Raw genomic sequence first — 72,089 nt, forward strand, 5'->3', positions numbered from 1 at the left:
TATAAACCTATGAACCTATGAACCTATGAACCTATTTGCATATAAATGTCCTGGAGCTGAGAGCGGTGTTCCTGGCATTGCAACACTTTCATGACTGTCTTCCTCCAGGGACAATTGCTATTCAGACAGACAACTTGTCGGTAGTCTGGTACATCAACAAGCAAGGGGGAACTAGATCGTATCCCTTATGCCGAGAGGCCCTAAGGATTTGGCAATGGGCTGTGTCCACCAGACACTTTCTAATAGCAACGCACATCCCGGGGTCATCCAACGTGATAGCGGACAAGCTGACCAGGGCCATACTGTTGCCTCACTAGTGGTCCCTCAAACAACAGGTGGCGGACAAGATTTTCCACAGATGGGGCCAGCCTTGCTGCGATCTATTTGCATCTCCGATGAATGCAAAATGCAGCAGCTACTTTGCTCTTTATCCCCCACCGGGGAGCAACCCGAGGGACGCGCTCATACACGATTGGCCCCCGGGCCTCCTATATGCCTTCCCGCCAATTCCCCTAATTCCCAAATTTATACAGAAAGCCAAAGGTCTGGGAAGGACTGTGATTTTGATAGCCCCATCTTGACCTCGTCAGATTTGTTTCCCCTTTCTGCAGAAGTATCGAGTGGAAGAAAAATGGATCCTGGACCCAGTGCCAGATCTTCTGACTTGTTCATCGGGAGTTCTTCATCCCTCCCTCATCTCCCTAAAACTGACAGCTTGGCTGCTCCAATTCCCATATTAGCCAGGTCTCAAGATTTGTCTCCCATGGTTCAACATATTATAGTTTCCTCACATAAACTGTCTACCAGGAAGCTATATAATAGCAAATGGAAACAATTTGTTCACTGGGCTTCACATCATGACATTGACCCTTATGTGGTGCCTATTCATACCATCTTAGAGTTCTTGTCTTCCTTGTTCCATGATGGCGCTGCTGCTGCCACCATTAGAGTTCAATTGGCTGCTATTTCCAATTTTCATGTAGGGTTTAACGGGTCTAACATCATGTCCTATACACTATGTAAGGCCTTTTTGAAAGGGACTCACCATCTCAGACCACCTATCAGACACCCTATCTCTCCCTGGAATTTGAATCTTGTTTTATCCCAATTGATGCTCACCCCCTTTGAACCCGCCTCATCCTGTCACTTAAAGTTTCTGTCTTAGAAAACTATGGGCCAGATTCAGGAAGCCTCCGTGTAAGAGTTATAACTCTTACACGGAGGCTGCAGTTAAACGGTGTGATGTCAGCATGTCATGCATATGCATGAGGTGCATGAGGCATGCTGAATCACACTGTAACTCTTACACGGTCCGTGTAAGACAGAAGGGGCGTGTCCGTTGGCTAAGCCCTGCAAGCGGACACGCCCCCGGAAGTCTATAATGGCTGAAAGTAAACAGCCACGAGTAAGGCCATGTAAATGTGATTAAACACACTACACAACACATGACCCCACAGACCAGCAATGTAAAGAGCGAACAGATGTTATAAAATGAAAATAAAAACTGTTTTATATTTTTTAAACCCCGTAAATGTTTGCTACTGTGTGCGCTCGTGTGCGCGGGTGTGCTACTAGCGCAACTGCAGTTAGCAATCAGTGAAAAGGATATAAGAACTAAATATGCAAAGTAAGCCAAGAAGTAATAGCATAGCGGTAGAGTTGTCGGCTTAAGAGCAGGCAGGCAAGGTTCGAGCCCACACAACAACCTTTTTTTTTGTAAATAAGCACTAAAAAGGCCCCTGACAGTATTGTACAACTGTAAAAGTATTTCCTTTTGTAAAATGGAATGAAATGGAGCATATGTTTTCAAGTAATACAATAATAAAAATATGTAGAAATGTACTGATAGCTAAACTGCAGTGAGACAGAGTGCCTGTAGCTAAGTAGTGTTTCACAAACTGCAAACTGCTTGCCCGTAGCTAAGGACTGGTTTAACAGGCTGAAACTGTGTGCAACTAGCTGTGCTTAGTTTAACATGTGTGTTACTAGCCAATGAAGGTGTAACCCAGTGCACACCGTTTGCGCCACGCGCCCACAAGCTAACCGGCGGTGCGCATGCGTGAGCTCTGCGCAAACGAGCGCAGACCAGGTTTTAAAGTGCTTAAAAGTGCTTTTGGCATGTTTGATTGACAGGTCCTGAAGTCAATTCTAGACAGTCATAAAATTTAAAATTCAGTGGTCAGATTTGAACCCAGGATACCATGCACTAGAGTCAAGGTACTAAACCACTAAGCCATGACAGCAGTACTTAGAAATGCAGAAATATCATATATATAGGATGTAAGCCAAAATGGAGCATGATAAAGCAGTTTCTGTGAAGTAGATACAATTCTAAACCGGCCAATCATAGAAATGTGTGGGAAAACCGGCATATATAAGCCCCATAGGCGGGAATACACAGCATAAACGATTGTAGAATAGACCTGCAGGCAGAATGAGTGGAGTAGGGGAGGGACGTTGCTTTTGAGCACAGCGGTGGGGCGTTGAGGAGTCCAGATACATGGTCTGGCTCCTAGTTCACCATCATGAGGCCCAACTCATGCAGGGCCAGGTCTCATGGGGAGCATACAGGGCGGAGGCATGGGACCAGTTGGCTCATGATCTGACCAGTGCTACTGGCATTCCACACACTGGTGAGCAGGTCCGTCACCACCATGTGGACCTGAAGCGACGTAAGCAAGACCAGTTGACCCAATGGATCCAGGAGGCCTGGGATATGCCCAACGCCCCACTACTGAGTAAGTTACATTTTACTTATGTATGTAAGGAATTCAACTAGCTGATACCAAGGAGATGTGTATTCCAATATTACTTGTTTTGTATTACAGCTGCAGGTGTCCGCTCTGCGAATCGAATGGCACATGACCGCAGGCTGGTGCGGCTGCGCCACCATGCAGGTTAGTAACCCCACCTAGTACTTGTAAATAAATATTATAGTGTAGCACGTAGCAGAACACTGCAGTGTATTGATTAAAAGTAATAGAATGTGCAAGCAGCAAGTAAAAGTCTGCAGGTATGGCTGCAACAAGTTCATCAGTATGCAAGTGAAACTGGAAATATAAGTGATAGAAATAAATAGTGCTGTAATACAGATGTCCCACCATTAATTAAATGTAGTATAACCTGCAGTAGTCTCAAGAGTACAGCTTCAGAATCTGAGGTAATCACATGTGAGATATATCCTTGTTGAAATGCTGAATCATGACAGAAGTGAGGCTGCTGGAAAGTGTTGGAATCCCCACAGGTCTAATATGTGAACAAAGCCTAGAAGTACCAACCTGAACTGTGAAATTGCAGGATGTGTGAGAGTGACAGAAAGGGTCATGTATCAATGAATAACGTAGTAATAACACCTGAATATATAAGCTTCAGTGTGGTTCTACAGAACTAAATGCATGTGGGAATTAAAACTTAACATCCCAAACTGATTTCAGTGTGTCTGACTCTGGAATGTTCAAGCCAAAATCTGTATATGGTGATCACAGTCAGCAATTTGCAGATAGAATGAATGATTGTCTGACATACTAAACATCCATAGTTGTCCCCTGCCCTGTCATCAAAGTGTAGCAGGATGATGTATCTGATCAAATTCAAAATAACTAGGATAGTGATGTATCTGTAACAGGTCTAGCATGACAGTCAAGTAAGAATCATTTGGAAAGTATCACCCACAAGTTAATTGTGTTTCTATTACAAATGTATATCAATGTATAATTTATGAATGTGTCATCATTTTCTTTCTCCACCCCACCCTATAATTACAAATTAAAAAAAAACACTAAATATTGGTATGTGAACATTTCATTAACCATGGACATTTGTCCTGTTTCAAAAATATATGCATGTCTGTTGTTGCATGTGCCCTGGTCATACCTGCAAACCTGCAAACCTGATGGCCTGTTGCCATTAATCAACCCTGCATGTTGTTCGATTGTGTAATTCTGTTCAAATAATGCATGTGATATTGATATGCCCGTTGTTCAATGGTGTTAATATCTGGGTGTTTATTTAATGGGAATACCAATGCATGCTGTTACAACTAATTTGAATGGAATAATATGCCACTAACCCAAACTAACATAACATACATACAAACCTAGAACGCTTGGGAAGGCAGGTCCCAGCGGACCCACCTCTCCCACCTCAGCTGGCGAGTGCACCTGGCACTAGTGCCCAGGCCGGACCCACCTCTGGTGGCCCTGTGCCACCTTCGGGTGGAAGCGCTGCAGGGGATGGGGCCTGTCCCCCTCTGCAAGCGTGGCCAGAGGAGCACGTCCACTCACCCTCCAAGGTGTCCTGTCTGTGGTGCGAAGGGAGATCCAAGACTCTGTTCTTGGGCCCCTACGCCAGCTTGAGGCCTGGGTGGCACAGCTTACGGGCTTGCCCGTTGTCCCGCCTGCACAGCCCCCAGCACAGGCCCATCCTGGGCTGTGAAGGAACAGTGGCAACTGCCTATGGGTGGGGATATCAGTTCCACTGTTGCCATCTGTGGGCTCATGTGCCTTGGATATCCCAACCTCCGTCCCATCAATTGTGTAACCCCCCCCACATGTGTCATACACCGCCGCTGTATGCGTCTTGTCTGTCTTGTCTGTTAACCTACCCAACCTACCTCCCCAGCTATACCGACTACCTCACCTGACATACCACTCTCACCTGATAAAAAAACAAAAAAAAGGGCACTCTCTACCCACAAAAAAATTACGCCCCATACATAGCTGTCCATGTTGCACACATGTCCGCTGGACATCGAAACTGTTAATTACAATTGGCTGTACAACAGGTATTAATGTTGTCCAGACACCTCTCTCAGGGGTGGAAGGTTCCAAATGTCACACCAAATTGCATACAAATGCACAGCTGTTGCTGAGAAAGACATGGGCAGCTATGGGCCTCACCTACATCCTTCCTGCAAATACCAAGCTTGTTTCCCTACTGTCTTACCCTCTTTGTGACCCCTTTTTCACCACTTTCCTGTCACCCCTTTTTCTTTTCTTTCAAAGAAAATAGCGCGGGTGTGCGCTTGTGTCTTGGAGCTCACCGCCAGTGCATCGTGAGCTCAGCAAACAAGCGCAGACCTGGTTTTAAATGCTTAAAAGTGCCTTTGGCACTTTTGATTGACAGGTCCTGTACTCATTTCGAAAGAAAAAAAAGTCCTACTGTCAGCCTCAAACTCAGGACCTTGGTAACATTAGTCTCTATGACCTACCACTAAGCCATGACTCTCATACAAGAACATAGTGCTAAAATAAATATAACATGTAATAGTAGGAATCAATATAAAGGCAATATAGGATGTGTACTACCCAAAGCATGTCAGGTAGATTTTAATGCCTGAATTACTGGATTCCCATACTAGTTTAGTGTTCACGGAAACAGCCCTGCTAATTGTTAGCTTGTACATAATAATGTAAGGTAATGTTCATATATGAAAGTATTATATGTACACACACACACACATATATATATATATATATATATATATATATATATATATATATATATATATATATATATATATATTAATACATGTGAAATATAGTGGCAGGTGTCAGTATCCATACACACTCACTACAGGAAACAGTGAAGATAAATGCAGCAACCAGAATCTGCAACACAGCCTGACTCCTGTGAGACCTAATAACCCCTTTAACTGCTTAAAGGTGCCTCCAGCACTTTGATTGATAGGCCCTATACTCAATTTGAAAGCAAAATATAAGCATACTAGTAGGCCCTACCACAAGACCATTGTAACACTAGTCTGTATGACCTACCAGTAAGCCATGACTCTCATACAGGTATATAGTGCTAAATAAGTGGAACATGTAATAGTAGGAATGAAGATAAAGGCAATATAGTATGTGTACTACCCAAAGCATGTCAGGCAGACTTTTACTGTCCCAATTACTGGATTCCCATACTAGTGTAGTGTTAACAGAAACAGCCCTGCTAATTGTTAGCTTGTACCCAATAATGTCAGGTAATGTACATATATGAAAGTATGTATATGTACACACACACACACATATATATATATATATATATATATATATATATATATATATATATAGCAATACATATGAAATATAGTCATAGGTGTCAGTATGCATACACACTCACTACAGGGAACAGGTGAGAGAAATGCAGCAACCTGAATTTACAACACAGCATGAAGCATGAGAGACGTACTAGCCTTCACACTCACAGAACACTGTCAACAGCATACCAGCATGGTCCACGCCCTTACATTCTGAAAGGGCAATGCCTATCTCACATACCCTTTTATAGCACTGTCCTGAAATCACAGTGAGACATGCAATCAGTACACAACTGGCTGCATGCAATTAGCAAATGCTGCCTTACAATTGGTGCAGAGGCCATCACATGGACCTATGCAGATACCTACAAAAGCAGCCAGTACCCACACTCCACACATGCAATAAATTCATTGCACAAAACCTACAGAGAAAGAGAGAGAGAGACAGAGAGAGAAATAAAAGAAATATAAAGACAGCCAGCAGCAAAACCAGCAGCAGCAGCAGCAAACAGCAAGCAGCAAGCAGCACCACTGACACAGCAACAGCTGCCACAAACACTGGTAATGCAAAGTAGCAGGTTAATACTGTGTGTACTGTGACACCTCCAAATGTATCATAGTTCACTATCTATAGGTATGTCCATGAGATAGGTTGTGTGTACATAGTCCTGAAATATATACATATGTAATAATGCTGTACATGTTGCCCATACTTAAAACTTCCATAGCTTAGAACACAAGGCCAGTTGTGCATATGATGCAGTAGTTCCCAGGGTCAGTAGAGGTTCCTCCTCAGTGGTGTGGGACCACTGTGTATGTATGGCACTGTTCAGGTACATATCCTGTAGTATGGCCAGGGATTAATATCAGTCTGTAATGTGGTGCTATGTCCTCCAGGGGTGAACGCAGCACACATCCAGGGATACCATTTTGTAACAGTGATGCTATGTGTTCTGCAATGTTGAGGGTGGCCCTCACCTGGACATGTGAGAGGATAGGGAGGTTACAGTCATCTGTGATAACTAATTCCACTTGTGTAGGAGAATGGGGGGGGGTACCTGCACCTAAACCGTCTGCAACAATGTTGCCAATATCTGTGCATTTGGTGAATGTGAAGCATCTTAACACTGCTGACCACAGATGCCTTGCCTTCATGTGAATCTGCCCTGTGCTGCAGTAGCCTCCTGCTATTGTTATACAATGTGCCTGTATCTGTAGTCCACTGGACAGGATAAATAAGTGGTGTGCATACGGTCTGGGTTAGATATGTGTGTGCACAGTACATGCACTATGTGGGATGTCTGTGGTAAGCTTTTGCAAAGGGGCCAGCAGTGTGTGTTGTGGCTTCCACTGGCCCAGTGGGCTGCATGGATAGCATCACAGTCCTAACTAGTGAATAACTGTGTAATTACATGCATACATAGCAAGGTAGTGTACTGTGCTTGTGGTGTTGTTGGGATATGTATATCCAGGCTGAGTAATGTGTGTCCACATCACAGGGTTGGATGGCAACACACATACAGTATGTAGGGATGAACACCCAGAGTGTTTCAGATGTGTTGCCTGTGCAGAAATATCTGGCCATTACCTGTGCATCCCCCACAACACACACACATGCAACATATGGCAGAAGTACTATAGCAGTACACATAGGTTCATAGGTTCATACTAGGCTATTTGCCCTAGGGCATTGATAAGCCTAGTAGAATGTGTTTGTCTTTCGACACCCAATTAAAATTTATGCTGCTATGCCCTTTTCGGAGGTTAGTATACTGTGCCTCTGTCTAATAGTGACATAGAAGTGATACCCGGGGTACAATTATGATCTCCATCCACTCATCCAGATTCCTATGAAAGAGAGTCAATGAGGGACTCTGCCTAACCTGTAGTGTGAGTTTATTACAGAGTGAAGTGAGCCTCTGGGTTAGGAATATGCCCCTCCAGCATGTCCTATCTATGTCAGTGCTGAGGTTCAGGTCTCCTGAGCGTGTGGCTGTATGGGACTTTGATTTCCTGAGGTGCAGCATGTTCATTACTTCTGGGTTGGACATGGCTGTATATGTCAGGCACAGATTGCCTCTGAACAGGCAGTATGCCACTGAGTCCAGCTGGATTTCCTTTAACTGGGCAGCATATGGCATCTGTTTGAGCCCTTTGATCCTCTTGATGAGTTACTGTTGGGCTTTACCAGTTGCTGTAGGTGTCTGGTTAGGTACATCCCAAAAGGTGCATTGTACTCAATTATAGGCCTGATGATGGATGAGTAAAGAGGCACAATGATGAGTAAAGAGGCACAATGATGAAATGTCTATAATGGTGCAGGAAGGTGTGTCTGGGTCCGCCATTGGTCAGCCAATTGACAGTACACAGCTGTCAACCCCTTCAATGCACAGTCATCCTGCCGTTACATCCTTTGTCACCATTGTCCCTAGGTGATGGACAGTATGCAGTGGGCATAGATCAGGGTAATGTGGTACCTGTGGTACATGCATCCCCACAAAGCAGCCATGAGCAGGGTCCTCCAATGGTACCACGCAGACAGTCGCCCATGGGTTTTCGTGGGGGCATCCATGGCCGTACTGCCTCTGGCCGACGTGCCCAAGGAGGTATGTCAACCTCCACCATGTTTCAGACTGTTATGCAGGCACAGGCACGTATGGAAAGGTACACCAGACAGGGTCTGAGGGAGCTGAGAGCATGTCGCACAGCCATGACAGACGGCATGCGTGACATTGTGAATGCTATACGTAGCTTCACAGATGTCGTTGACAGACGTTGTGGGGACATACAACAGCCGCTCCACAACCAGATGTCCATGGGCCAGGGCGATGGTGTGCATTTGCGATGTCGACGTGGCCATATGGCAGCAACAGCACCAGCTGGCAGTGGCCGCAGACGACAACAGGCCCACTCACGCACCTCAAGTGCCAGCACCAGCCCCAGAAATGCTGGGTCTGTGCTGTCATCAGGATGCCCCAGGAGACTACGAGCACGTGGCTCTGGACAGTCCCAACAGGGAACTGACACTAGAGGCAGACACATTAGCAGAGTGTGCTATTTGCATTAGTGGGAGAAATCCTTTCTAATGCTGTACTTAGAGGGTGCTGACATCATCTGTGTTTAGGAAGAGGGATGTGCACCCTGTAGTGTGTTCTCCCAGTTGGCAAAAGGCACTTTTCCCTCACAGCATTATGCACACACACAAACCCCACTCATACTAACACACATACATTCTCTTTGCAGGATTCAAACCCCTACCTAACTATGTTATGACACCGGAGAAAGACACATTAGCAGAGCGCGCTATACGAATTACGAGAGAACTTTAATTCAGGTAATATAGTTATAGAGTGCTGACATCATCAGTGTTTCAAAAGGGGAATCTGCATCCTGTAGTGTACTGTCACAGTTGCTAATAGGGGCATTTCCCACACACACATCGATGTGTTTGAGGTTTGCATATGTGGGGATCCAGTACTCCAGTGTGATTAGTATATGGTTTGATTGCAACAATGAGGGATATACTTCAAGTGGTTTGCATTTTGTACTGATGTTTGTTATGATCAGGTCTAGTATATCTGCCCCTCTTGTGGGAAAGTTGATTACCTGTTCCATAGCTAAAGAGTGTCTGAACTATGGGAACCCTAGAGCTTGGGTATTGTGGCTTGAGTAATGTTCACAGTCTATGTTTGGGTAGCTGACGTCACCCAGTATGATGGTGTTTGCAGAGAAATCTATACTCTCCTGTGTGAGCATGAAGGCTGTGTGGGAGTCCTGAGTTTGAGAGGGTGCTGTAAGAGCTCCTCTGTGTCTCTTTCCATGTGGTCCAGGGAGGTACATCTCAGGTTGTTCACACCAGCATGGACAATGACTGCCTCATACTTGTACTTGCTGTGGAGGGACCTGTGTGCCTGTGTTATGTGGCACATTCTATCACCCGACAGGTAGGTAAATGTGACCCTCCCCTTGCTCAGTCTGGAGGGCGGGACGTCAGTCAACAGCTCATGTCAAGCATGTTCACACCCCTCATAAATGATGTGGAAACCTTCAAAGCCCCCAGGCCTGTTGAAAATATGGACCAGACTGCAGATACCTGTATAAAGGCATTCTATGGACACATTCAGGAATGCATGGATCATGCAATCACATATGAAAGCAAGACCCACTCCTCCAAAGGCAGACGTCCTGTGTGCTGGACACCAGCCATAAACAAACTATACAATAGAAGGATGAAGCCACTACATGATACAACAAACCCCCAAAATGTGAAGGCATCACTGATGAGTATTAGAAGACAACTACAGGTACTCATAAGATTGTCTAAGGCCATCTTTGAGAGAAGATTCCATAAGACACTGAGGATAATCACAAGACTTTCTGTAGTTATGTTAGGAACCTGGGTGGTAATACCCAGATATGCTCAGAGGTAATCCAAGATGTCACACGAAATACAAAACACACAGACATTGCCATCATCCTAGTGGACAGGTTCACTGCTACCTTCTCCCCCCACCACACCAAAAGGGCAAATATGTCTCCCAGAAGAGTGCTGCACCCCCTGACATCACAGATACTCAGGTAAGAGCTGCCCTCTCCAAAGCAATAAACACTGCATCAATTGGACCAGACAGTGTCCCAGGCTGTGTCCTACATGAACCACAAGAAGAGCTACACACAGACATAACACTACTGTTCAATCCCAGCCTTACTACACGATATGTGGCCAAAGAGTGGCGTACAGCAACAGTGGTCCCTCTACATTCAGGTGGTGCCTTAACGGATCCTGGACACTATTCACCCCATATGTCTGAATAGCTTGGTCTGCAAAGCTATGGCAAGGATCATCATGAACCTCACATATATAGATATTGGGGACCTACAGACATGTCACCATACACAGTTTGGCTTTGTTAATGGCAGATCCTGCCTCTCAAACCTGTTTCATTTCTTTGAAACAGTCACCAAGGCCACTGTCAAGGGGAAGGTGGTCTACACAGCCTACCTGGACCTTGCATAAGCCTTTGATACAATACCCCACATGTGCATTCTAAGGAAGCTCACCAGTGTACATATTAACCCCTATGTCACTACGGATATTGCACAGTGGCTCAAGGGCAGAACACACATGGTTAGAATTGCTGGAGCCATGTCAGCCTCAAACCAGTTACAAGTGGTGTCCCACAAGGCTCAGCCCTGGGAGCTGTCATGTTCATTATATATTTATCAGAGGTACAGTCCAACATGGAAGTACTGTGGCTGAGCAAGTCACAGATGACTGCAAACCGGACGCCATAATCAACTCTACAGCTAACACACGCATCCTCCAAAAGGGCCCCTTGCAAACACACGACTTGTACCACAGCCATGGCCTCAAGGTGAATGCCAAAAAGCGTATAGTCATCCCCTTTGTCAAACACAAAGTGACCACAAAGTATCACATATGTGTTAATCCATTAAGTGCAGACAAAGGAATTATGGACCTTGGGGTACATAGGTTGATAGCATTCTACCATTTGACAACAACATGGACAAAGTGGTTAGGAAAACATTTTATATGGGCCACATCATCATGATGGGATTCACATGTAGATCAGGGGAGGACATTGTGCCTCTTTACTCATCCCTCATCATGCCCATAAATGACTACAATGACCCTGTCGGCATGCACCTTACCAGACACCTGCAGCAACTGGAAAGACCACATACGTACCTCGACAAGAGGATCAAAGGGCTCAAACAGATGCCACATACTGACTGGTTAAAGAAACAGCAGCTCTACTCAGTGGCATACTGCCTCTTCATAGACAATCTGTGCCTGACATATAAAGCCATGTCAAACCCTGACTTAATGGCCATGCTGCACCTCAGAATATCCAGATACCATCAGGATACACGCTGGAAAGACTTGAATCTCAGGAGTGATATACATAGGACATGCTGGAGGGGCACATTCATAACTCAGAGGCTCCCTTCATTCTGGAATATTATCCCAATAGAGGTTAGGCAGAGTCACTCAGTGACTATCTTCAAGAGTGATATTAATGACTGGATGTGACATTGTAGGTTTACCCTGGGTATCACTTATGTGTCACTGTTAGACAGAGGAACAGTATACTAACCTTGGAAAAGGGCATAGCAAGATAGATTTACAATGCATGGTGAAAGCCACACACATTCTGGCTAGGTGTATAAATGCCCTGGGCAGATATCCTTGTATGAACCTATGGACCTATGTATCTTGTTCACCATTGGCCCTATGTGCTGTTAATCACCAATGCAATCTCAATACTATGGTAGCATGTGCAAAGGTCAGTTATCAGTCACCTCTATGGTACAGTTGTGGAATATGTGAGTCATGTAGTAATGTCACAGCTGCCACATGTACACAGTCAACCCTATCCCCTACCCATGGATGTACAACACATGTATGAGATGGAAACACATGGCCAAACTGTGGACTAAGCACTCTGAACCCAGTACTGGCATAACCTGTCAGGTGGCATGAAATACTACAGTGACTGCGATACCAGTCTGATGTGGACCTACACTGACAGCAATACAAGCATGGAAACACACCGGGCCATTTGTGGAGCCTAAGGATAGCATCCTGCATGACTGGCAGACACCTCTGCAGCTGGCACACAGGCATACGTTAGGCCTGCACACAGCACGCATAACACATAACACACAAATCCTGTGTGCCAAACAAGCACAGTCTGTACAGCTATACAACACTACTGCTGCAGTTGTGTTAGGTACTTTTATTGTCCAGTACAGTGAGGACATCCTCACCAGACTGGACAAGGTGGAGGTCACAGTGATATGCTCATGGGGTTATGTTATGTTATGTCCAGTACAGTGAGGACATCCTCACCAGACTGGACAAGGTGGAGGTCACAGTGATATGCTCATGGGGCACTATGGTCCACCACATAACACAAGCATACAGGTCAGTCAGATGCATGGACACATATGACTCAGTCATTGTCCATGCCACCACAGCTGATGTGTGATGTCCCTCACTGGGATACATGATAGGGAACATGGAAGGGATCACTGAGCAAGTGACACAGGCTGGTAGAACCCTGACCTTGGTTGGCATCAGACCCTCACCAGGGATGCTGACATATTACTGAATGCTAATGAATTACTGTAGCTACAACACCCTAGCTGAACGGTTCTTAACATGCGGTCACTGCATTGCTATGGAACAACGTCTTACCACTCCCACAACAGGTGAAAACATGCAGCACCTGTTCATCAACAACATGTAGACTATATGCCCCAGACCAGGTGTGTATCCCTCACTACTAGGCTGATAGCATCTACATCTCACACTGTATATACACATCCCACATGCAGCACCTGCACAGAAGACCACAGTCATAATGTTACCCTGTATTCACGTGGCAGGCATCACACATGGTAACTATTGAAGGTCACAGGGACATATGTGTATTTGGCACACACATACATCATGTGTGCATTGCCATAACTGGTTTAATCAATGTCATGCATTATTGTGAGAGACAACCCGCACACATGGGCATTCTGTGTGGGCAAAACACACGTGACATGTCTGTAATCTAAAGCCATAAATAATTGTGATATCGTTTAGAAAGGGGTATGTGCATCCTGTAGTGTGTTTTCCCATTTGCCAAAAGGGATATTTCTTTCATATACACTTACCCCCCTTCACACACACTTGCTGGATTTAAACCCCTACCTAACTATGTTATGACACTACAGACAGACACATTAGCAGAGCGTGCTATTCGCATTCCTGGGAGATTTCTTTTCCCCTGATATACTTATAGGGTGCTGACATCATCAGTGTTTAGAAAGGGGAATGAGCATCCTGTGGTGTGTTTTCACATTTGCCAAAAGGGATGTTTCTTTCATACACACTTACCCCCCCTTCACACACACTCGCCGGATTCAAACCCCTACCTAATTAAGTTATGACACTAGAGACAAACACATTAGCGGAGTGCGCTATTCATATTTCTGGGGGATTTCTTTTCCCCTGACATACTTATAGGGTGCTGACATCATTGGTGTTTAGAAAGGGGAATGGGCATCCTGTGGTGTGTTTCACAGTTGCCAAAAAGGATGTTCCTTTCATACACACTTACCCACCTTCATACATGCTTGCCACTTGCTGGATTCAAATCCCTACCTAAATATGTTATGACACTAGAGACGGACGCATTAGCAGAGCGCACTATTCGGATTACTGGGAGATTTCTTTTCTCCTGATATACTTATAGGGTGCTGACATCATTGGTGTTTAGAAAGGGGAATGAGCATCCTGTGGTGTGTTTCACAGTTGCCAAAAGTGATGTTCCTTTCATACACGCTTATCTCCTTTCACACACACTTGCTACTTGCTGGATTCAAATCCCTACCTAACTATGTTATGACACTAGAGACAGACACATTAACAGAGTGCGCTATTCGGATTACTGGGAGATTTCTTTTCTCCTGATATACTCATAGGGTGCTGACATCATCAGAGTTTAGAAAGGGGAATGAGCATCCTGTGGTGTGTTTTCACAGTTGCCAAAAGGGATGTTCCTTTCATACACACTTACCCCCTTTCACACACACTTGTCACTTGCTGGATTCAAACCCCTACCTAACTATGTTACGACACTAGAGACGGACACATTAGCAGAGCGCACTATTTGGATTACTGAGAGATTTCTTTTCTCCTGATATACTTATAGGGTGCTGACATCATTGGTGTTTAGAAAGGGGAATGGGCATCCTGTGGTGTGTTCCACAGTTGCCAAAATGGATGTTGCTTTCATACACACTTATCCCCCTTCATACACACTTGCCACTTACTGGATTTAAACTCCTACCTAACTAGGTTATGACACTAGAGACAGACGCATTAGCACAGTGCGCTATTCGGATTACTGGGAGATTTCTTTTCTCCTGATATACTTATAGGGTGCTGACATCATCAGAGTTTAGAAAGGGGAATGAGCATCCTGTGGTGTGTTTTCACACTTGCCAAAAGGGATGTTCCTTTCATACACACTTGCCACTTGCTGGATTCAAACCCCTATCTAGCTATGTTATGACACTAGAGATGGACACATTAGCAGAGCACGCTATTCAGATTACTGGGAGATTCTTTTTCTCCTGATATACTTATAGGGTGCTGACATGATCAGTGTCTAGAAAGGGGATTGAGCATCCTCTGGTGTGTTTTCACAGTTGCTAAGAGGAACATTTGGACTAAGTGTGTGAGCATGCCCAGTTCAGCCTTCCCATGGCATGTTGTGTGAAAGATGTCTCATTTATCTAAGTGTGTGAGCATGCCCAGTGTGAGCTTTCCATATGTTGAACTCTGCAGCCCATCACATTTGTGGATGAGTGTGACCTTCAACAAATATCTCCAGTTTATGGTTGTGTGTTCTGTGCCATGTTGTGTAGTTACTGTCCAAATGCTTTTTGTGTGAACACAACAGGGATTATACTGTGCCTGCAGGTTTTGCATGGGATACTTTGCACACGATTGTCAACATCCACTCATACTGACCTAACACTGTAGTACTGTATAGTGTAGTGGTTCAGTACTTTCACTGTGGTGGTCAGTATCCTGGGCTTTAGTCCTATCACTGCTTTACATTTCCATAGTGTGCACAACAGCCTGGTTAGGGTCCAGTTGTGCACATCTGCACAAAGGCGGTGCCTCTACGGACCCTGGTAATTACCACCCCATAAGCTTAACAAGTCTAGTCTGCAAAGCTATGGAGAGGATCATAATGGAGCTCATAAACAAAGATATAGGGGACATGCAGACATTGGACCCGTCCCAGTTTGGCTTGGTCAAGGGCAGATCATGCCTTTTGAACTTGGTCGACTTCTTCAAAACAGTCACTAAGGCCATTGCTGAGGGAAGGGCAGTCCATACAGCCTACCTTGACCTTGCAAAGGCTTTCGACACAATACCCCACTCGGGTATTGTAGAAGGACTTACCAACCTAAATGTAAACCCATATGTCACAAGATGGGTTGCAAACTGGCTTAAGGACAGGACCCACAGGGTTAGAGTTGCTGGCGCTATGTCAGACTCCAAGCTGGTCACACGTGGTGGCCCACAGGGCTCAGTCCTTGGCCCCCTATTGTTCGTCATCTACTTCTCAGAGGTACAGGCCAACATGGGAGGACTTTGGCTGACAAGGTTTGCAGATGACTGCAAACTGGGCGCCATAGTGGACAGTGCATCAGACACGGATATCCTTCAGAAGGGACTCACGGACACTGATAGCTGGTGCCAGAGCCATGGCCTGACGTTAAATGCCAAAACATGTATAGTCATACCCTGCGGGAAAAGCAAGGTAACCCCAAGCTACCATATAGGTGGCAATCCTGTAAGGACAGAGGAGGTTATCATGGACCTGGGGACCCAGGTTGACAGTGGCCTTTCTCCTGACACTCATGTTGCTAACGTGGCTAGAAAGACCTTCTACATTGCCCACCTGATCAGGAAGGGATTCACATCCAGATCTAGTGGGGTCATTGTTCCCCTGTACTCTTCACTTATCAGACCAATGATCGAGTACAATGCCCCATTCTGGATGTATCTCACCTGACATCTGCAGCAATTGTAGACACCCCAAAAGTCCCCCACCAAAAGGATAAAGGGTCTCCAACATCTGTCATATGCTGCCAGATTGAAGACACTCCAGCTCTATTCAGTCACATACCGTCTGCTCAGAGGTGACATGTGCCTGACATGCAAGGCCATGTCCAACCAGGAAGTAATGGACATGCTCCACCTCAAAATCGCCAAATCCACCAGAACCACTAGGGCAAGTGACTTAAACCTTAGCAGGGATATAAGTAGGACATATTGGAGGGATAGATTTATCACTCAGAGACTCCCTATGCTGTGGAATACAATCCCGGTCCATGTGAGGCAGAGCACCTCACTGGCTCTGTTCAAGGGAATCTTTACCTGTGGATGGGAGATCATAGGTGTACCCGGGACTCTCTGTGCCACTGCTGGACAGAGGCATGACAAACTAATGGGCACAGTATTGTTTCCATATAAGGGGTGGCGTACGCCACACAACTCTGGGCTGGGCTTATAACTGCCTTAGGGCAGATAGCCTAGTATAAACCTATGAACCTATCTGACCATGTTGCATTATGTTCAGATATGAACTACTTACAACAGCCTCATCCAACATCAGTAGTGTATTCCACAACATAGGTGTACATTGGCAAACACTATCGATGTGCCCTAGGCCATTTCTAATGCTAGTCAGAGAGTGTTTGTCCTTCGACACATTGTAAGTGTAGTTTGCCATGACATATGTCTTGTGTAGTATACTGTGCCTCTGTCTACCTGTGACATAACATTGATACCCAGGGTAAACCTACCGTCTCCCATCCACTCATTAAGATTCCCGTTGAGGAGAATCAATGAGTGACTCTATGGATAACCTGTACTGGTAGTTTACTCATGCGTGGGGGTGGCTTCTGTGTTATGGATAATGCAGTACAGCTTGTCCTATGTATGTCAGTGCTGGGGTTCAGGTCCCTCATGTGTATAGCTCACTGCCATTCAGATTGTACAAGGTGCAGCATGTTCATTGATTCCAGCTTGGACATGGCTTTCTACATCAGGCACAGCTTGCGTCTGGGTGGCCAGCATGGCAGTGTGTGGAGTTGCACTCTGTTTAATCAGGCAACACATTACATGTGTTCAAGCTCTTTAATACTCCTGGTGAGGTACTGTTGTGGACTTTACAGTTGATGGAGGTGTCTGCTGAGGTACACCCACAGGGGCTGTTGTGGTCATTTGTAACGCTGATGAAGGATAATTGCAGAACCACAATGACCTCCCTTATCTAGATGTCATAACCTTCATGATTAGGTTGGTATATGGATTGTTTCTGTTAACACTACAGCCACATGTTTGTCCTATGCAGGATATCTATCCCCTTGTGTACCCAGGTCCATCATTACATGTGATGTATGTAATGGGTTAACACCTATGTGGTAATTGGTGGTCACTTACTGTATATCCACAGAGGTTGACTATACAGTTGTCTCCATTTCACATGCTGACATGGCTATGGCACCGGTTGTCTGTTTCTATGTGGCCCTTTTGTGGGATGCTTGTGTCAGCTGGAGTGTCAGATATGTTAGGCGGTTTGTAGTCCTCTGCAAACATGTTCAGCCACAGTCCTTACATGTTGGCCTGTACCTATGGGGCATATATACCAGACGGGAAAGGTCCCAGGACCAAGCTTTGTGGGATACCTGTTATATGTGGTTTGTAGTCTGACATGGCTACAGCATGTCTGGCCATGTCAGTTCTGTCGTTGGTCTGGTTTGCAACCCCTCTAGTGACATTGGGGTGTATATTTAAGCTGGTGAGCATATCTATATTGCACACGTAGGGTATTGTATGGAAGGCTTTGCAAGGTCCAGCTACACTGTGTGGACCACATTGCCCTCATCAGTGACCTCAATCACTGTTTCAACTGAGTCACACATGTTTAGGGGCGGGGTCTGCACTTCATACACCCACACTGGCTAGGGTCGGGTGTCAATAGATCCCCAATATCGTTATGTCTGCGGTACATGCTGATCCTTACCATAGTTGTGCAGTCCAAGCTTCTCAGGAATCTGTGGTGGTTGTTTTTAGTATCCATTCAGGCGACACCTTTCTTGAGAACACCCACTGTTGCTGTACACTGCTCTTTGGGTACATATCCTGTGGTAAGGCTGACATAATGTCAGGGAGGCAGCGATCTGCTGGGAAAGATATTTGGCATTATGGGGGGGGGGGGTTGCACTGCACCTGTCAGGATGTATGTTGGCAATACGTGTGTGTGTTTGGTATGTTGTTTGTAATATTTGTGTGATCCAGAGCACATCCAGGAATTCACAACACGCGTACTACCATCAGTTGCAGCAGCCTTTGAGTTTTCCTTAGTGTTCCGTACAATTTGTATCATAGTAGGTTCATGGGTTCATACTAGGCTATCCACCCTAGGGCATTTGTAAGCATAGCCACAGTGCATGTGGCTTTTGCCACCCCTTGCTATGTGAATATTATGGCCACTTATGATTTACTTAGCTGTGCCTCTGTCTGGACATGACACAGTAAAGACCCCCAGTGTACATCTACAATTATCCATCCATTTTGCTAACTTCTTGTTGAAGAGTGTCGGTGAGGGGCTCTGCCTAACATGAAGTGGTATTCTGTTCCAGGGTGTGGAGAGACTCAGGGTTAGGTATCTGTCCCTCCACCACATCCTATTTGATTATGTGTTAAGGTTGACATCTCTGACTCACACAGCTCCGATGGCTATGAGTTTTCTGGGGTGGAGCATGTCCATTACTTCTGTGTTGGACATGGACTTGTACAACAGACATACAATGCCTCTGTGTTGGCAGTATGTGACTGCATTCGGCTGTGGTGTCTACAGCCAGGCGGCATATGAGATATAGTTGAGACCCTTTCTGACTCTTGCTGAGGTACCTTTGAGGTCTTTCAAACTGCTGCAGGTGCCAGGTAATGTACATCCCAAATGAGGCATTGTATTACAATATGGTCTGATAGGGGAACAGTATAGGGGCACAATGACCTTTGTTGACGTAGATGTGAATCCTTGCATGATACAGTGTCCAATATAGACAGTCTTCCTAGACAAATTGGCGATGTGGCTGTCACATGACAGGTGACTGTCCACTTGTGTCACTAGGTCCCTGATTACTCCTTCCACACATAATGGTTTACCACCTATGTGGTAATTTGTGAGTACCTTGTTTTGTATTTGGTGGTACATTCATCCTGTCCACTGTCTTCAGGACAGTGGGGTGGGGTTCCTGTGTGTGAGAGTGTGGTCTGTAGCATGCTACAGACTGTACAGCAGTCTTGCATACAGGTAGTTGCACATGGGTGGACTGCAATGACATAGGCATTGTCAGTTAACTGGATGTATGTCTGTCTGTGCTGAATATGGATACTCACCCTCCTTTTATGTTTTGTTACAGGTTTTGTGGCCATATGTGGTATTACCTGGTAGTGCTGGTGTGCTGTCATGAGGCTTGCAGCAGGTGTGTATCACTGGACAGACATCAATGTTCTCCATACTGGGGAGGGCCTCAGGAGCATGCATATTGAGGTTTACACATCTGGCATTGATCAGCATTACCCTTCTGTTTCTTTCCAGTTTTGTTTTCAATGATGGTGGGTTGCTCTTTTCGGCCTTGCCTACAGGAGGATCTCTGTAGTTTGCAAAAGCCTTAGGCAATATCCAGATGCTCGTGGGTAACAGGTGCAAGCCATCCCTGGGACAGCAGCATGTCTCACTATGGAGTCACCTATTACAACTGTATCAGGCATGTTGTTTCTCCTTCTGTCCTGTGACTGTTTGGCACACCAGCTTTGTGTACTATGTGTTACATGTGCTATGTCTGGAGTTTGTTTTATTGGGTGTCTTCTTTGGAGGCTTGTGTTGGTGTTGTGTGTTTGTAATTAGGGCCTCTGGGAATGTTTTTGTGTTTATGTGTTTGGTTTACAGTTGTTGTAGGTCTATGTGGGACTGGGTTTGTGGTGTATGTGGTTACCTTGTCCTCCTGACTAGTTTTGACAGTGCTGATTTGGGGGTGCTCAGGCCCCGGTTTGGCTACCTGGTTGCGTCTATCACATACATTTGTATTTATTGGGGTGAGTTGTTGCTGTTTGTGTACTTGGGACAGGTGTCACATTGCCACTGGATTCACAGATTCTACTTGTTTTGCCTGGCCTTAGTGGATTGTATGTGTGGACACATTTTATTGCCATACTAGTGATCACTGATTACTTCAATTTTCATGTTAGATCTATCATGTGGTAGCTTCCTCATTCTCTTCAATGGTTTAGTAATTTATGGTGTCCAGCATGCCAGATGCCTGGGTGTATGGCATTGTGTCTTGTTGTTTGTGATTGCAGACTCCAAGCACTCTTGGCTGTGTTCCTGGTATGCCTGTATAACATGTTCTGCAGTGTGTCCCATATTCTGGACCTGCACAGGGCTTTTCATGGATTCCACATTGGTTTGTAGGGGTGCAAGCTATGCTTTATACATGTGTTTCACTGTGGTAGTCTGGCCAGGGACTGGGGTCGTGATGTGTAACTACAGTGTGATTACTCTATGGTCTGGTCTTACCAGTGAGGGATACACTTCTCATCTTGACATCCAGTACACATATTTCTGATTATCACATCCAGTATGCTTACCCTCTTGTGGAAGTGTTACATTTTGCATGTCCGTTTTGTTTGATGGATTCTGGGAAATTGTCTACACTTGTGTCAGTGCTAGTATAATACAAAGAGTATAGTGACAAACACCTCAAAAGCTGACTTCACACTTCTTTGGACTGAGATGGTATCCGTTAAGCCCACTGGGCCAGTGGAAACCACAACACACAATGGTGACTCCTTCACAGACACTTTCTACGGACATCTCTGAGATAGCATGGACCATGCAATCACTAATAGAAACATGACCCTCTCCACCAAGGGAATGTGGCCTGTCTGGTGGACCCCAGCCATAAACAAACTGTATAACAGATGAAGGATACTAATGCAAGACAGAGCTACATCTCCTAAAGGGAAGGCGGCTGTGAGCAGCACTAGTAAAAAGCTACATTCTCTCATAAAGACATCCAAGGTCAACTTTGAGACATAAACACCAAAGACGATAGAGATAACCACACTGTCTTCTTCAGTTATGTCAGACACCTGGGTGGGAACCCTCAGATATGCTCTGAGTTGGTACACAACAACATATATTTCAGTGACCTGACAGATATTGGCAACATTCTGGCAGACAGGTTCAGTGCAATTTTCCCCCTCCCTCACCCCCAACAGAAGATAGTTATCACAGATGAATGTAACCTCACTGTCATCTCAAATGTCCATGTGAGAGCCGCACTCAGCAAAGACAAGAACACAGCATCAATGGGACCTGATGGTATCCCCAGTTGCATGCTATGTGAACTCCAGAAGGAGCTAAACCTGTATATACAAATGCTATTTAACCTTAGCCTTGCTACAGGATGTGTACCTGAACACTGGCGTACAGCAACAGTGGTCCCACTCCACAAAGGAGATGCCTCCACAGACCCTGGGGACTACCACCACACAAGCTTAACCAGCCTTGTCTGCAAAGCTATGGAGTCATTATGAAGCTCTTAAACAGAGACATTGGTGACCTACAGACCCTTGATCCCACCCAGTTCAGCTTTGTACAGGGCAGATCCTGCATTTTGCACATTGTTGACTATTTTGATACTGTCAGTAGGGCCATTGATGAGGGCTACGCGGTCCACACAGCCTACCTGCACCTGGCTAGGGCCTTTGACACAATACCCCACTCAGGCATCATAGACAAGCTCAACAGCTGAAATATCAAATCATATGTCACAGGATAGTTTGCAAAATGGCTAGGACACAGAACCCATGAAGTCGACATTGCAGGTGCCTTGTCAGATTCAAAGCCAGTCACACGTGGTGTCCCACAAAGATCTGTCCTGGGACCCGTCTTATTTGGCATTTACTTTTCAGATGTGAAAGCAAACATAGGAGGGTTGTGGCTGACAAAGTTTGCAGATGACTGCAACCTAGGCACCATACGTGAATACATCAGCCAGCACACACATCCTACAGAATGCCGTCACAAAGAAAGATAGCTGGTGCCGGAATCATGGCCTGAAACTGACTGCAACTGATGTGTGGTCATCCCCTTTGGGAGGAACAAAGTACACACAAATCAATACATAGACAGCAACCCACTGAGCACAGAATACAAATCAGACACCTGCGGACACATGTAGATAGTGACATCTCATGTGACACCCATGTTACCAAAGTGGTTTGAAAGACTTTCTATCTTGCCCACCTTATCATGAAGGGTTTTCCATCCAGATCACAGGAGGTCATTGTACCACTATACTTCTCCCTTATCAGGCCCATGATTGAATACAAAGCCCCATTTGGTATGTACCTCACCCAGCACTTGCAACAGCTGGAGAGACCCCAGAGGTACTATCTCAAGGATATCAGGGGTCTACAACACATGTCATATGCTTCCAGACTAAAGGAAATCCAGCTTTATTCAGTGGCATACCGCATACTTACAGGTGACCTATGCCTGACATACAAGACCATGTCCAATCAGGATGTGGTGGACATGCTCCACTGCAAGCAATCCAAATCCACCAGAACCATGGGAGCTGATGGTTTGAACCTCAGCACATACATGTATAGGACATGCTGGGGGACACAGTCATAACTCACAGGCATCTCACACTCTAGCAGAGTATCCCAGTTCATGTTAGACAGAGCCCCTCACTGACTCTCTTCAAGAGAAGTCTGGACAACTGGATGTGGGATTGTATTTTTACCCCAGGGGTCCTCCCTGTGTCACTACTAGACAGAGGCACAGTCAAGGTATTCAATTATGTACGGGGGTCATAATGTGTCACTACTAAGTGAGAGGCACACTATTCAGAATCTATTCTGTACACGTATTACCACTATAAGGGGTGGCAATAGCCACATCACTATGGCTAGGCTTATAAATGCACCAGGGCAGATAGCCTAGTAGTAGACTATGAAACTATGACACTATGGTGTATGTGTAGGTATTGTCAGTCAAGCGATATAATGTGGTTTGGGGGGCTCGATATCTTCCTGTCTTCCAACAGTTTGTTGTCTATTCCTTCTAGCATGTCAAGGGATCAGTTGCTAGTGTCCTCTCCTGCTCAGCTGGTGAACCTGGGAATATTGAGGCAATGTTACAATTGATGCATGTACACAGACAACCCTCTCCTTCTCCCACAAAACACAAATGCATGCAAGAGATGCAACTATATAGCCAACCTGGGGGCTGAGCTCTCTCAACATAGGACTGGCAGGACCAGAGAGGAGGAGAAGGTGACCACACACACACACACCACAAACCCAGTCTCACATAGCACTATCACAACTTCAAATCATACACATAAACACACAAAGACATACTCGGAGGCTCTGTTCACAGATCTACCATACCAGCAGAGGCCACCACAGCAGACACCCAAACAACTGCCTCCACAGGGCACAGCACATGCAACACATAGACCACAGAGTCAGTGTGCCAAACATTCACAGCCCTTAAGGCCAAACACAATGCCAGACACACTCGTCATAGGTGACTCCATAGTCAGACACACTGACGTCCCGCTCACCAGATTGAGTAAGGAGAAGGTCAGAGTAAGCTGCCTATCGGGCGCTGGAATCCACCACATGATGCAAGCACTCAGGTCACTCAACTGCAAGTACAAGTATGACTCAGTCATTGCCCATGCTGGTGTGAACGACCTGAGATGTACCTCCCTGGACTACATGAAAAGAGACATAGAGGAGCTCTCTGCTTATGTAGCCCAAGCAGGTATGACCCTGACCTTGAGCATTATCCTACCTTCACCAAGAATGATGCCACAATACAGAGACAAGATGATCAGCTGTAATAATTGGCTTAATCTATGGTGTCATTCAAAGGGGATCCAATGTCCGTCTGCCTGGGATGACATGCTGGACATGCCACGCTGATTCGCAGGTGATGGCTTGCACCTGTCACCCCTGGGCTTCCGGAATTTGGCTAAGGCTCTTGCAACCCCCATTGTGCCTTTTTTAGGCAAGGCTCAGATTCTGAACCTACCACCCTAGAACACAAAAAAGGAAATAAACTAAGGGTAATGCTGCTCAATGCCAGACGTCTCAACCTCAAGATGCACGCACTCGAAGCCCTTCTCAGTATGGGGAACATCGATGTCTGTGCTGTGACTGTAACCTGGTTCAAGGCTCCTGACAGCACCCCAGCAGTATCAGGTGTTACCTCATATCATGCGTTCCGGACCCAAAATCCGGACGATACCAAGAAAGGAGGGTGGGTGTCAATATTCATCAAGGACACCCTCACCTCAAGGTTGGTGGCAACACACGATGCATCGGAGACCATCCAGGTGCAATTAACCATAGGCAAGACTGCTCGGCAGTTTGTAGCAGGTTACAGGCCACCCTCTCAAACTCAGGAACCTCACACAGCTTTCCTGAAAACACTGGAGGGGATAAGTGTATCTCCAAACACCATCATACTGGGTGATTTCAACTATCCAAATATAGACTGGGATCACTAATCAAGCCCCAACACTCTAGGCCAAAGGTTCCTAGAGTTCATAACCTCAAATGCCATGGAACAACTAGTCACCATCCCCACAAGAGGAGACAACATACTAGATCACATCATCACGAACATGGGGTCACAATGATCAACACCAGAAGTATACCCATCATTGGTGAGATCAAATCATAAACTAATCTCACTGGAAGTCCACATCCCGCCCCCACCCCAGATAAAGAAGACCACAGTGAAGAACTTCTCAGAAGCCGACTTCACACTTCTAAAGACTGGTGTGGTCTCTTTCAAGGCCCCCAAGCCAGCGGAAACCATTACCCAAGCCGCTGAATCACTTACAAATGCCTTCTACCAGCACCTCCAGGACTGCATGGATCAGGCAATCCCACACAAAACAAAGACTCTTTGTACCAAAGGCATGCGTGCAGTCTGGTGGACCCCAGCCATAAACATGCTCTACATCAGAAGGAAGGAGCTACTACAAGATAGAGCAAATTCCGCAGAAGGGAAGACACCCCTGCTCATTATGAGTAAAGAACTGAGATCGCCCATAAAATCATCCAGGGAACATTTTGAGAGAAAACTCGCTAAGGACTCAGAAGACAATCATGAGGCCTTTTTTAGCTATGTTGGAAACCTGGGAGGTGACTCCCAGATATGCTCAGGATTAGTTCATAATGATGTAAAGATCACTGAACCTACAGACATTGGCAACATACTGGCTGACAGGTTCAGTGCATATTTCCCCCCCCCCCCAAAGGGAGGGATATCTATACCAGGGGATTGTAGCCCCCCAAACATCTCAAATGCTCAGGTGAGAACTGCTCTATCCAAGGCGTGAAACACAGCATCCATGGGACCGGATGGTGTCCCCGGTTGTGGGCTCCACGAACTCAATGAGGAATTGAACCCGCAGTTAGGGCAGCTGTTTAATCTTGGCCTCACCTCAGGATACGTACCCAAGGAGTGGCGTACGGCAACGGTGGTCCCACTTCACAAAGGTGGTGCCTCCACCGACCCCGGACACTACCGTCCCATCAGCTTGACAAGCCTAGTCTGCAAAGCTATGGAGAGGATCATAATGGAACTCATAAATGAAGACATAGGGGACTTGCAGACTTTGGATCCAACCCAGTTTGGCTTTGTCAAGGGCGATCATGCCTTTTAAACTTGGTTGACTTTTTCAGAACGGTCACCAAGGCCACTGACGAGGGCAAAGCAGTCCACACAGCCTACCTTGACCTGGCAAAGGCTTTCGATACAATACCCCACTCGGGTATCATTGACAAACTTACCATCTTAAATGTAGACCCATACGTCACAAGATGGGTTACAAACTGGTAAGTGACAGCACCCACAGGGTCAAGGTTGCTGGCGCCATGTCACACTCCAAGCCTGTCACAAGTGGTGTCCCACAGGGCTCAGTCCTGGGCCCACTTTTGTTCGGCATCTACTTTTCAGAAGTACAAGCAAACACAGGGGGATTATGGCTGACAAAGTTTGCAGATGACTGCTAACTGGGAACCATAGTTGACAACCCATCTGACACAGACATCCTTCAGACGGGTCTCATAGAAATGGATAACTGGTGCCAGAGCCATGGCCTAAAGTTAAACGCTAAACAATGCATAGTCATACCCTTTGGGAAGAACAAGGTTACCCCTAGTTCCCATATAGGTGTTACTCCTCTAAGCACAGGAGAGGTTATCAGGGATCTGGCCACCCAGGTTGACAGTAACCTTTCATTTGACACTCACGTTGCCAAAGTAGTTAGGAAGACCTTCTACATTGCCCACCTCATCATGCAGGGATTCACATCTAGATCAAGGGAGGTCATTGTTCCCCTGTACTCATCACTCATCAGACCAATGATTGAGTACAATGCCCCATTCGGAATGTTTCTGACCCGACACCTGCAGCAATTGGACAGGCCCCAAACATTGCTCACCAGAAGGATAAAAGGTCTCAAATGTATGTCTTATGCTGCCTGACTGTGGGAACCCCAGCTCTATTCAGTCGCCTACCATCTGCTCAGAGGTGGCCTGTGCCTGACATACTAGGCCATGTCCAACCTGGAATTAATAAACATGCTTCACCTCAAAACCTCTTACTCCATCAGATCTACAAGGGCAGGAGACTTAAACCTCAACACGGCTATTAATAGGGCATGCTGGAGGGACAGATTCATCACCGAGAGACTCCCTATGCTGTGGAACATCATCCTGGTACATGTGAGGCTGGGCACCTCACTGGCTTTGTTCGAGAGAAATCATGACCAATGGATGGGAGATTGCAGGTATACCCCAGGGATAACCTCAATGTCACTGCTTGACAGAGGCACAGCACAATAATGGGCATATTATCCTTAGAACTGAAGGGGTGGCTGAAGCCACAAAACTCTGGGCTAGGCTTATATATGCCCTAGGGCAGATAGCCTAGTATGAACCTATGAACCTATGAACATAGGCCTGGTGCAGTTCCTGCTATTAGGACAGTGGTCTGCAGCAAGCTATTTAGTAGTAGGCAGTTTTAGCAATTGGTATTTGACCATGGCTAATCCATGTTGCTTCTTGTTGTGGTACCAACATGGGGGTGTGGTTATCCATGACATTTATTGCTAGTCACCCTCGTTTTGTAGCTTGTTCCATGTTTTGCACATGTACATCCCTGTATGAGGTGTGACCTGGTAGTGTTAGGGTGCTGGTGTGGGCTTTGACCCAGTTGTCTATTACAGCACTGATATCTACATCCTCTATACTGTGTGCGGTTACACTGCACACATCTTGCTGTTTATACTTCTGGCATTGGGTAGCATTACATCTAGGTTCCTATCCCTTGTGGTACCTATGAATGTGTGTTTGTGTTTTTGTGGTTTGTGATGGGTGAGGGTGGATGTTAGTCAGGGTCCTCAGGTGTGCATATGGTACATGGTGTTACATTACTTGACACATGGAATTCATGCCTCGGGTGGTGCTGCAGGGCTGCCTCTGTCGGATGCACATACTACACTCCCTGTACATGTTTGGAAGCAGGTTGTGTCATGTTAGGCATTCCTGTTACTATATGAGTGAGTCAGAGCGGGTATCAGTCCCAGTGTTCCTACTGACCAAGTGTATGTGCTATGCGTTGCCTCTTTGCCAAGGCCAGGGCATACTGGGCACGCCTCCTTCTGCCTACTGGGGCAAGGTCAGGTTGTTCCTTCTCCGAGTCACCCTCTGCCTGTGGTGGCCTTGGCAATGGTGGGAGTATGTTTGGCCCAGCCCTATGCTGGTCCTGCTTCAGCTCTTTCCACAGGATTATATTATGTAGCATAGCACATATCATGATCATTTGGGTACATGTAGTTGGTGTGTACTGCAAGGCTCCTCCAGATGTGTCCAGACACTGGAACCGTGACTTGAGCAGCCCAAACACACGCTCTATGACATTACGTGTTTGTGCGTGTGCCTCATTATGGCATTCCTGTTCAGGTGTGTGTGCATTTCTGATGGGTGTCATCAGCCACGGCTCAAGTGTGTAACCTGCATCCCCCACTAGGTGTCCGTGTGGGAAGTCCCCACTGGCAAATGATTGGTATAGCTGCGTCAGATGCCAGATGTGGGAATCTTGGTAGCTCCCAGGGCAGCCAGCACACACATTCATTATTATGCCCTGGGCATCACACATGACCTGGCAGTTGATGGAGGGGAAGCCCTTGCGGTTCATGTAGGCTCTACCCTGCTCACCAGCTGGTGCTTTGATGCGTATGTGCGTGCAGTCTATTGCACCCAATACCTCAGGGTATCCCGCTATTTGCTGGAAGAGACGCATATTGCTGGCCACAACCTCACGGGCATTGGGGAAATATACATGATCACCAACATGTGCTGGCATGGCATCCAGGAACTGGTGCAGTACCCTGGAGGCTGATGCCTGTGATATCCCCATCATATCACCAGTTGGTCTCTGGAAGGTACCTGTTGCTAGTATTCTTAGGCCAACACATACCTTGGTTTTCACTGGGATGGGTTCCCCTCTGTTGGTTCTGTGTGTGAGGCGTGGCCTGCACAGCTCAACAATTTGCTGCAGAAGGTCTCTGTCCACTCTGTAGTGCTCTACTATCTCCAGCTCATGTAACCCATGGTAGGTGACCCTGGGCCTGTATACTCTTCTCCTTCTCCTCACTCTGGGTTGTCTGTCAGCATCTGCATTGTCACCACACTCAGCAATTCGCCTATGCCTGATTATAACTGCTATGGCAGCCCCTAGCATTTCTGCTCTGAGTTCAGCTTTTTTCAGTTTTCAATTCTGATAGCTTACTTTCTTGCAGTATCTCTTGTGAGAAACACCCTGCACTGCTCTTTGCAGTGTTTTAAGTGCTGGGTTGGACTTCTAGTCTGCCTGTGTAATTGCCTGCTTCCAATTGTTTCCACCAGTTAACTCCAGCAGTATCCTCTGGCAGTTTCCCTGTATTTTGGTTGTTTCCTGTTTCCTCTCTGTTTCCTCAGGAGGAGCAATGTGCACACCAGCTTAAGCACGCTCACAGTTGCTTAAACATGCGCACACATCCTTACACGGTGTTACACGTGTGCACACATCCTTACACGGTGTGAACTTGGCTGATTCACGTTAAAACGCATGCACACTGCCTTACACACGTGCACGCCCACGCAAACCATTGTAAACGGTTTGCAACACGCTCCCACATGTTGAACCTGCCTTACACGCGCGCATGCACGTATATCAAGAAAGTTTGAGTGTAGGGATAGTGTGCACCCTCTGTTTCTTTACTTTTCTAGTGTTCTGTTGGGACACACCTCTCTCCCTGATGTCTGTCTGTCATCTGTCACCTTACATTGCCCTCCAATCTGATACATTTATTTCTATCCTTCCCCCCCCGTGATGTCACCTACCTCTTACTCTGTTCCTCCCCCTTCTATAACTCTTACACTACTCAGACAGTGCTCATTACCTATGTGGCAGTGTGATTCAGTATTGTAACCCTCATTTACATAGGATTGCCTAGTAATGCTTAGTTACATGTCTTACACAGAGCTTCCCCCCTTGACAACCACTAAACGGAGGCCATATTGTTTTTGGTCTGCAAGTCCCTCCATTGACATTCCATGTAATACATAAATTCAACAATTGTGGGCTTATAAGCTTCGGTTTTCAGTTTTAGGTAGCGCACCCCGTTTGCGCGGGTGTGCGCTGCAGTTACACATCATAATCCCACGGAAAAAAAAAAAAAGTTGTTTAAAATATTTTTGCAACACTTTTTCATGCCAATGGCCACATATTTGGCTATTGGCATGCTTAATGAAACATATGCACCCTTTATTTGGAGCTGACATAGCTCCGTTTTCATTTTTGCAGAAATGTACTCAGTTGTCAGCTGAGTACATTTCAGCAGCTAACACGTCCGTTACACAGACTGGTTTGGGCTTCTTGGATCACTCAAATACCTCATTTGCATATCTTTCAGCTGCAAATGAGGTATTGAGCATTTCCATGCCCAGTCCGTGTAAGAGACGTGTTAGCTGTCTCTTACACGGAGGTTTGGGCTGTTCCTGAATCGGGAGGCTTACACGGAGGCTTACACTACTCTTAAACTCCGTGTAAGCCTTCCTGAATCCTGCCCTATATTTCTGGTATTACATCTGCACGTAGGGTCTCCGAACTTCAAGCCTTATCCTCCAAGCCCCCATATTTGATTTTTCACTCTGATAGGGTGTCTCTCAGGACAAACCCTACCTTTCTCCCCAAGGTCTGTTCAGAAACTAACTTAAATCAGTCCATTGAGCTTCCAACCTTCTTTAGACACCATACCAACAGACTGGAAAATATGTTACACAAGCTTGATATACACAGACAATTGAGATTCTACCTGGATAGAACGAAAGACTTCAGACAATCGGATCAACTCTTTGTCTCTTACGCAGATAATAAGAAAGGTTCTGCAGTATCAAAAATCACATTATCCAAGTGGCTTTCTGACTGCATTAAATTAATTTATTCCTCCACTAACCAGCCATTACCGACTAATGTCAAAGCCCATTCTACCCGGGCTGTTTCTACATCATTAGCTCATGCAGCTCGTTTGCCCTTGGATGCCATCTGGGCAGCTACCACGTGGTCAAAACCTCACACGTTTATCACTCATTACAAAGTGGACAGGACCTCCAGGGACAGGGCTTCCTTTAATTCCACTGTGCTCAGGAATGTTCTCCCATGAGCCACCCAGGATTAGGGTGCTTGGGTCGCTACCCACATGTAAGAGTAAAACGGCAAGATAGAACAACTTCACATAAAGAAGTAACGTCCTTACCATAACGTTCCATGTGAGTTGTTCATCTCGCCTTTTTGTTCTTACATTTCCTCCCACCTTCCCCCTCCTGTTGAGAAAGATGGTTGCCTTGGTGGATTGGTCGAGTTTTGTCAGCCTGTCTTCTTGGACAGACTGTTTCTTCCTTCTACAAACCTATAGCTACCTAGATAGGTAGGCACTGTAGTTCTCTTTCTTCCTGTAGGCTGTCTTTGGTTGCAGCATACTAGATCTGGGGATTTAGAGTACAGCATCATGGGATATACACTAGGTCTCGAGCTTCTCTGAGAGTCTGAGCTTGAAAAGCGGCCAACTCGGAGCCAAGGGATCAGCTCTGAAACCACGTGTAAGAACAAAAAGGTGAGATGAACAACTCACATGGAACGTTATGGTAAGGACCTAACTTCTTTTTTCATATGCTTAAATATCAGCAATATCTTATGTCACTACTTAAACAGCAAATGTTGACAAATTCTGAATGTGCAGAAAACAAAGAAATGCAGAACTTATTGCATGCAGCTGAACAAGTGGGAAAGCATACTTTGCAATGTGGTTATGATTCTCTGGAGGCCTCCTGCAGGGCCACTGTTACGGGTTCTGTCATTAGGAGGCATGCTTGATTAAAAGAACAGAATCTGCCTGATCCTGTTAAAGCAAAATTATTAGATGCTCCATTACAGCATGATACCTTGTTTGGTGTTAAATCAGAAGAGGTGTTGAAGAAAATGGAGGACAAAGCTAAATCTATGCAAACAGTCAAGGATTTCTTACAGGTACAGCCTCCCAGAATTAGCAGGAACTGGCCTACAAAGAATTGGTCCTTTCCCGTGTCCGACAGGCCACAAAGAGGCAGATACAGATGCCCCAGAGGCAGATCCCAGCCCCAAGGCTCATACAGGTATAAACAATGGGGTGTTTCTACCTCCAAAAGCGGAGAAGATAAATCACAGCCATACAGGAAACAGTCTCAATGACTTTCCCCTGCCAGCATCAAGCACTTATCTTCTGGCAGCTCCTTTAGGGGGAAAACTAGCACTTTTTTCACAAAATTGGCACATGATCACCCAGGACAAATCGGTCTTGAATATAGTGTCGCAAGGCTACAGGTTCCATTTTCACACCCTGCCAAGGGCAAACGGTATGCCAGACCTGCCACACAATCAATGGGCAGAGGCACAAAAACAAGTTTCATCCCTCATGGACATGAGGGCCATTCAGCGAGTACCACAGCAAGAGAAGGGACTAGGATATTACTCAAGACTGTTCTTGGTGGCCAGAAAGGACAAAGCCTGGAGACCAACACTGGACCTGTCTATTCTAAACACATTTCTGGATATTCCAAAATTCAAAATGTTGACTCTGCAGCAGCTTCTGCCCATGCTAGGCAAGAAGGCTTGGCTTGTGACTTTAGACCTAAAAGAGGCATACCTGCATGTCCCAATCAGACAATCATGCAGAAGATACTTCAGATTTATAGCTGGCTCAATGCAGTACCAATTCTCTGCACTGCCCTTTGGCTTATCTACTGCGCCCAGGGTCTTCATAAAATGCCTGGCACCAGTAATTGCATTTTGCAGACAAAGAGCAATACAAATATATCCTTACTTGGACGACTGCCTTATTCAAGCAGAGAACAAGGGCATTCTTCTACAGCATCTGGCATTTGTAAAAAGATTACTAACATGCCTAGGGTACACAGTAAATGAAAATAAGTCAAAACTGGTACCCTCTAAAGAGATAATATTCCTGGGTGCAAGCTTAAATACAACTGCCCAGATGGCTTATCTCACGCCAGACAAACAAAGACAACTGACTACTTATTTCAAAATGTTGGCAACAAAGACCCAGTTATCTGCAAGAAAAATTCTGCAGGCACTGGGCTTCATGGCATCCTGTATTCTGCTAATTCCATATGCAAAACTGCATATGAGGAAACTACAATGGTATCTAAAAAGTGTTTGGACTCAACATTGCCACAGTCTGGAAACAAAAATTACCCTCTTTCCCTGCCTGCAACAGGAGTTTCGATGATAGGCAAAGGCCTGTCACCACAACACGGGACAGCCTTTCACTTTACCCACAGCCAGGCAGACATTAACAACAGATGTATCAGATTATGCCTGGGGGGCCCATATGGCAGGAAGATTTTTTCAGGGCACATGGTCCACAAGCCAAATGCATCTACATATCAATCAAAAAGAGATGCTAGCTGTTCAGAATGCCCTGACAGCCTTCAAGGATCTACTTCATCCAGGACAACTACTGATAAAGACGGACAATACTACAGTCATGTGGTACATAAACAAGCAGGGAGGCACACATTCCTACCCCCTCTGCAGACCAGCCATGACTTTGTGGGACACAGCATTGACTTACCAAATTCATCTGCAAGCACAGTTCCTGCCAGGAAAGATAAATACTCTGGCAGACGAACTAAGCACAAACCTAATGGATCTCCACGAGTGAAAATTGGATCCACAAGTCTTCAGCATGATAACAAGGAACTGGGGATGTCCAGACATAGACCTATTTGCCTCCCTTCACAACTGCCAACTACAGAGATTCTGCACAAGGACTTATCACAAGCAAGCATGGAAAGTGGATGCTCTATCTTTCAGCTGGAAAAACTTAACAGTATATGCCTTTCCTCCACTGCCTCTCCTCCCCAAGGTACTCCTAAAGGTCAGACAAGAGAAGCCAAAAATGATACTGGTTGCCCCAGACTGGCCCCGCCAGCACTGGTACCCAATCCTAAAGAACTTGTCTCAATGCCCAGCCTGGACATTACCTCAAATTCCTCACTTATTGACCCAACAAAACAGTCAGATCCTGCACAGCCAACTCAGGACCTTAAATCTGGCAGCATGGCGGATAATGTAACCATTCAAAATGCACCTCTCTCTAAAGTGGTGGTGGATGTTATTTTGGAGGCCAGGAGGCCTAGCACAAGAAAATCTTATGCAGAAAAATGGAAGAGATTCTGTGCTTGGAACCAGGCACAAGGAATTGACACGATTGTACCAAATATTCCTCAGATTTTGCAATATTTAACTGAGATGCTGGACAAAGGCCTATCCTTTTCATCAATTAAGATTCATGCCTCTACCATTTCAGCTCATTACAATACAGAACCACCTATTTTTTCTCATCCATTACTAAGGCAGTACCTCAGAGGGGCCAAAAACATAAGACCTCCAAGGAGAGCACCAATACCTGCATGGGACCTCAATTATGTCTTGGAAAAACTCACACTGCCTCCTTTTGAGCCAGCCTCTACAACTGATATAAAATTCTTATCCTGGAAAACAGCTCTGCTCCTAGCAATAACCTCTGCAAGATGAGTCTCAGAGTTACAGGCACTCATGGCTGTGGAGCCTTTTATCATTTTCCATCCTGACAGGGTTTCTCTGAGGACAAACCCGACATTTATGCCTAAGGTAGTGTCCAGTGTGGCCCTTAACTAAACAATTCATTTGCCTACCTTTTATCCAAACCCACAGAATAAGGGTGAGAGACTCCTGCATTCTTTGGACATTCACAGGCAGCCACGCTTCTACTTGGACAGAACCAAAGCTTTCAGAAAGACTGAACAACTTCTAGTGGCATTTGCTGCAGGATCACAAGGAAAGGCTATCTCAAAGCAGACTATTTCAAAGTGGATAGACCACTGCATTCGTTTCTGCTATTCACAGCATGGCAAATCAGTGCCTAAGGGAATTAGGCCACATTCAACCAGAGCAGCAGCCACTTCAGCAGCCTTCCTCAGAGGAGTACCAACCAAAGACATCTTAGAGGCTGAAACTTGGAGCTCAGTGCACACTTTTACAAAGCACTATAACTTACCTCTCTACTCTAAATCCAGGGCAGGCTTTGCCACTGCAGTGCTGCAGGGCCTCACAGCCTCGCCTAATCCTATTTAGCTCCAGCCGGCCAACCTTAGCTTTGGGATTCAACCCAATTGTAATGACTGCAACAGTGAAACACGATGAACATAGTACAGTTGTGTACCTACCATAAATATAGATGTTCGAGTGTATTCACTGTTGCAGTCCAGGTTACCCACCCACCATCCCTCTTTCTTTTGTTGGGACTTATCTGTACTTCTCTATTCTATACAACCTATGTGGTGTATTTGCTTGTAGATGAAGGAAGAGTTTACTTTACTGCATGCATGCTTATTGGCATAATTTAGCCTACCCTTTTGGGGGCACCTGACATCTGGGGCAAGAAAAACTGAAGAAAATGGCATCGGCTGCATCTTTTATACCCCTGGCGCACTGATGTCAGGGAGGAGGTGACAGTAACCGACGTCGGACCTAGACTTTGGAATTCAGGCCGACTGCGGGTAGCCTGCCAGCAGGATAACCCAATTGTAATGACTGCAATAGTGAATACACTCGAACATCTACATTTATGGTAGGTACACAACTGTACTACATGGTGATTTAAGGAATGAATTGATAAAGGACTGACATGTGTGTAGTATTAAAGATGATGCTGTGAAAAATATTTTGCTTTATGACAGTGATTTAACTTTGAATAAGGCCATTGAGATTTGTCAGATATACGAGCTCTCAGAAAAGCACAACTATGCTTACAGACGAGAATAGCTGTCAAAGGCACAGTGATAAAGCTCATGTTGAGAAAATGCAGCATGTGGTTAACAGAATCAGGCCCAAGCACATGGCAGCAACTGTAGCCCCTGCAGCACTCACTGGTAAACCCTAGAACTTTCCAGCAAATTCCAGAGTTTGCACAGTCTCAGTGAAGCACAAGAGTGAGTCAGCAAACTCAAAGCATGGGCCCCAACCTAGTTTCATTGCTGACTGTTGTTACTGTGGTGGAAGTCATGAATCTAAAAGGGAAAAATATTTAGCTTTTGTTCAGCAGTGCCATGAATGCAATAAGTAGAATCATTTCAAAAGATTTTGTAAATGAAAAGGCCCACATTATTTTATTAAAAGGGAACATTTTAAAAAATGAGTTGATAATTGGAGAGCTGCAACCCTACTCTTTATGTTGATGTTGTGTCAGTGCTTCATGAAACAGTTAATGCAGTAGATTTAAGGGCAAAGAATTAGTATTTTGTATTGTTTGAATAAAAGGAAAACCCACAGAGCTCAAAGTTGACACAGGTTCCATGTGCAATGTTGTGTCAGCAGAAACATTTGCTAGAGTGTGTCATGATGAAAGGCTTGATTTGCAAGGTGTGCGAAAGTTGTTGCTTATGGAGGTGAAGAAATTAAGATTGAAGACTCAGTAGTGCTTTCATGCTACTCTGCTGGAAGCTGTTACGACTAATTATTTTATGTGGTCAAGAGACACATCCAGTCATTATTAGGGCTTAGAGACAGTTTGAAAATGGGACTGCTTTCATTTAATAAGGAAGTCCACCAAGTTAGCTTAGAAGACCACTCCTCTAATTTCGCCTAGTACATTTTCTACTTATGTTGATCTTTTAGAAGACAAACTAGGGCAGCTTCCAGTTGTGTGCTCCATGAAGTTAGGTTCAGAGGTCAGTCCAGTTATCAGGGCAGCTCAAAAAGTTCCAGTAGCTATGCATGACAAAGTCAAAGTTGAGCTAAATAAAATGGCGTGGCAAGGTGTGATTTGTCCAGGACCAACTCCAACTAAACGGGGTCTTCCATGGTGGTAGCTCATAAGAAAAGCTCAGATGACATCAGAATATGTATTGACCCATAAGATTTGAACACAGCACTAAAAAGACCTCATCATTCAATACGCACAGTTGAACTCACAGCCTTGATGCCAGATGCCACGTTTTTTTTCTGTCTTAGATGCAGAGTTCATTTTAACAAATTCAGTTTGACAAAAAATCCTCATTGCTCTCTATGCTTAGTACTCTGGAAGGTACAGATTTTTGAGAATGCCATTTGGGATAAATTGTGAAAGTAAAGTATTTTAATGTGCAATGGAGCTAATTTTTTTCTGGGTATCTTTGTGCTATTATAGTACATGACATACTAGTAGGAGGTAATGGTGAAGCAGGGCATGACAGAAACCTCAGAAAAGTTCCAGGAAGAACACATTAAGTGAATCTTAAGCTCAATCCACAGAAATGCAAATTCAGGCTACAAGAATTTACTTATGTTCGTCATTTATTTACTAGTTCAGGCCTATGACCAGGCCCTTCAAAGCAAACAACCATTCTCGAGATGCCAGCTCCAGACAATGTTCAAGCCCTGCAATGTTTTCTTGGCATGAGTAACTATCTAGGGAAGTGATTTCCAGACCTGAGCCAACTTTCAGCAGCGCTTAGAGAGGTGACACATAAAGATGTATCATGGACTTGGTTAGAGCAACACCAAACAGCATTTGATGTCCTGAAACACAGAATTGTTAGTCCACCAACACTCAGATATTATGATGATGATCATCGTGTTTCACTGTTGCAGTCATTACAATTGGGTTATTCTGCTGGCAGGCTAACCGCAGTCAGCCTGAATTCCAAAGTCTAGGTCTGGCGTCGGTTGCTGTTGCCTCCTCCCTGACGTCAGTGCGCCAGGGGTATAAAAGATGCAGCCTACGCCATTTTCTTCAGTCTTTCTTGCTGCGTGGTACCCGAAGCAAAAGCAGTTTGCAAGTGCTGGTCGGCCGACTCCTGAGATTTTCAAAATCAAATTTCAGATCTGAAGTCTTTATTAAAGCTAAGTACCCCATTGGGGAAACTTTTTTCTTGCTCCAGACCGATGTCAGAAAAAGTTAATAATTGTATTTCTTGTGGGAAGCAAATACCTCATAAGGATTTTCATTCTTACTGTATTCCTTGCCTAGGCCCTGACCACGACATTGCTAGTTGTTGGTTTTGTGCTAGATTTAACCAACGCACTATTACACGTCGGTACGATTTTGCATTTCATTACTTTGGCAGAAAATTCAATTATATAATGCCGTCAGAACAACTGACTACAGGAGTTTATAAAAAGCGAAAAGAAAAAGAAAAGGACAGGCATCCAAGGTCCAAAACCGATGATGAGGCTTCCGCTAGGCCTGTTGCCGGTTTGCCAGTTCTCAGTGAGGCGCTTTTGCAGCCCCTGACGCCCGCTACCTCAGAGCCACAGGCCGCCTCTGACTACCACGTGGAGATGACTAGGCCACTGGATACTCAAGGTATTGGACACTCGGAAACTATTCCCTCAGATGGGTCTGGAGCCGCTGAGCAGGCATCGGCTTCTGAGGGTGTTTTCAGGCCTACACAGTTATATGTGAAACCTACTTCAGCTTCAAAGGCAAAGACTAAAGCAGCTCTAAAGACAAAGAAACAAGTACAGCATTCTCCTGGACAGGCCACCATGCCTAAAAAACAGATGCTTAAAATGGCCGAAGACCTAATTACTTTGATCAGGGGTTCCCATCCCCCTCCTGATAAGAGGCCTAGGCAAGAGATAGAATATGAATCTTCCAATCAGGTTTCCATTTCCTCTGATTCCTCTTCTGAACAGGAATATTCTCTTCCCCCCTATGAGGATTCTGATGCTGAAGAATCTATCCCTTCAGCCTCTCCTCCTGAGGATTACTCTTTTGGGGAGACACTGCATACTATGAGGGAGCATTTCCACTGGGAGAGCCAAGATTACTCAGAATCCAAGAAAGGCTCAGAGACTTCCTTTTATTACCTCAGCACAGGCCCCTTGCTATCCCACCTGTTTTAGACATTGTAGATGATGTATTTTCAGAGTCCTGTCTGTCTCCAGGCTCTTTACCACCAGCTGCTGTTAAGCCAGACAGATACTACAGGGTTCCAGTTTCACATAAATTTCTTTATAAAAACCCTGCTGCTGACCCAGAAACTATCTCTCAGGGACCCAAAGGGGTCAAGGCTTCCACTGCAAGAAACCCTATTCCCTCTGATAGGGATTCTAGGGCCCTGGACAGATGGGGGAAAAAGATTTATACTTCTGCTACCTTGGCTGTAAGAGCTTAAAATTGCCAATTTCATATGCTTAAATATCAGCAATATCTTATGTCACTGCTTAAACAGAAAATGTTAACAAATTCAGAATGTGCAGAAAATAAAAAAATGCAGGATGTATTATATGCAGCTGAACAAGTGGGAAAGCATACTTTGCAATGTGGTTTTGATTCTCTAGAGGCCTCCTGCAGGGCTGCTGTTACAGGTTCTGTCATTAGGAGGCATGCTTGGTTAAAAGAACAGAATCTGCCTGATCATGTTAAAGAAAAACTATTAGATGCTCCATTACAGCATGATACTTTGTTTGGTGTTAAAGCAGAAGAGGTGTTGAAGAAAACGGAGGACAAAGCTAAATCTATGCAAACAGTCAAGGATTTCTTGCAGGTACAGCCTCCCAGATTTAGCAGGAACTGGCCTACAAAGAATTGGTCCTTTCCAGTGTCAGACAGGTCAAAAAGAGGCAGATAAAGATGCCCCAGAGGCAGATCACAGCCCCAAGGCTCATAGAGGCCTAAACAATGGGTGATTCTACCTCCAAAAGCAGAGAGGAAAAATCACAGCCATACAGGAAACAGTCTCAATGACTTTCCCCTGCCAGCACCAAGCACTTATCTTCTGGCAGCCCCTTTGGGGGGAAAACTAGCTCTTTTTTCAAAAAATTGGCACATGATCACCCAGGACAAATGGGTCTTAAATATCGTATCACAAGGCTACAGGTTCCACTCTCACACCCTGCCAAGACCAAATGGTATGCCAGACCTGCCACGCAATCAATGGGCAGAGGCACAAAAACAAATTTCTTCTCTCATGGACATGAGAGCCATTCAATTAGTACCACAGCAAAAGCAGGGACTAGGATTCTACTCAAGGCTATTCTTGGTGCCCAGAAAGGATAAAGCCTGGAGGCCAGTACTGGACCTGTCTATCCTAAACACATTTCCGGATATTCCAAAATTCAAAATGTTAACTCTGCAGCAGCTTCTGCCCATGCTGGGCAAGGGGGCTTGGCTTGTGACTTTAGACCTAAAAGAGGCATACCTGCATGTCCCAATCAGACAATCATGCAGAAGATACCTCAGATTTATAGCTGGCTCAATGCACTACCAATTTTCTGCACTGCCCTTTGGCTTATCTACTGCACCCAGGGTCTTCGCAAAATGCCTGGCATCAGTGATTGCATTTTGCAGACAAAGACGAATACAAATATATCCTTACTTGGATGACTGCCTTATTCAAGCAGAGAACAAGGACATTCTACTACAGCATCTGGCGTTTGTAAAAAGATTACTAACAGGTCTAGGGTACACAGTAAACGAAAAGAAATCAAAACTAGTACCCTCTCAAGAGATAATATTCCTGGGTGCAAGCTTAAATACAACTGCCCAGATGGCTTATCTCATGCCAGACAAACACAGACAACTGACTACTTATTTCAAAATGTTGGCAACAAAGACCCAGTTATCTGCAAGAAAAATTCTGCAGGCTTTGGGCTTCATGGCATCCTGCATTCTGCTAATTCCATATGCAAAACTGCATATGAGGAAACTTCAATGGTATCTAAAAAGTGTTTGGGCTCAACATTGCCACAGCCTGGAAACAATAATTACCCTCATTCCCTGCCTGCAACAGGAGTTTCGATGGTGGGCAAAAGCCTGTCACCACAACACAGGACAGCCATTCACCTTACCCACAGCCAGGCAGACATATCAATCAAAAAGAGATGCTAGCTGTTCAGAACGCCCTGACAGCCTTCAAGGATCTACTTCATCCAGGACAACTACTGATAAGGACGGACAATACTACAGTCATGTGGTACATAAACAAGCAGGGAGGCACACATTCCTACCCCCTCTGCAGGCTAGCCATGAACTTGTGGGACACAGCATTGACTTACCAAGTACATCTGCAAGCACAATTCCTGCCAGGAAGGACAAATACTCTGACAGACGAACTAAGCAGAAACCTAATGGATCCCCACAAGTGGAAATTGGATCCACAAGTCTTCAGCATGATAACAAAGAACTGGGGATGCCCGGACATAGACCTTTTTGCCTCCCCTTACAACTACCAACTATAGAAATTCTGCACAAGGACTTACCACAAACAAGCATGGAAAGCGGATGCTCTATCTTATAGCTGGAAAGACCTAACAGTATATGCCTTCCCTCTTCTGCCTCTCCTCCCCGAGGTACTCCTCAAGGTCAGACAAGAGAAACCAAAAATGATACTGATTGCCCCAGACTGGCCCTGCCAGCACTGGTACCCAATCCTAAGGAGCTTGTCTCAATGCCCAGCTTTGACATTACCTCAAATTCCTCACTTATTGACCCAACAAGACAGTCAGATACTGCACAGCCAACTCAGGACCTTAAACCTGGCAGCATGGCGGATAACATAGCCAGTCAAGGCACACCTCTCTCTAAAGCAGTGATGGATGTTATTTTGGAGGCCAAGCACCAGAAAATCTTATGCAGAAAAATGGAAGAGATTCTGTGCTTGGAACCAGGCACAAGGTTGTGACATGATTGTTCCAAATATTCCTCAGATTTTGCAATACTTAACTGAGATGCTTGATAAAGGCCTTTCCTTTTCATCAATTAAAATTCATGCCTCTGCCATTTCAGCTCATTACAATACAGAACCACCTATTTTTTTCTCATCCATTACTAAGGCAGTACCTCAGAGGGGCCAAAAACATGTGAATACACTCGAACATCTACATTTATGGTAGGTACACAACTGTACTTTCACAAACCAGTTACACTTTCCTGTGATGCTTTGAAATTTGGTCTTGGTGCAGTCATTCTACAAGAGGATCAACCTGTTGCCTATCCATCAAGAATTCTTACCCAAACTGAGATGCAGTATGCCCAGATTGAGAAAGAGCTTTTGGCAATTGTGTTTGCATGTTTGAAGTTCCATGATTATGTTTATGGCAGATCTACCCAGATTGAAACAGACCACCAACCTCTAGTCACTATCTTGAGAAAGCCAATGTATTCAGCTCCAGCCAGACTGCAACATATGATGCTGAGATTGCAAAAGTATAATTTCAGTCTTGTCTATAAGAAAGGCAAACTTCTTTATCTTGCTGATACATTATCCAGATGGTCCAGAAACACCACTAAACAGCACAAGAATGAGTACCTTGATTGTGAAGTCATGGAAGTGAGAAATTTTTCTCACACATATCTTGATGAACTAAGAGATCACACGGCTGCAGATCCAATTTTACAGAGGCTCAACCACTTTATCAATCAATGATGGCCATCAAAGCAATATAGTTCATACCTCTCAACTGTACAGACTTTTGCAGATTGTCCAGATTTTTGCCTCATAGTTTTGGTCCATTTTTCATAAAATTGTGGTTTTCTGGTAAATTAATGTCATTAAAGATTGAAGTTAGAAAATAATGACAGACATTTGAGTTTCACACTTCACATCCTTCAGAAAATTCATGCTAATGCAAAACCTGTTATTCTGTCAACTTTCTAAGTTTAAGAGCAGTATTTAAAAATTTCCCTATTTTGGAGCCTTTGTCCCACTTTTACTTATGGCTTTGTCCAGATTTCTTGCTCTAAGAGGTTGAGAGGTATGATCTAGTTTGCATGAAGAAGTTCAATCTTATTTTCCATACAGAAATGTGATTTTGTCTGAAAATGGTATCATTATGAAAGGTCCGAAAGTAACTGTTCCAAAGTCCTTGCAATCAGAGTACATTACTATCTTGCATTGTGGTCACCCAGGAACTGACTCCACCAAAAGAAGGGCAAGAGGATGAGTATTTTGGCCTTCTAAGTCACAAGACATTAGGACAGCAGTTTCATCTTGTTCAGTGTGTAATAGTACAAAGCCACATCAACAGAAGGAACCATTTCAGCTAAACCAGATTCTGGAACTATCTTGGTCGACTGTAGCCACTGACATTTTCGGAATGGTCAACATTATTTGGTGTTAGTAGACTCTTACTCTAATTGGTTAGAAATTGACTTACTTCCCAACCTAGCATCCAGTACTGTCATTACTAAGATGAAACATCATTTTGCAGTACATGGTAGTCCACCCCAAGTTATTTCTGACAATGGCATGCAGTTTACAAGCCAACAGTTCAAAAGATTTGCCAAAGAATGAGACTTTACTCATGTCATGAGTAGCCCTCAGTACCCACAGTCAAATGGTTTGGCAGAATGTGTAGTTCAAAGTGCAAAATACTTACTAGAGAAGTCAAAGCAAGATAACAGTGATGTTTTCCTGAATCTCTTGAATCTCAGAAATGTTCCTCATGATAAACATCTTGGTTCACCTGCCCAGAGACTTCTGTTGAGACAAACCACAATCACTTTACCAATCAGTACCAATCAGTAAGCAATTTTTGGTTCCATATGTTAAGAACAACAAGTCAGTAAAAGCCAATCTGTTGAAGAAGCGCCTAACCCAGAAATCCTACTATGATAAAACCAGCAAACTTCTTAATCCATTATGAGAAGGAGAAGTGGTAAGGATGCAAACGTCTAGAGTTTATGATTGGACTGGAGTCATGAAGAATAATTGCCCAGAGCCAAGATCATGCATTGTGGAATCACAAGGAGCCGACTTTAGGTGGAATCAGACATATTTAGTACCAGTGTCTGAGCCTATACCACAGCTCATAGCCTGTAAGGATAACTCTTTATCTCAGAGTGAGTTGACCAGTGCTCCAATTTCAGAGGAAGTTCCAGAGAATATTCCTATACCTGTGATGAATCCAGAAGTTCCTGATATGAGCTGTTCACCGAAGACTGTCTCTGTTGCTAAATTTGGTCCAGATTGTTGTTACTTGATATGGTCATATCTCTAAACCCTGTAACAGATACAAGGCAACCTGGACATGAACATTGTGTTTTGTTTCTGTTGTCTATAGTAATGCATGTCTAACTCTAATTTTGTTATTACAAAGGGCAATCTTTTTAAGAGGGAAGATGTGGATCAATGTGTGTGTATGTAACTTTAAGAAGCTATCTGAGGGCTTGCACATGTGTATAAATGCTGAGCAGATGTGAGCCTGACTGCCATTTTTGTAGTGAACTGTTGAGATGTAAGCATCTATGTATGTAAGCTCTGTCTGTTAACCAGTTTGTATTTTATGATGTTGCTATTAATCCTGATGTGTTTCTATGTATTAAAGTATCTAAATGATATACCCCACCTGCTTGTCATCTGTTAGACAAGGATGAGTGACAGTACCTAAATAGAAAAAAAAAAAAAACAGAGTAAGCGTCCTTGTCTGCCTAAACTGTGGGATCACGCAGTGCCTCAGCCACTGATGGGTAACTCTGCAGTAGCCATTTGTTCCTCAGACCATTTACTGGTTTCTCTGATGTAGTTCCTTCTGCCACCATGGACCGGAAGCTAGCCAAATTCTCTGCATAGGATTATAGGATCATAGGAGGTTACTAGGCTAATGGCCCTGAGGCCCTTACAAGCATAGCCAAGAGTTTGTCACCAAAAAAGAAACCTCAGTCAGCACCTATCGCCTCTGTCAATGAGGGACACAGGTGTAACCCCCGAGACAAATTTGTGGTTTCCCATCCACTCATTAAGGTTGTGCTTGAAGAGGGTCAGCAAGGTACTCTTGATTGACATGTATGGGAAGTCTATTCCAGAGATGGGACAGCCTCTGAGAGACAAACCTGTCTCCAGCAGGTTTTGTTGATGTTGCATATTAGATTTAGGCCTTTCTGGTGGGTAATACATAAAGAGTTAGACTTATGGATATGGAGCATCTCTAGGAGGGCACGGTCCGATATTGCCTTGTAAGCTAGACACACATCACCTCTGAGCAATCTGTACAATACCGAGTAGTGTGATAGTGATTTGAGTATGTCCACATAGGACAGGTGTTGGAGGCCATGGATTTTCTTTGTGAGGTATTTTTGTGGCCTTTCCAGTTGGTACAGGTGTTTGGGTGTTGTACTCAATTATTGGCCTAATGAGGGTGGAGTACAGAGAGGTAATAACCTCTTTTTTTCTGGATGCAAACCCTTTACTTATGAGATGAACCAGGTAAAAGGCTTTTCTGACCACTGCTGCTATATGATGGTCAAATGTGAGATTGTTTTCAACCTGAGTACCCAGGTCCCTTACCACAGGTTGTGTGCTTAGGGGGTTGCTATTGATGTGGTAATCAGTAGGGGCCATGTTTTGCCAAATGGTACGATAACACTTTTTTTTGCATTTAACTTAAGGCCATGACTTTGGATCCAGTCATTTGTTGTTGTGTGACCCTCTTGCAGTATGTTAACATCATTTAGGGAGTCATTGACAGCACCCAACTTACAATCATCTGCAAACTTGGTCAGCCACAGGCCTTTTGTCTTTGCCTGGATTTCTGAGAAGTAGATGCCAAACAGTAGTGTCCCAGGACAGATTCCGGGGGAACACCACTAGTGACAGGTCTACTGCTGGAGGTGCAGGTACCTATTTTGACCTTGTGGGTCCTATTGGTGAGCCAGTTGACCAACCACCTGATGAGATAGGGATTTATGTCAAGTTGTGTTAGCTTTTCCATGATCCCCGAGTGGGGGATTGTGTCAAAGGCCTTGACCAAGTCAAGGTAAACTGTATGTACTGACTTTCCCTCATCCAGAGCCTTGGTGACAGTCTCAAAGAAGTCAACCAGGTTCAACAGGCAAGATCTGCCCTTGATGAATCCGAACTGGGTGGGGTCAAGTGCTTGGAGATTGCCTATGTCCTTGTTTATGAGATCCATAATAATATGCTCCATGGCTTTACATATGTATTTTCATGTAGTCCAGGGAAGTACATCTCAGGTTGTTCACACCAACACGGACAATGACAGAGTCATATTTGTACTTGTTGTGGAGTGACCTGAGAGCGTGGGTTATGTGGCGGATCCTGGCACCAGACAGGTAGCTGACAGTAACCTTCTCCTTGTTTAGCCTGGTGAGTGGGACATCAGTGTGCCTGACTATAGAGTCAATTATGACTAGTGTGTTGGGTATGTTGTTTTGCCTTATGGGCTGTGGTTGAGTGGCACACTGAGTGTGTGGGTTTCATTTGGGTTGTGTTGGGGGGGTGGAGGTTACTTGCATTTCTGCTTTGGAGGTCTCTGTTGCTTGAGCAGATTATTATTGAGAGCCTCCGCAAATGTTTTTGTGTTCGTATGTGTGGATTTTGGTGGTGCAGGTTTAGTGGGACTATAAAATGAGTGTGGTGTGGTGCACGTGTTTACCTTCTCCTCTTGACTGTCAAGTTCAGTCTTGGTTGGAGAGAGCTTTACCTCTAGTTTGGCTAGATAAGTGCAGTTTGTGACTACTTATGCCAGGAATACTAATGTCTTAATGCATAGCATAAATACCAACTGGAATATTTTGTCCAATATTCCTGAATTATCAGGGATATTATCTGATAAATGCTTATTCTCATTTCAAAAAGGGAGAAATATGGCTTCCTGTTTTAATCATTTTAAGCACACACATCATACTGACAATACATCTTTTGTTCAAACAACGTTAACCAGGGAACGAGTGGTGGGATGTTTCCCATGTGGACATTGCAGTAATTGTGACAAGATTGCAAAGACAAAAGAGTTTACTAGCAGGAATTGTCCGAGGGTTTATGAAATATCATTTTTTTGCAAACTGTAGTAGTGAATGGCTTGTTTATCTTGTAACATGTAGCTGTGGCGCTTTTTATGTTGGCCAGACTTCTAGGCCTTTAAGATTCCGCATTTCAGAACATATGAGCAATATTAGAACCAAAAAATCAAATAATGTTCTGTTCAAACATTGTCTAAAACATCCCAATGTCAAATTTTCTTTCACAATTATTGATATTATAAGGGACAATAGATTTAATAAGACAGGATGGCACTTCTTTGCTTGATACCAAAGAAAAGAAATGGATTACCATATTAGGAGCATTATTTACACCTGGACTTAATGAGCAATTATAATTGCACCAATAGGATGTAGTTCAGTTACTATATAAATGCATCATTTTTGATTATTTTTTCATCACTGAAGAAGGCTGTGCTATTTTTTGCCAGCCGAAACCGGTCTGATTTATATGATGTTATTCTTTTTGCAATAAATCATTTATTGGATCCTATTTATCTGCTGGCACTCATTTGTTTTGTAGATAAGTGCATCTCTCACAGGTTGTAGTGTTGGGTGGTAGGAGGAGAGGGTTGTCCGTGTACATGAGGCAATTGCTACATTGCCCCAAGATGCCCAGATTCATCAGATAGACAGGAGAGAACACTGGAAACTGACTCTTGGGCATGCCTGAATAAAAAAATTGTTTTCCTCTAGGCAAGTGAGAAAAGAGAGTACAAGAGCTATTTTTCTCTAAGCAAGTGAGGAAAGTAAGTACAAAAACTGTTTTCCTCTAGGTAATGAGGAAGGCTGAGTGCTGTGGTAATGTGTAGCTTATGTAGTGCTTACAACAAGTTCTGAACAAGTGCTTAGCACGAATAAGCAAATACAAGAGCTAAAACTAAGAATCTGTATCTGGGCTAGACTAGTTACAGGAAAGAACCAAGTGCAAATGCAGGCTTTTAAATCAGAAAGTTGAGAGAGATGGAAAAATTGCCAAAATGGCCAATAACTACAATTTCTGGGCCAGAAACCACTCATTACGTGGTAGATAAGTTACCTAGTGCTTACCACTCCCAATGATAAGCTAGCAGGCTTCCCTCCAACACAGAAAGGCTTGGGGGGCTCAGGTGATTACAAACAGTCCTGCATACAGCAAATCTGTATCTGGACTAGACTAGTTACAGGAAAGGGGGGAAACAAGTGCAAATGCGGGCTTTTAAATCAGAAAGTTGAGAGAGATGGAAAAATTGCCCAAATGGCCAGTAACTACAATTTCTGGGCCAGAAACCATTCCTTATGTGGTACATAGGTTACTTAGTGCTTACCACTCCCACTGATAAGCTAGCAGGCTTCCCTCCAACACAGATAGGCTTGGGTGGCTCAGAAGCTTACAAACAGTCCTGGATATAGCAAATCTAGACTAGACTAGTTGCAGGAAAGGCGGGAAACAAGCTTATTTTTTTTTGTTACAGTTAAGCAGACCACAGGGAGATTTTAGCAAAGTTTTTTTTTTTTCCGTAAAGGAAAGGGGGAAAGGAGAAGCAGAAGATAATTCAAGGTTAGGAAACTAAGTGGGTTGACCTTCTCAAATGTTCTCTCTGTATTAGGTAGACTGGGAAGAGTGTCCCAGATCAAATTTACAGTAGGGGCAGGCAACTGCAAAGCCACCAAGTATAAGAACAGGATACCAATAGGGAGGAAGGGTGGGAGACTAAATCAATTATATGATACACTCCTTGGCAGGAATCAAAACAAACAAACACAAACAGATGTTTAACAAATTGAGAAAATGTCCAGTTAATACCTCACACACAATGAAATTAGCTAGAAAAGATTTACAAACAGTGTGACCGTAAAAACCTTATTTATCAGGTGCTGTAAGGCAGACTATTTTTTCAGAGTTTTATTGTAGCATTAAAACAAAAATATGCTTATCATATTCCCAACACTTCAGAAAATTTCGTAGATTCTGTGTCTGGATTGCATTATCATTTTTCTGTATTACCCTATCTTTCAATATTTAATCTGTGTCAGTTTTACTCTGATGCACCTATTTCTGGGCTCAGAATTTTTTTTTCTTTTAATTCGTGAACTCTCCCTTACCTTTTTTAAAGGTTTTGTGAACTTACCATTTTGTTTCTTTTCATTTTCATGGTGCTGTAGAAGTCTGTAAATTGGAGGGCAAAAAGCTCATCAGAAGTCTACATTTTCTTTAAAAAAAAGTTTGTGTATGAGTGGATGTGAGTTAGAACAGTAGAACGGTAGAATTGGCAAGGGACAGGACTTAATATTGGCAAGACCACCTACTCTGATTTAACTTCTACTCCTAACTCTAAAAATTCACTTTAGTATGTCCCTTAAAATAGGAAGTTTCAACAATTTACTTATTGTTACTATCTTACACTAAATACTGCAAAGTCTTTACTGTTTATCTTCTGGGTTTTAACATTATTTATTTTATTTATTGACATTTGTTAACCAGGCTGGTCCAACTGGGCTTATGGCCCGTTTTCGGTGGAGACCTGAGGAGAAAAGCTCCAGTTTGAAACAATTTACAGTCTATAAAAAAATGTCACAATCAAAGAATTACAGAAATTTGAAATACAACAGGTCAAAGATACAAAGTAGAAAGCAATATAGATTTATATTAAGTTCTGTGTTGGTCTTAGGGTTACAGTACTAACATTCTTTGACTTGTAAACCATAACTGATTCACTTTGCTATATGATGGAAGATGTTGCTGTAGGGTGTACACTGAGTACACATCACCTGACACTGTAATATTTGTATAAAACTAAAGGAACTCATATTTTGGAGGGTAAGAAATTAAGTGATCAACATTCATGTTCTTTAAATAATTTTGCAGTGGTAAGGACTGTACTGAATTTTTGGTGTAAGGACAATTGCGGTGGTGCAAACTCACCTTACAAGCCCACATCCCTACAATTAACTAAGTCTGGTGGTTCTATGAAAAGGCGAAATAACATTACAGTCACCTAAAAAAATTAATCCTTGTATTAAAATAAATGGCTATCAATGATGTGACATAACTTCATTCAAGCATGATAAATATGAAAAAAGACTGACACCTAATGTAGACTATTTTGGATGAAATGTCTCTCAAGACTATATTCAGATTCATGTGATGTGAAAGTTGCAGCTCCCAGCTGCTGGATCTAGCACATGTTGTCTCAGAGTTCAACAGGCTTTATATGAAAATGCGTATGCAGAAGTATAATAGCATTAAAACCTACTGTTTTGGTCCAGTCAAGTCCATATAAAAGTTATTGAGTCTTCCAGTTTGATAACATTAAGATAACTGCTCAGGCTGGATGTTCTGATGATATCACAGCTTTAGATAAACACCAGTAAGGCTGACCAATTCCATGGTGCTGTGCTATTTGCACAAGCCACAGCTGGTTCTTATTCTTTAGCAAATTTGCACTTTTTGTGCTCTTGAAACCACAATGAGTAGGAAAATAAGTAAAAAATATTAATAAAACTTCTAATAATGTGATATTTATTTCACAAAACAAAAAAAAATCAAAAGATGTGCACTGGGTGAGGCTCTAGAAATACAAATATTATGCCTTCAGCTACTTCTAATGTATTTATTACCGAAGAGGAGTTAGTCCTGAGTGATTCTATACTGAAGTCTACAAATAGAAGAATAAGTGGCCTAATATGACCATATGACGAATGCCATTCTGGAGCTAACTGAATGCTTGAAAAAGCTTCTATTAGCTTTAAACTAAGTGAAATAATACCATCCCTATCCTGGAATGACTGCATCTCTGACAAAGCCACATTTTCACTAGCTGGCTAAGGAAATTTTGTGCAGTATACAACATCAGACTTACCAATTATTGGACTGTAAATGTGATAATTGCATGTTTTCCAAAGACAGACTTAATTTTAGTCCATACAGGATTGTTTTTGTATAAGAAAAAAATAAGGAATATCTGAATACATTTTTTAGACAATCCAACATATCGACTTGTAGCAATCCTGCATGCAGGAGATCTGCTACAACTTTCAAATGTTTTCATTGCAATGCCCAAAACGTTTGAATCTGTCAGTATAATCAATGAACATAACTGAGATGGCTTACCGGTAACTTGTGGGGGGGGGGGGGCATGATGCAGTGATTAGCGTTGCTGTCTCACGGCAAGAGGCTCTCCGGTTCAATCCTTAGCTGGGGTGCCTTCTGTGCGGAGTTTGCATGTCCTCCCTGTGGTCACGTGGGTTTCCTCCGGGTGTTCCAGTTTCCTCCCACATCCCAAAGACATGCTACAGGTAGATTGGACACTCTTAATTGGCCCTAGGCATGAGTGCGTATGTGCCTTCTGTGGAAGGTTGGGTGCCGGGCTGGCAACTCGACACCATAAAACTCCACTGCCAGTCATGAGCAGACAGGTGATTCGCTGTGGTGACCCCTAACTGGGAAAAAGCAGAAAAAAGAAGAACAAACAAGCATTGAGATTTTTACCGCCCATTCTTTCATGTTATACTGACAGATTTGTATTTAGTTGTTTGTGTTTTCTGGTTATCTATTAGTATCTTATCTGCGACAGACCATTGAGACTTCTTTGCACCCCTTGGAATTTCAGATCACAACTCACTAAAGTTTCAGTTACAAATACAGACTCCTGTACTAGCAGTTGATAAAAATACAATTTTAAGACTTTAATAGAATTGATACACTTAACGGATTGGCACTTGTGTATTGAATCACAAAGTACATTTTGGATAGAACACTTTGTAAGATTTACTTCTTAATAGCCTTGAATCCACAGTTATTTATTGGCATAATTCATACAAATATATATTTCCTCCTTGGTGGAATTTAGATCTTCACAAACTGTATAAGGAAAAGCAAAAGAAATATAAGGTTTACAAGAAACATGCAACAATAGCAAACAAGAATGCTTCATGACATCATTAGGTCTTTTAAGAAGAAAATTAGAATGGGGAAAATAAGTTTAAAAACAAACTTGCTGTGGATACCAATAATAAGAATATATGTATATTAATAGAATCAACAATTTTTATCAGCTAGTAAACTATAAAATATGAAGGCAATGTAATAAATGATCCTTTTGAAGAAAGCACATCTGTTAATACAATACCATGAAACACTGTTCACTATTAGATCTAGTTCCAACAGACTATTAACTAATATTATCATTCCTGACAGTTCAACTTTTCCTGTTATATCTCAGAGGATGAAAGAGTTTTTAGTAAAATAAAGGATTCAACTTCTGTGGGCCCTGATTCAATCCTCTCTATGCAGTTAATAACAATTAAAAATCGCTTAGATTTGAGCTGTTTGGCTGGCTGCTATCTACCTGCAATCAACTGTATTACAAGCTGAATTAAGTATAAACTCCCAGTGTTACAAATAGTACTGCATTTTATTTTTCTGTTTATTTACTTGTTTCATTTAATATTGTTTTCACTCTGTCTCTCTGCAGTTACCTTGCTGCAGGTGTAGCAAACCGGTTACAGTGGAGGCTAATGTTGTTTTCACTTCTTTGATATTCAGTGTTTAACTCTTACACTAGAGGGTTTCCCTGTGGTTATAAGTGTTTGTCATATATCTGTGAATGTATTTCTGCTCAAATATCTGAGCTGTTTGGCTGGCTGCTGTCTACCTGCAATCAACTGTATTACAAGCTAAGTTAAGTATAAACTCCCAGTAACAGACAGATAGTACTGTATTTTGTTTTTCCGTTTATTTACTTGTTTCATTAAATATTGTGGTTTATTAGTCTCTGCAGTTAGTTTTCCACCCACCCTCCCTGTTCTTGTTGTAGTATTAATCTTGGTGGCTTTGGAATTGCCCGCCCTCCTGTAATTTTATGTTTGAACATTTCTCCTGGGTCCATCTCATTTGCTCACTCAACTGAGTACAGTGAGATCATATTTTAATTTCAGACACTCCTACTAGTCCCATCTCTTCAGCTCTGTCCAGTGTGTACAGAGATAGCTTTTGGGAAGGACACCCCTTGTAGTCTCTTAAAATTGTGCTGTATTCCATCCACTACCAAAAAAAAAAAAAATAAATTACTTTACTTTATTCAGCTGTTCTTACTGTAACTGTCTTCTACTGTTTTTATTACATTAGTTTGTTGTTCTGTGTGCTCTTAAGTGTTCAGCTGCTCTTATTCTGCACTTATTACTGCTTGTTAGTAGCTTGATTAAATTTGTCTGCTATTCTATGCGTCTTAGTTTTGGTTTTATCACTTGTGATTCAGGCCATTTATTTACATTTAGGATTTTTGTGGACATACCCTTATCAAACTTTGCTCTCCCTAAGTCCACCAAGTATTCAGAGCACTGCATTTCTGTGAATTTGTACAGAGCTGATATAGCAGAGAATTGTATTCTTCTGACTGTGAGCAGAGTTGGAACCTTTTCCCATCTTATATTCCAAACTAAGTGCACTTTTTGCAACTCAGTTTGCACTGTGCTGTATTTATATATTTGCTTTATCATTTATATATTTTCTGTAATGTTTCTGTCCTTTGTTGTTATATGCACTTTGTTTCTCAGGGTAGCTGAGAAGGTAGTTTCAGGTGGGGTTGTTGAGCCAGCCCATCTTAACTATTTGTCATTGCCTGAGGTGTATTTTCTGTGTTGTACGTCCATTGCTAGAATCTCCTTTTGCTCTGAATGAGTGTGCTTCTCAAACAATCTAGAAATATAGAGCTGATGAGTATATTGTTTTGCACTTTTTAACTGTTCAGAGTTGTGCACTGTCTTAATTCTTGCTTGACTGAATTATTTATACATCTGCTGGCATTGTTTTCTGATACTCTAAGTGCTTCCATTTTTATTTTTTCCTAATTTACTGCATTCTGCACTTGTTTTTAGTAGTTTTTTTTAATTTAGTTGCATTTATTTAAACTATATTTGCTTTAATATTGTTACACACTCAAGCATGCTAGCTTGCACTGCATTTGAATCATTTTTACTGCTGTTTTAGCTGCTTTTCTGTAATAAAAAAAATCTAAGCTTGTTTCCCATCTTTCCTGTAACTAGTTTAGTCCAGATATAGATTTGCTGTATCCAGGACTGTTTGTAAGCTTTTGAGCCCCCCAAGCCTTTCTGTGTTGGAGGGCAGCCTTCTAGCTTTTCAGTTGGTGTGGTAAGCACTAGGTAGCTTATCTACCACAAGAGGAATGGTTTCTGGCTCAGAAATTGTAGTTTATTGGCTGTTTCAGCAGTTTTTCCATCCCTTTCAACTTTCTGGTTTAAAAGCCCATGTTTGCGCTTGTTTCCCACCTTTCCTGTCTAGTCTAGTCCAGATACAGATTTGCTATATCCAGGACTGTTTGAAGCTTCTGAGCCCACAAGCCATTCTGTGTTGGAGGGAAGCCTTCTAGCTTATCAGTGGGAGTGGTAAGCACTAGATAGCCTATCTACCACAAGAGGAGTGGTTTCTGGTTCAGAAATTGTAGTTTATTGGCCCTTTGGGCAGTTTTTCCATTCCTTTCAACTTTCTGTTAAAAAAAAAATTCTAAGCTTATTTCCTGCCCTTCCTGTAACTATTCTAGTCCAGATACAGATTTGCTGTATCCATGACTGTTTGTAAGCTTCTGAGTTGCCCAAGCCTTTTTGTGTTGGAGGGAAGCCTTTTAGCTTATCAATGGGTGTGGTAAGCACTAGGTAGCCTATCTACTACAAGAGGAGTGGTTTCTGGCCCAGAAATTGTAGTTTGCTGGCCAATTGGGCAGTTTTTCCATCCCTTTCAACTTACCTTCTGGCTCAAAAGCCCACATTTGCACGGGTTTACTCTTGTTTAAGCTCCGCCTAATGGCGCTGAGCTGAGGTAAACTATTACTGGTGCCAGAAAGTCTGCTCTTCAGTTTTTTCCCATTGAATCTTGCTAGTTCTTTCTCTCTTGCACTTGAAATAGCTTAATCGCTTTGCACGGGTTTTGTAGCAATTATTGTTGCATACCTAAGTGCTATCAGCACTAGATGTTCTTAATGGAAATAGCTCCAGTACTTAGTGGTTATGACCACCCCTCCTGGCATGATTAAAGGGTAGTTTCCTATGCTTTCTCCTATTAACCTGGTGCATTTGGGCATTCTGAGGCAGTGTAGCAACTGCCTCATGTACACAGACAACCCTTTCCTCTTACCTCCCAACACTCAAACTTTTGAGAGATGCACTTATATCACCAAGTTGGAAGCTACGCACTCTGCAGCCAAGATCGGACTAGCTAGTCAAGAGGAGAAAGTCAACACCTGCACCACCATCACATCTGTCACATAAAAACACAAACCACACACCCACCATTGTGGAGGCTCTCAATAGAAATTTACCCAAAGAGCAGAGACCTCCAAGACAGAAATGCACTCAACCACCACAACACAGCACGAACCACAGGACACATAACTCACCTCGACAGTGTGTCCCTCAACCTAAGTCTAAACACCTTGCCTAATACACTAATCATAGGTGACTCAATTGTGAGACACACAGATGTCCCACTCACTAGGTTGAATAAGGAGAAGGTAACAGTCAGCCGTCTGTCAGGTGCCAGAATTTGACACATAACACATGCACTCAGGTCACTCCACAAGTACAAGTATGACTCTGTCATTGTCCATGTGGGTGTGAATGACCTGAGATGCACCTCCCTGGACTACATGAAAAGACACATTGTGGAGCTCTTGGATTATATGGCCCAGGCAGGTATGACCCTAGCCCTGAGCAGTATCCTGATTGACTTCAACAATTGGCTAAATTTCTTGTGTTATTCTAATGGGATCCAGTATCTATCTACTTGGGATGACATGATTGACAGACCAAAATGCTTTGCCACAGATGGCCTGCATCTGTCACCCCTGGGCTTCAGGGTACTGGCTAAGGCTCTTGGCACCCCTATAGTGCCTTTTTTAGGTGGTGTTCCAAAGACCAAATTACCACTGTAACAGCTATAAATAAATGCAATCTGAGAGTCATGCTGCTCAATGCTAGAAGTCTAAATCTCAAGATGCACTCGTTCGAAGCACTCCTCAAAATGGAGAACATCAACATTTGTGCTGTAACGGAGATCAGGTTTAAAGTGACAGAAAGCACCCCTGTGCTACCAGGCTATAACTCATTCCACACCTTTCTGCCCCGAAACATGGACCATAGCTCCAAAGGTGGTGGTGTCTCCATATTCATAAAGGATATGCACACCTCCAGACTAGTAGCCCAGCATAATGCAACTGAGGTACTTAAGGTACAACTAACATTGGGTAAGATGGCAATCCGGGTCATAGCCTGTTATAGGCCCCCAACCATGTCCCTAGACTCTCACTCCATGTTCGTAAGCACCCTGGAATCTGTCAAGGTCCAACCTAACACTCTCATACCAGGAGACTTCAACTACCCCTCCATCAACTGGGAAAAATACTGAAGCACCAATACACTGGCCCAACACTACTTGGAATTTGTCAATTCCAATGCCATGGACAAGCTCATTCTGACACCAACTAGAGGAAGCAACTTCCATGACCTGGTTATTACTAACATGGGTGACCATTACTCTACACCAATAGTCAATCCATCCCTGGTCAGATCTGACCATAAACTAATCACCATGGAAATCCACATCTCACCCACACTCCCCGCAAAGGTAACCACCTTGAAAAACTTCTCCAAAGCTGACTTTGGGCTTCTAAAAACAGAGGTGGCTAACTTCATGGCACTCATGCCAATGGAAAAAAGGTGCATGACTGCTGAATCATACAGCAATGCACTGTATGAGCATATACATAAATGCATGGAACTAACCATACCCAACAGAACCAAGATGCTCTCCTCCAAAAAAAACGGAAGCCAATCTGGTGCTCCTCTGCCATTAATAAACTCTACAACAGAAGGAAGAAACTGTTGCAGAAAAAGATGAAGTCCCAAGACTGGAAAAACTCCCTTATTAACTTCAACAAAAAGTTGAGATCCCTCATCAAATCCTCTAAAGCCAGATATGAAGGCAGAATTGCAGCAGACACTGAAAACAATCACAAAGCCTTCTATAGTTATGTCAAGAACCTCCACGGCAATACCCAGATTTGCTCTGAGTTACTACACAATAGTACCTCCTATACTAAGCCAACAGATAATGCCAACATACTGGTTGACAGATTCAGTGCCAACTTTACCCCTCTCCCCCCCAAAGGACCAGTCACAATACCAGAAGAATGCCGGGCACCCAGCATTACTGCAGCATGTGTTAAAGCTGCATTGTCCAAGGCCAAGAATACAGTTTCCATGGGACCCGATAATATCCCTGGCTGTGTTCTACATGAACTACAAAGCAAACTGGCACCAGATCTGTGTGTCCTGTTCAGTCACAGCCTCACCTCAGGCTTTGTCCCTACCGAATGGCGCACTGCTACAGTCATCCCTCTACATAAATATGGTGAAACTACATACCCTGGGAATTATTGCCCCATTAGCCTGACGAGTCTGCTATGCAAAGCTATGGAGTGCATCATCATGGACCTGATTAACAAAGATATAGGAAATTTCCAAACTCTAGACCCCACGCAATTTGGCTTGTTGAAAGGGAGATCATGCCTGCTCAACCTGTTTGACTTCTTTGAGTCAGTCACAAGGGCTGAGGATGAAGGTAAGGCAGTGTATACACTCTACCTCTATCTGACCAAGGCCTTTGATACCATTCCTCATTCGGGAATTATTGATAAACACACCAAACTAGGCATTAACCCCTGTAACACTAAGTGGGTTGCAAACTGGCTCACAGATGGAACACAAAGTGTGAAAATAGTAGACTCCAAGTCAGACTGACGACCAGTCACGAGTGGAGTTGTACAGGGATCGGTCCTGGGTCCTCTCATGTTCGACATCTACTTCTCAGAAGTCCAGGCCAACACAAAGGGACTCTGGCTGACCAAGTTCACAGATGATTGCAAACAGGGAGCCATTATTAACTCCCCAAGTGATGCAGACATCCTACAGAAAGGCCTCACTGAGACCAACGACTGGTGTCAAAACCATGGCCTTAAGCTTAATGCCAAAAAATTGTGTCGTCATCTCCTTTCATAAAAACTGAGTTCCCACTAATTACCACATCGATGGGACCCCACTGAACACTGAAGGCATTATTAGAGATCTGGGGACGCAGATTGACAGCCACCTCTCCTTTGACCACCACATTACCACTGTGGTCAGAGAGTCCTTCTAAGTGGCACATCTCATTACCAAGGGTTTTGCATCCAGGAAGAAAGAGGTCATTGTCTCTCTCTTCTCTTCCCTCATTAGACCAATCATTGAGTATAATGCCCCGTTTGGCATGTACCTTACTGGACACCTGCAACAGCTGGAGAGGGCACAAAAGTACCTCACGAAGAGGATCCTAGGCATTAAACACATGTCCTACATGGACAGACTCAAAAGAATCCAGCTATTCTCTGTCTCATATTACCTACTTAGAGGCAATCTTTGCTTGACTTACAAAGCCATGTCTGACCCAGCTCTGTTAGAAATGCTACATCTAAAGAAATTTTAATCCCTCTGCACCACATGCTCCAGAGACCTCAACCTCATCACCACAATCAACAGAACATTCTGGAAGGACATGTTCCTCACCCAGAGACTGCCCAAGCTCTGGAATAGACTTCTCATACATGTCAAGCAGAGCACTTCGCTGTTCCTCTTCAAGAGAAATCTTGATGAGTGGATGGGTAACAGAAAGTTCACCCCGGGGATCACTCCAGTGGCTGTACTTGACAGAGGCACTGGGAACTAACGTCGGGCAGCACGATGCCAGGGCACTTCTGTGGGCTAGGCTTGTAAAAGCTCCAGGGCCATTAGCCTAGTACACACCTCTGAACCAATATTACACCTAATATTTAATAATCTATTACATTCAGGTAATGTTCCCAGTTTGTGGAAAACATTTACTGTAGCAACAATATATAAAAAAGGTAATAAAAGTGATTTTAATAACTAAATACCTATGGGCCTCGCATACATTCTGGGTAAATGCTTAGAAAGATGCCTTAGTGAAATACTGGGGAACAGTAACATTGATACTGCCATTTTTGTAAAGGGTAGATCTACGCTGAAAAGTTTAAATTTTTATGATCGAATTACTAAGGTCCTAGGTCTCTCGTATGGAGTAATTTTCTTAGACTTAGCCAAGGCCTTTGCTCCTTTCCTCAACATGCAATCTATCAAAAGCTTTACCAAGCCTAAACTCAATACATTCCTGGTAAAATGGATTATGCCTTAGTTAACTGATGGATCCTGGTGTGAAACCATAGAAGGCATAAACTCTGACTGTTTTCCCATCAATCATAGCTCAGTTCCTGGTTCAATGTTCCTTCATATTGTATTTGCCAATAATCCTAGATCTAAGAGATTTTGGATAAATAAGTCTGCAGACAGTTGTAAGACTGGATTAATTTTAAAAAATGAATCTGATATTGAGCATTTAAATTCTTATATGAGACAGATTGGTGGTTGGGTGCACAGAATGGGTATATATTTTAGTTATGATAAATGTAACAATGTAGTTTGGAAAGGCTGCAGTTCATTTGCCTATGTGCCTACTGGAATTGCCACTAAAGGAGGTAATCCAGTATAAAGACCTGGGAATAGCCACGATTGTCAAACTTTCATTTGACACACATGTTCAACTGACAAGTAAAAAAAGCTATGAGTCAAATGGGATACATGTTTAAAAATCTCAGCAGAAGAAATGAAATGTATCTTACTTTATTTACTATATAAAACATATTAGACCAATCTTTGAGTGCAATAACATTTTTGTATATACAATGCAGGTCAGTTGAATTAGCTAGAGACAATACACTGAAAATTCACCACGATAATTTTACTTCACAAAGATTACAAGCATAATAATAGATGCAAATAACTTACCCCCGGATTCATGAAGCTCGGTGTAAGGCCGGTGTAAGGATTGCGCCAGCCGTGCGGCGTATATATGGAGTAGTAGCGCCATATGCATATTAATGAAGGCGTGCAGCCGCCACAGCCACGTGCATAGGAAATGTGCGCGAGTGCATGGGGCATACCGAAGTTGCAGAGGGAGGCGTGTCAATGTCGGCTGTCGATGAGCAACCTAAACTGCTGAATAGTATATTCCGCCTGCAGTAATACTCGCACTTATCAGTGTACGTGGAGACTGAAACGTATACAAAGCATGCAAGATAGTCCCTGCGAACAGAAAATGAAGAAGCAAACACAAATGCACGATAGGGAATAACAGGTCCCTACCCTTGAACAAATGACAGAAAACCCACGTGCCCGTGGTCCAACGTAGTGTTTATAGCTATACCATGTGGAAGTGAAACATATCATATGCTAGGGCGCCGCCAGGAGGTACGTTCAGCCCAATGGAGAGGGTCACCAGCTGACCCATAATGTGAGGGAGGGTGCATAGCTGTGCAGATGTGTCCATAACAAAATACACGAGGAGAAATGTAGATATATGTAGTGACTGTATGTCTGAATCATATCCCACAAGGGATGTAATAGTCACATACAAAAGGTATGTCTGTATCCCACATAACAAATGTGATAGAACACATGTAAATGAATCAGGAGCTTAGAAACAGCTACAACAAGGACACATGTAGGCCGAAAGGAACAGTATGACCCACACCATCAACTAAGAATACCACCTGTCCCACTGTGCGAGCGACAGTACCGCTGCGGCCAGATGTGTCCTGACACAAGCATGTAAACATGGCAAATGTGCAGAGATTATAGGACATAATTATCCCTCAGATGTCATGTAATAGTGGCATTAAACAGTTGTTCTCCACACGTATATTATAGAAATGTCATAAGAAAAAGAATAAGCCACTGAAATGGTACAAGACTAAAGCTTAGATATAGGCAAGAGTTGTAAGTTCGATCTGCCGAACTGACCATGGGTATGTGTCGGCATGGAAAATGTGTTGTGTCCACTGCAAATGTTACATTGTGGCCAATTGAAAAGGTGGAAACAGTACCGTAGACTGTGGGGAGGCATTGTCCACAACAGTCGGATATGTGGAAGGAATAGCATGGACATTGGAAAAGGTGCCATCCCCCCAATGAGTACAACAGGTCTACAAATCCCGGGAGTCATCGTTAGAAGCCAAACTAGTATGTGACACAGCCGAACGGGTAGTACCCGGGTATACCAACTAAGTAACGAAAGTGAAGTATGGGCATGTACCTATGTGTGTGAGGTATAGCACGTGGGAAGCAAACATGGCAGGGTAGTCCACACAACCATAAAGGTACCCGACACCTGTAGGGCAGTCAATGTGCTACTCTGGCCATGTCATGGCCCAACAACAAAAGTAGTGAGCTATCGGATGTGAGTAATTTGCATGTGAGGGGTGGATGGGTAATGGTAAAACCCATAAAGCGATACTGTGTCGTATGCAGAAAAGGTGAACCAGAGGTATAGGAGGGGCAGCGGGTGAAGTGGACATAAACACAAACACATGGAGAAACAGCTGCAAGACAAGCAGACAGGCCATAGTGTAGAACACAATCCCACAACCATATGTATCATGTAAATGTGCGATCAAAATGTATAGATATGTCACCGTCACATACCCACAGGTTGGTCCTGATGGAACTGGCCATAACAAATGCAACACACCTGGCTGCATAATGGGCTACCCAGCATACCCTCCACATCACACAACCCAGCCCCATAACAGAACGTCCACCAAATCCACCCGTACGTGGCCCACTGGTCCGTCGCAGACACAGCTACACATACTGACCCCTACGCATATGTAGTAGGTATTGTCACCCTAGGCAGTGTCAGGATAGCAAACCATGTATTCCCTGCATGTTAACTCCCCTGCACATTTTCATAAAGCCAAAATACATATCGATATCATTTCTGTGTGGAATGGTCCAATTTCTGGAATATCCCTTACAGGATAAGTAACCTGTGTAAATAGTAGAACGGGTATGACGACAAGATGTCCAATCCTGTACATATCTGGACACAAGTCAGAACGTGAAGTACAGGTCCAAGACATTGTCCAGACCTGAGTGGTCATGCATTACCCAGTACCCAGGATAAAACACCTTCCCGTGATGCACATGTCCCCACACAAATATGCGGGAGAATATATCGCACACTCGCATAGTGGCAAACGGCAGAAGGGTGAGGAAGACACCCGACATTAACAGGAGGACCCTGATGAAGTGTGAGGGATACCTAGTGTGTGCCGGCGTGACCGACCATACCTGACAACCTGTGTGAGCTAGATATCTGGACAGAGCCATGACTACAAGTGAGACAAAGGTACAACAGCAGGTACAATATGCAAAGAAGGAAATAAAGGCTACATAATGTTAAAGGTAAAATACAAGAGTAAAAGGCATACAGTCAGGAAATACACATGCATAATATGTGCATAATAAGACAGTGCAAATCCAGAGTTTGTAGTGGAAATACAGAAATGTACAACAATGACATACTGGGAGTCAAGTGAGTGTCAGCTAAGTCTGGTTAAGCTGGAGGGTAGAGAGGAGCAGGAGTATGGGAGCTCAGAGGAGTGAGATCTGTAGAATGTATAACAGCTGCAAGCAGGAATATATCCATGTGGATGGATAAACATAGATATATCATAGAATGACAGTTTGTGCAATGGCATTAATGTCCGGAGTATGAAGTCTGAAACTCAACTGTCTGCCAGCACGTCCCGACATCTGTCCCTAATGCCAAGCTACTGCTGTGCCAGAACATAACAGCGTATTACAGAGGTTCGTACCATATCACTCAACTGTCCAGATATCCGCAGAATGACCAGAGTGTTGGCTGATAGTGTTGTGTGCCTCTGACAACCTGAGTCTGTCCGGTAAGTAGGTGTGGATTGACGTCACAAAATAATGAGCATGAAGTATAGCACTCCACATCCCGCAGAAGAGTCATGACAATGCAAAACCTAGTATTCTATCAACGTTATAAGCTTGTAAGGAAACTAGTTAAAATGTGTCCCTCTTACTCTCCCCATCATGTAGGATTTGCGCAGATTTGTTGCTCAAAGAGGTCGAGAGGTATGGTCCATACATATGTACAGTAACAAGCCATGACATTTGTGTAGTGTACAACTGCATACCTGTAGTCACAACATGTCCAAGAAAATAATCCTCGTATGAATGCAGGTAATAGTCAAATGTGAATGTGAATGGGAAACCCCCCCCCTCACCCTCACCGTGGAGTATGGACCGTAACAACCCCACCCATAATATGTACAGCCAACAGAATAAGCTCCTGATAGGTGGCCAAACACATGTGTCTATAAATACAGGTAAAATGTTCATAATAGGGAGATGCTCCCTGTCCACATGCTTCATCTGACATTTGAACTCGGCCAGTGAAGTTCCATTCACCAGGCAGACAAGCCCATACCCAGATCACTACATGAACACCCTGACAATCAGAAACGTGTATGTGATATGACTATATGCCCTGGTGTTGTGCATATCCTCGGAGTGATTAACAATGCAGCTGGGGTCCACAGCAGTAGGCAATACGGAATGTGTAATATGTAGTACCGCGTTTCCCACAGCAGGGGAATGGATGCCTGTGTTGTAAGTGAATCGGTGAGGCATATGTTGATGTAGCTAAGTACTATGGGTATGCATATCAATGAGGCAGAACAGCAACAGAATACTGTTTCCGGCATCCGTCAAACGTGAATGCAGTCCCGGTTGACCTACGACCACTGCAGATATCCCTGTAAAGTGTAATGAATGCGTTCGTGCTGTACACACAGTTAAATACGTAAAGGTGAACCATGTGTTTCACACCAGTCCGTAAACCGGACTACAGATAAGTAAGTGTTGTGGTCAAACATATGAAAGGCCGCGCAAGCACACATTTATTAAACAGATGTAACCCACAACATGTAAATGCAAGTGCGCCTGTGCGTGTGTGATCCGCTCACAGCATAGTAAATGAATGCTGTTTCCCCCACGTTAGATATACATGGCTCAAACCTGTTAACCCCGTAAAGTATGAAACCGGACAAAGGCATGCAAACTACCGGTACAAATAGGGACAAACCCCAGATATGTGCCAGAACAAACATAGAAAGTGGATAGAATAACGGGTGTGTCAGTAGCATGGATTCTCTGAAGGGTATGCAGTCGTAACCTGAACTGCTTGCCAGTATTTCCCAACGTAAGTCTTTAATGAAATGCCACTACATTGCCAGATAGACACAAGGTTATGAAAAACACACCTAAGATAAAGAGGCAACCAGCTGTACAGTCTGTGACAATCTGTACAGTGGAAAGGTATGGTATGGATATAGATATATGTGTATACACATAATCCACAGACGTAAACCAAAGCAAATTATGAAATGAGGACTGTACATGTATATATGTATACACAACAAACATATGTCCCGTAGATATGACATATGTACATAAATAGGCCACGGCATAGCTAATATGGGTAGACAAACAGACATGCATGAAAGGTGAATAAACCGCTGCTTTCCAAACCATTGGCCAGAAAGTGACAGTCCAGCAAGTTCTACACTTTAAACATGCATATAGGTGTCCATTGCAGGACCCCAAAAATTGATCCATATGTAGTGTCAACCGGCACTGATGCAAAATAAGTGACCTCAGCAAATACGATATAGCTGTACATGCAACAGTAGCAGGTGCAAGGGTAATGACACATGTGTCGATAGAATGTATGACGTACGAACTGATATCCGGAGAGTGGGGAGTGCATATAAATGTCTCCACACTTTAGCACCGCTCACATTAAACATGTGTAATGGGTACTGTGGAGGGGTATCACGTATGGGAATCATGGGTATGCAGAAATGGGCCTAGGTGTTGTTTGGCAGAGATTTATTAGGCCCGCCCCGTGGGAGTGATGTGGGTATAGCACACGCCTATATTCTCAATAATGGGCCAAACCATCCACTGGATCTTGTGTAAACCATTGTGGGAATATGTAGGGCCCTATATCAGTGTCATGTAGGCGATTATCATGGATGGACATGCGTACGACCAAGATGGTAACCATACCTGGCAAACTGTCAGAATAAGACAGCTGCACTAGGGCATAGTACATGAAATACAAATAGGGACTATATTAGATATACCCCAGACAAAGTCAGAACGTTGATAGAATACTGGCGTAGCCAGGAATACAAATGTTATGAGTGTTACTAATCATGACATAGAAATGTCAGTCACTATTATCTAACCGCACAGTTCGTAATGCCTTGCCAGTAATTTACCAGAAAGGCACATTACTATGACAAATGTAACAAGAGCAAAGGTCAAACGTCAGGGCGTTTACCCATAATGTGTACAGGATAGGGGTATGAAGGTAACCTGCCCAAAATACATGTACAGAACTAGTGATACTAGGTGGACAGGTGAGAAGAAAGACGTCAGGACAAATGACAAAACATGTACAAGTCATACGCATGTACTCCGACAAATGTGAATGACAAAGTATGCCCTGTGAAAGTCAATGTGGAAGGTTAATAGACTCAAAAGAAATGTGTCCCTCAGGGTGTCATGCAGTGACACCGTTACAATGTCCAGTCCCCCATACTCGTACATGAGCTCTGCCACTGACGGAAAGCGCAAATACCGGCATACACATACGGTACATGATAGACTAATTAGTGTGGATAAGAAGCTGTTGGCCTGTGTGAGGAATACAACCCTCTGGGTGGGTGTGTCCTGATATATAAATGTAATGGCATGTGGCCTGTGATGCCGCCATACAGTGTGTGTGTATTGGTGTCAGAAAGTTGATATCTTGTATCAGACACATACTCCGCAACTGTACAGATTTACGCAGAATGTGCAGAGGTCTGCCTCATATGTTTGGTGTGTTCCACGTAAAATCAGTACCATTCTGGCAAATTCCTGAGAACTGAAGTCATGAAATAATGACAAACGTGAGTTTAAGACACCAAATCCATCAGAAAAGTCATACTAATGCAAAACCTATTATTGTGTCAACTATCTATGTTTGTAAGAGCAATATGTAAATACTGCCCTTATGTGTCCCACTATCATTTAAGGCTTTGTCCAGATGTTTGCTCTAGGATGTGGAGTGGTATGATCAGAAACAGATACATGTGTGAGGAAACAGCATTATCGACTGCAAGATAATGCAGAAGGTATGAAAAGCGCTGCAGTAGGACGTTCAGTACTGTCCGCAGGTATGTGCTGACATGTCAAATGACACAGCAGTCTACACGAAGTACCTATAGGGCTGTCACCTTTACAAATGATGATAGTGGGACATACCCACAGCCATGCACACAGCACAAATAGACATACACACAGCAAAACTAGGCCATGATACATGAAGCCTCTGGCGTGTACGAGTAGAGTGAGAGTACAGCAAGGATAGATGTCTGCCAAGCTATACAGCAAATGCCTGTAAGGGCGTGTAACACCGCCCATAACACGAACGTTGCACAGACAATGTTGGGATTTGCAACATACCCCATTGGTATGTGAAAGCTATGCAAATATGCGATACATGAAACAGTCAGCTGTCCATGCAAGATCAGAGTTATGGGCAGAAAATATATATATATACATATACATATATATATATATATATATATATATATATATATATATAGAGAGAGAGAGATACAGACATACACACACACACACACACACACACACACACACACACACACACACACACACACACACACACACACGTGGCAGGGTTGTGAGCAGAACACGAACGTAACCACTGTACCACATAACAGCATTACGCAGTGACAGAACGTGCAACCGTGAGTAGTAGATCACGGAAATCACACAGGCATACATCTAGCCTGTAGACAGTGGCATCAAAGGCAAAGACGCCGCACAGATATTATGGTGAGTGAATACTGTAAAAGCAATGTACTGTTGTCATGCAGCTGGAAACACACACACACTTAGCAGGGATGGGAATCAAACTTACACCTAACTATCTTATCACACTACAGCATGATGCATTTACAGAACATGCTACCAAGATTACTAAACACAGTAGACCCACAGGCATTCTTCTAGGTGTGTGTCAACATCAGCAAAGGCAAAGCCGTCAGCAGGATATATCTGTGGTGCGAAGCATCTAAAAGCATAACCTGAGTCCCCAGGCGGACGGGGGAGTGGGAGGGCTGGGAATCGAACATACACCTAACTACCCTATCACACTACAGCATGACGCATTTACAGAACGCGCTACCGAGATTACTAAATACAGCAGACCCACAGGCATTCTTCTAAGTGCATGTCAACATCCGCAAAGGCAAAGACGTCAGCAGGATATATCTGTGGTGTGAAGCGTCTAAAAGCATAACCTGAGTCCCCAGGTGGAAGGGAGCATGCGCACACACACACACACACACACACACACTCTTGGCAGGGCTGGGAATCGAACTTACACCTAACTACCCTATCACACTACAGCATGACGCATTTGCAAAACGCGCTACCGAGATTACTAAACACAACAGCCCCACAGGCATTCTTCTAGGTACGTGTCAACATCCACAAAAGCAAAGACGTCAGCAGGATATATCTGTGGTGCGAAGCATCTAAAAGCATAACCTGAGTCCCCAGGCGGACGGGAGCATGTGCACACACACACACACACACTTGGCAGGGCTGGGAATCAAACTTACACCTAAGTGCCCAATCCCACTACAGCATGACACATTTACAGAACGCGCTACCGAGATTACTAAACACAGCAGACCCACAGGCATTATTTTAGGTGCGTGTCAACATCCGCAAAGGCAAAGATGTCAGCAGGATATATTTGTGGTGTGAAGCGTCTAAAAGCATAACCTGAGTCCCCAGGCGGACAGGAGCACACACACACACACACACACACACACACACACACACACACACTTGGCAGGGCTGGGAATTGAACTTACACCTAACTACCCTATCACACTACAGCATGACGTATTTACAGAACATGCTACAGTGATTACTAAACACAGCAGACCCACAGGCATTCTTTTAGGTGTGTGTCAACATCCGCAAAGGCAAAGATGGCAGCAGGATATATCTGTGGTGCGAAGCATCTAAAAGCATAACCTGAGTCCCCAGGTAGACGGGAGCATGCGCACACACACACACACACACACACACACACACACACACACACACCAGGGCTGGGAATCAAACTTACACCTAACTACCCTATCACACTACAGCATGACGCTTTTACAGAACGAGCTACTGAGATTACTAAACACAGCAGTCCCACAGGCATTCTTCTAGGCGCGTGTCAACATCCGCAAATGCCAGGACGCCAGCAGGGATTGTATAGAGAGTGTACGATCAGACATAGTACTGTCCCACGGTAGACTTATACAACCACACGGCAGTGGTGTACTCGGGGCAACTATACATGTATGGAGCACTACAACAACAATACATAGACACAGTACGCACCACAGACAGTACACCCTTCCAGATAGTCACCCAGTGTGTACTCGGTAGGCATCCATCCTGACGTTGAAGACGAAAATCCGTTGCCTAGATGACCACCATGGCAATACAGTATGTCAACGACCATGCCCATGCACAGAGGGACATCACCGACACAAGGTGTCACTGGCCATGGCCGCACACCTGGTAATATACGTCAGTTCAGACTGTACTGTGTGTCGATCTACACAAAGGTGTACTGGGCATGCTCACACACTTAGCTGTTGCAAAGGGCCGTCTTGCATGCAGATGGAGTGTAAACACGGAAGGTCTCAGTTTGGACTGTACCGTGTGTCTATCTACACAACTGCGTACATGGACTGTACTGTGTGTCCATCTACACAACAGCATACTGGGCATGCTCACACACTTAGCTGTTGCAAAGGGCCGTCTTGCATGCAGATGGAGTGTAAACACGGAAGGTCTCAGATTGGACTGTACCGTGTGTCCATCTACACAACTGCATACATGGACTGTACTGTGTGTCCATCTACGTGTCCATCTACACAACAGCATACTGGGCATGCTCAAACACTTAGCTGTTGCAAAGGCCTGTCGTGCATGCAGATGGAGTGTACACACAGAATGGCACAGTACACAAGGGCACAGTAAGGTATAACTGTCCTCACGCACAGGGCGGTCACACATGTAGTGACCTGTACACACACAGCTGCCATCACAGCTGTCACAGGTGCAGGTCACACACGTACACACTGCAGTGTACACTGTAGCTGTCAAGTCACCACCATGTCGTCGGTGCAACACTACACAGCCTTACAGTATCACAACACCATGTGACACATGACCACTGGGCTGTACAGAGGTGTACACCAGCTGTACAGAGTACACATGTACCAACAGGGATCCAACAGGTGTTATGCATTGCAATGATACCAGTATACATGAACAGGTCAGCTCAAGACATACCATGGCCCATACACAGCTGTGACACATGACTGTTGCTGTACACCAATGAACACATGTCTGGATATGTCATACATGTGATTGTGTGGATGTGTGCGTGGACTGCACACACAACACATACATACATAGCCTTTGATGTACCTCATGCAAAGAAATACTGTAAAGTACAATAGACACACAGACACACACACACACACACAGACACTCACACAGACACTCACACAGACACACACACACAGAAACACAGACACACACACACACACACACACACACACACACACACACACACACACACACCATGCATGTCATTTGTCAGATGGCATGCAGCATGGCTGTGATACAGCAGAGGGCATGCAGCTCAGACATTAATATTTTTAGTAAGCATACCTCCCTGGGGTGCACACTACAGTAAGCAGGTGTCATATCAGTAGCCATGCAGTTCACACAATCATGGTAGTATGCATGCATCCCTGTGATACACCATGTGGCCCAGAACAGGATGACAGTACACATGGCTGACGTGACATTGACATGTAATCTGCTGACATGTGCATTAACATGCATACATGTCTGACACAATGGTGTCCTGACACATGTACAGCATCATAATGGGCTTCACATTGCAGTGTTGTGTGTATGCCCTACAGATAGAATGCATGTTTAGCAAATGTGCATGAGCATGGGAGGGTAGTGTGAGCTGTCTACATTGCTATACAGTGTGAAGTACAGACACTGTGCCATTGCATGGCATCATGAGGCATCTATGTTGCTGTAGAATGCATAATATGTACACATTGCATAGCCATAACTGCAAAACAGTCGTGATGTTCAACAGATCGTATATGGTAGACTTCAGTGACACCTCCAGTAGCTGTGCACAGGCTTTTAGGATGTTCAGTGTACCACATCAACTGTATAATCGGTCAACTAAGGCTATAATTGGACCATGTGTGGAAAATGCGCAATAGGGTGTATACACATCACATATACTATGTGGCTACATGTCTCTGGCCATCCCCCATGGCCATGTGTGCACATGTGTTGGCTAAATGTGTGTGATGGCCATCTATCTCACATGTCTGTGTTGTCCCATATGACATACCCTCATAGATGTCAGATATGTCACAATCCACAGGGCTATGCAGACAACGGGTTGTATGTTTGGTATGTGGGGTATTGGTCATGCGATAGTGTGACAGTATTGCGGACAGAACACTACGTGTCTGGGACATGTCAGGTGGCACATCACAATGTGTGCACCCAATGCAGGGGCATATGACACAATGGTGACACCTGTGGGCTGCCCATATTACAGCTCACTGTGTGGTACTGTGTGCATACCACACATGTTGTTCCAATGCATACTACATATGCCTCCATTGTAGAACACCTCCACCGTTGTATGCATAGCTGACCACACATGTCGCAATGACAAGTACTGTGGTTTCAAGTCGGTGTATCATTTCGTTTGTATATATTGCACATGGGTGGCCTGTGTGAATGATGGGTGATGTGACCTGCATATCGTGACTGGAACAAACATCAAGTGTGCAAGTGTTAACTGGCCACATGGCAAATAGATCTACACTGTAACATGCCTGATACTGATGACAGTCTCACCTGCAACGGACTCATGTCTGTGCAGCATGCCAGAGGTACCTGTATAGGGGTGACACAGCAGTATGAACATTATCCATGACTGTATGACAGCCACAGGTTGCACTGTGCATGTGAACACATTCACCTGTGTAATAGCATATAGTATGCACATGTGTGCATACACAGCATAGCATACTGTAGTATGCAGCATGTGTGTCCACATACCTTGCATATGTTGTTACTTTGCATAATGCACAGTGACACATGCAACTAAATGGGATAGAATAGCCATATGTGCAGTACTGACTTACCAGGCAACTCCAGGCTCATTGGTTGGGAGACACCAACCTCCACGATGGCAGCTAGTGTTTGTGGATGCTGTTCCGTGGGTGTCTCCAGACTGGCCAGTAGCTCCTCGGTGTGTGTGAGTGGGGGCTGGGTTGGTGGCCCACCACCTGTTCCACCTTGTTCCCTGGTGATTGCAGTGGCATGCTGTTTTGCATGTTCTATCAAGTCCGTGCAGTGTCTGCGCACCTGCTGGTAGGTGCGGTTATGGCCACCCACATCGTTCACCCTCCTGCATAGATCCTGCCACAGGTCATCCCGCTGATGGGCATGCTGTGGCACATGGCTGAACAACAAGTCATAGTTGTCATGGAGCTGTGGGATGAGGACATCATCCTCCTGGCGGCTGTATGCTGGGAGGCATGTACGGGGCATTATCTGTAAGACATAATGATGGTGACAGGTCACAGTTTCAGAGATGTACAGAAATACTGCTGCACATACATTTCTATGACATCTACTACATCTGCACAGTTATCTTTGCAAAGCATCATGACACTGACACGACTGACGTGTTTGTGTCACACACATGTCACACCCATTATGCATTGGATATCATTACCATATATGTGTGTCACCTCATTACAGTGTTCATACTCCATGTAAATGCTGTCTTGCTGTGGGCATGTCTATT

Source organism: Protopterus annectens, chromosome 1.part0, assembly GCF_019279795.1.
Source record: "Protopterus annectens isolate FY-2018-M chromosome 1.part0, PAN1.0, whole genome shotgun sequence".
NCBI classification, from domain to species: domain Eukaryota; kingdom Metazoa; phylum Chordata; order Ceratodontiformes; family Protopteridae; genus Protopterus; species Protopterus annectens.